This window comes from Saccopteryx bilineata, chromosome 6, assembly GCF_036850765.1.
Source record: "Saccopteryx bilineata isolate mSacBil1 chromosome 6, mSacBil1_pri_phased_curated, whole genome shotgun sequence".
Lineage (NCBI taxonomy): Eukaryota > Metazoa > Chordata > Mammalia > Chiroptera > Emballonuridae > Saccopteryx > Saccopteryx bilineata.
Window position 1 is genome coordinate 203,140,746 of NC_089495.1, and position 59,631 is coordinate 203,200,376.

General features: G+C 48.0%; 2 protein-coding genes and 1 long non-coding RNA gene across 3 annotated transcripts; 2 read left to right on the top strand and 1 right to left on the bottom strand.

Moving 5' to 3' along the window:
- Nucleotides 1-1,073: 1,073 nt before the first annotated feature.
- AHCY (adenosylhomocysteinase) lies at nucleotides 1,074-19,598 on the top strand. Its single transcript, XM_066237229.1, has 10 exons — nucleotides 1,074-1,230; nucleotides 10,060-10,250; nucleotides 11,520-11,595; nucleotides 13,977-14,126; nucleotides 15,181-15,293; nucleotides 16,035-16,242; nucleotides 16,334-16,421; nucleotides 16,520-16,637; nucleotides 16,952-17,146; nucleotides 18,688-19,598. The coding sequence occupies exons 1-10, from the start codon at nucleotides 1,203-1,205 to the stop codon at nucleotides 18,817-18,819; spliced, it is 1,299 nt and encodes a 432-aa protein (XP_066093326.1). The 5' UTR covers nucleotides 1,074-1,202; the 3' UTR covers nucleotides 18,820-19,598.
- Nucleotides 19,599-21,060: 1,462 nt separating this feature from the next.
- Nucleotides 21,061-35,031, bottom strand: LOC136309137 (uncharacterized). Its single transcript, XR_010726235.1, has 3 exons — nucleotides 34,591-35,031; nucleotides 31,308-31,425; nucleotides 21,061-21,355 (listed from the first exon to the last, which is right to left on the bottom strand). It is a non-coding gene; the product is annotated as an uncharacterized lncRNA (long non-coding RNA).
- Nucleotides 35,032-35,192: 161 nt separating this feature from the next.
- EIF2S2 (eukaryotic translation initiation factor 2 subunit beta) lies at nucleotides 35,193-58,441 on the top strand. Its single transcript, XM_066237230.1, has 9 exons — nucleotides 35,193-35,353; nucleotides 42,300-42,477; nucleotides 44,124-44,227; nucleotides 50,580-50,715; nucleotides 51,329-51,429; nucleotides 52,024-52,172; nucleotides 55,099-55,155; nucleotides 57,304-57,389; nucleotides 57,994-58,441. Exons 1-9 carry the CDS (start codon nucleotides 35,339-35,341, stop codon nucleotides 58,167-58,169), a joined length of 1,002 nt encoding a protein of 333 aa, XP_066093327.1. The 5' UTR covers nucleotides 35,193-35,338; the 3' UTR covers nucleotides 58,170-58,441.
- Nucleotides 58,442-59,631: the final 1,190 nt, after the last annotated feature.

The following is a 59,631-nucleotide window of genomic DNA, read 5'->3' on the forward strand; positions in this document are numbered from 1 at the left end:
AAAAAAAAGAAAAGCAAAGAAGCCTGACCTGTGGTGACACAGTGGTTAAAGCCTCGACCCAGAACATAGGGTAGCCGGTTCGAAACCCTAGGCTTGCCCGGTCAAGGCACATATGGGAGTTGATGTTTCCTGCTCCTTCCCCCTTCTCTCTCTCTCTTCCTCTCTCTCTCTCTCTCTTTCTCTCAAAAGGGACAAATAATATCTAAAACAGAAAAAAAAAAAGAAATGACTAAGGCAATCCACTGCAGTGGTAACTCCAGGGTTTGCGAGCAGGGGCATGTGATTAAGAAGGGAGGCAGGGGGCTCCGGGGTGAGGCGGGGCTTTATTTCATAAACACATGAATCGCCTGGATATATGTGCTCATAGTAACCGTAAGTGTGGGTGCGATGGCCCAGGAAGATGGCGCAGAATAAGAGGGAAAAGGAGCATCGACACTGGAAGGCGCTAGTGAAGGAGGAAGTTCCCGAGGCCTGTTAGGGAACCCTGTGAACACTGAGAGGGCAGTTAGGAAAGAGAGCCAAGGGCACGCTGGCAGGTTCGACAGAGCCAGTCCAGTCCAGTCCAGAACAATTTACATAAAGCTTTGAAACACAAGTCATTCTATGAAACGTTTAACAGTTCTATAGTTATATAGAGATATAGAGATAGATATATGTAGTAAAAGTATAAAATGCACATAAAAAACTCACCTAAACTCAGGATAGTGTTTAGGTTGGAGGAGGATGGAAGGTCTGGGGTTCTAGGCACCTGACATATTGCAACTTGACTTACATACAATCTGTGTGGTAGATATCATTCAGCACATTTTACAGATAAGGAAATTGAGGCTCAGGGAAGTGAACCGGTTGGAATTTCAATCCCACCCGGTATTTTGACATTGGATTCACTGGCTGAGCGAAAGAAAGAACAGCCCCTCCGGGACTCCCGGGACTCCTCCCGAGCTCCCTTCCTGATCCACACGGGATAAAAACCTGCTGCCTTCTCAGCAGACACCGAGATTCGCTCTGGTCCAGCCCCAGCGCGTTGGCCCCGCCCCAGACGGCTCAGCCCTAGCGGCACTCATGAATATGCAAACAGGAGGGAGATATTTAACGACGCCGGCGCCAGATACAGATCCCTTCCCGGTGCTCACGCTCCGTCCCGGTCCTCAGTCCGGCCCCCTTCTCCTGTGCCTATCACTCCCTGCGGAGTCGCCGTCAGCATGTCGGAAAAACTGCCTTACAAAGTCGGTGAGTTCCAGCACATGCAGCAGGGCGCTTCTGCTTCGTGTGAGCTGGAGGCCCGCTCCGGCGAACGCCGCGGGGCCAAGGAGGGGCTCCCCTCAGGACCCCTTGAATCGCTGGCTTGGCGCGCTCCTGGCGGCGCGACGCCGCCTGGGGGTTGGAGTTCTCTCGCAGCGGCCACCGGGTCGTCGGGGGTGGCCTCGGACTACAAGTCCCGGCATACCTCGCGAGGCCCATGGCTACGGCGCGTACTGCGGGGCCGCCAAGTGGCGGCGTGTTTCGCTCAGAGTTCATTGGGGCAGGTGGGGAGGGCGACCCTGGCAGAGGCCTGCCAGGACCTACACCAGGAGGTCCGGATCCTGCTTCCGGGGCCTGGACCGGCCACTTGGCCAGCTGGGTGGCCCCGGACAGGTGCCAGTCCGTCTCTGAGCCTGCTATAGGGAAGGCGAGGGCACTGGAACCCTAAAGGGTGTGTGAGGAGAGGCCTGGATAGCGAGCCCAAGGCCGGCATAGTCCATTCACAGGGGACTTTGGGCTTGTTACTCAATCTCTGGGGTCACCCTCCTGGCCTGTAGGGACTGTCTTGTAGAGAATTTCGAAGGAAACTTGGAGTGGTTAGAAAAATCCTTCCTGCTGTCCCATGGACTGAAGCTGATGTATATAACTGTACATAGTTTACGGGGGGGGGGGGGGGGGGGGGGGGAGGATAGGCACCATCTTCTGCCTTTATTCTAGATTGATTCGTTTTTTTCTCACGGCTCTGTAGGGTAGGACTGTTACTTTATCATTTTACTATGAGTATACCGAGATACAGGAAATAATGATAACTTGCCCACAATCTTACAGCTGGAATGAGGTGGAGCAGGATATGAACTGAGGCCCTTTAGGCCTCTGAGCACATCTTTTCACCACTGTATGAACACACTTGAAGCAACACTAATAATGAACTTTCAGCAGAAACTGTTTCAGGCTGGCTCCTTAAAAATATTTTTCCCCCATTGATTTGAGAGAGAAGCATCAACTCCTTGCTCCACTTAATAGTTGCATTTAGTTTTGTACTCCTCGGTTGCTTCTCCTCTGTGGCCTGACCAGGGATGGAACCCGCGAACTTAGTGCCCCAGGATGGTGCTTTATACACTGGGGCACCTGGCCAGGGCCTGTCTAGCAGTTTTTTGTGTTTTTTTTAGAGACAGAGAGTGAGTCAGAGAGAGGGATAGACAGGGACAGACAGACAGGAACGGAGAGAGATGAGAAGCATCAATTATTAGTTTTTCATTGCACATTGCAACACCTTAGTTGTTCATTGCTTTCTTATATGTGCCTTGACCGCGGGCCTTCAGCAGACCGAGTAGCCCCTTGCTGGAGCCAGCAACCTTGGGTTCAAGCTGGTGGGCTTTTTGCTCAAACCAGATGAGCCTGCGCTCAAGCTGGCGACCTCGGGGTCTCGAACCTGGGTCCTCTGCATCCCAGTCCGATGCTCTATCCACTGTGCCACCACCTGGTCAGGCTGTCTAGCAGTTTTTTTTTTTTTGTTTTGTTTTTTTTTTCATTTTTCTGAAGCTGGAAACAGGGAGAGACAGTCAGACAGACTCCCGCATGCGCCCGACCGGGATCCACCCGGCACGCCCACCAGGGGGCGATGCTCTTTCCATCCAGGGCATCGCCATGTTGCGACCAGAGCCACTCTAGCGCCTGAGGCAGAGGCCACAGAGCCATCCCCAGCGCCCGGGCCATCTTTGCTCCAATGGAGCCTTGGCTGCGGGAGGGGACGAGAGAGACAGAGAGGAAAGCGCGGCGGAGGGGTGGAGAAGCAAATGGACGCTTCTCCTGTGTGCCCTGGCCGGGAATCGAACCCGGGTCCTCCGCACGCTAGGCCGACGCTCTACCGCTGAGCCAACCGGCCAGGGCTTGTCTAGCAGTTTTTAAAGTTAATTCAGTACACCATTAAACTTGGCAAAGGCATCATCAACATTTATGGAGCACTTGCTGTGTATCGGTATTTTTTTTTTTTAATTTTTTTAATATTTTATTTATTGACTTTTAGAGAGAGGGGAGAGAGAGAGAGAGAGAAAGGGGAGGAGCAGGAAGCATCAATTCCCATATGTGCCTTGACCAGGCAAGCCCAGGGTTTCGAACTGGCAACCTCAGTGTTCCAGGTCGATGCTTTATCCCACTGCGCCACCACAGGTCAGGCGCTGTGTATCGGTATTTGCATGTGTTTACAGAATAACCTTCAGAGGCAGACCTTATCCCATTATACAATACAGAGAAAGAATCTGAGGCTCTAATGGGAAGTGACTTGCAGAGATTCTGTGAAATGCGGTTGACTTTTGAACAACACGAATCCATTTATGTGTGGCTTTTTTCAGTAAATACACAGTTGGCCCTTAATGTCTCCAGGTTTCACATCCGTGGTATTTTCCTTCAGTTGTTGGTTGAATCTGCCCATGCAGAGGGCCAACTATGTATTCTGTGAAATTTTTAAAAAATTTTTATTTATTCATTTTAGAGAAGAGAGAGAGATAGACGGGGTGGGAGGAGCAGGAAGCATCAACTCCCATATGTGCCTTGACTGGGCAGGTCTAGGGTTCTGAACCAGCAACCTCAGTATCCCAAGTCGATGCTCCATCCACTGCACCACCACAGGTCAGGCCAATTCTGTGAAATTTTAATGAAGAACTTGAGTATCCACGGATTTTGGTATCCACATGGGTGAGTCCTGGAACCAATCCCCTGGGGATACCAAAGGATGAGTGAAGTTTTGGGGGAGTCAAAAGTTATATACAGAGCTTTACCAGGTGGTGGTGTAGTGGATAGAGCGTCGGACTGGGCAGCGGAGGACCCAGGTTCAAGACCCTGAGATCACCAGCTTGAGCGTGGGCTCATCTGGTTTGAGCAAAGCTCATCAGCTTGGACCCAAGGCCGCTGGCTTGAGCAAGGGATTACTTGGTCTGCTGTAGCCCCACGGTCAAGGCACATATGAGAAAGCAATCAATGAACAACTAAGGTGTCACAACAAAAAACTAATGATTGATGCTTCTCATCTCTCTCCATTCCTGTCTGTCCCTATATATCCCTCTCTCTGACTCTCTCTCTGTCTCTGTAAAAAAAAAAAAAAAAAAAAAGTTATATATAGATTTTTCCCCCCATTGATTTGAGAGGGGCGTAGGAGAGAGAGAGAGAGACACATCAACTCACTACCCCACTTAGTTGTTTTTTTTACAGAGATAGAAAGTCAGAGAGAGGGATAGATAGGGACAGACAGACAAGCTGGCGACCTCAGGGTCTCAAACCTGGGTCCTCTGCATCCAGTCCGACGCTCTATCCACTGCACCACCGCCTGGTCAGGCCCCACTTAGTTGTTTCATTTAGTTGTGCACTTACTCATCACATGTGGGAGGAAGCCCCCATCGAGGATGGCGTATTGTGCCAGACCTTGCCCGGATGACATCTTTAATCCTCAGGACTCAACAAGGTTGGAGATGATGATTCCCACTTCACAGATGAAAAAAATGAAAAAAGTGAGGCTCAGAGAGGGTCTTGCTGTTGTTCCTCTTGGCTTGTCTGGGCACAGGTCTTCCTGCAACTTCTTTAAGTCCTCAGTTCCTACAGGACCAAAAGCCCCAGAGCTTGGAGCGCCAGACTCTCCTGTGTCGTAGTTGGGGGAACCATGGAAAACTCTGGGGCTGGCCCAACTGCCATGAGGGCAGTGAACTTATTTTTAGCTAGAGGGACAGGTGGTGATAAAGGGGGTGGAGCTTAGCAGATAGGGTCCACTACTGCTGCGCCCCTCTCAGGAGCCTTGAGAAGGCCTCTCTGGCTGTAGCCCTTCCTGGCCACCAGGCCCACCTCTGCCAGTCGCCTATGGAACCAGGTTGCTGCAAACCCCTCTCTGGGTTTGTCCACATTGCTATATGCTGGGAGTTGGACTCAGTTTAGATTTGTTTCTTTTGTGCCAGCCCCTTTCATGGACCTTGTAGCATTCAGTCTCAACAACAGATAAGTTCAGTAAACATTTGCTGACCCCTTCTGTGCCAGACTGCTGAGCCCTGGACATACAAAGGTGACTCAGGATGAGGTTGGCACAGACGTGCGTACAGATAATGTAATAAATATTGTCTCCATTTTATGAGTGAAGAGTTCTGCCCACTTCTCTCTCTCTACAGGCCCCCCCCCCCCGATTCTAGTCACCCTCCTCACAGGTTTCCCCGCGTCTTGCTCCACAGATATATGCAGCAACCAAAGAGACTTTTGAAAAGACAGACTAAACTGGTCATGACCCTTCCTCTTAAAACAGTAGGCTTCCCGCCTCACTGGGAATCCAGTCCTGACTTACCTTACACCCTCTACGAGAGTCACCTGGAGCCTTCCGTTCCTCCAGTAGAAATACACCAAGTTCTTTCCTGTTTCCAGGTTTTTGTTGAGCACCTACTATTTGTCAGGTCTCTACCAGGTGCTTGGGGAGGCTAAGAGAACCCACTTGGGTTAAAGCCCTGAGGTGGGAGTGAATTTGTTTTGTCTGAAGATAGTAAGGACCAACAGAGAGCAGAGCCCTGTGGTTGAGCAGCTGGGGGGGGGGGGGAGACAAGGGTGGGCAGTCATGTGGGTAGGGCCTGGAGGCCATCTGGGGCATGAGGATTTTATTCATGAGTAAGAGGAAGCCATTGATTATTTGCTTTTTTACTTTAGCAGAAGAGTGGAGGTGATATATACCGTATTTTTTGCTCCGTAAGACACACTTTTTCCCCACAAAAGTGGAGGGGGAAATGCCCATGCTTCTTATGGGGTGAAAAACACGTATTTTATTAAATATTTTAACATCATTTGGTTCAGAATATTTTTTTTCTTATTTTCCTCCTTAAAACCCTAGGTGTGTCTTATGGTCAGGTGCGTCTTTTTTTTTTTGTATTTTTCTGAAGCTGGAAAACGGGGAGAGACAGACAGACTCCCACATGCGCCCGACCGGGATCCACCCGGCACGCCCACCAGGGGGTGACGCTCTGCCGCAACCAGAGCCACTCTAGCGCCTGGGGCAGAGGCCAAGGAGCCATCCCCAGTGCCCGGGCCGTCTTTGCTCCAATGGAGCCTCGGCTGCGGGAGGGGAAGAGAGAGACAGAGAGGAAGGAGAGGGGGAGGGGTGGAGAAGCAGATGGGCGCTTCTCCTGTGTGCCCTGGCCGGGAATCGAACCCGGGATTTCCGCACGCCAGGCCGATGCTCTACCACTGAGCCAACCGGCCAGGGCAGGTGCGTCTTATGGAGCGAAAAATAAGGTAATTTAAATTTTATAAAGCCTCTACCTCTGGCTTCTGTGGGGAGAATAGTAGACCAGAGAGAAGGCTCCTTCAGTGATCTGAGGTGATGAGATGTGGTTGGATTGCTTGCACATTTGGGACTTTGAACCAACAATATGTTGATGGATTGGAAGGGAATAAAAGGGGGAAAAGGAATCAATATAATTTTTGTCTGGTGTGGCTGGTCGAATGGAATGTCCTAAAATGGGAAATTTCCTAAATTTGAAGAATAACAGGTTTGGGGAAGGAGAGTATGGAGTCATGAGGGTTCCAACTTGGTGCACAATAGATCCAATTGTGCATCTAAGTGCAGGGAGATGCTGAGTAGGCAACTGGATTAAATGGAGCTCGTGTTCAAGGGAGAAGTCAGGCTGGAGATAAACACGCGGAAGTCATTGCTGTAGAGAAGGTATTTAAAGGAAAAGGGAGGTGATGGAGAACTGAGGACTTCCAGACATCAGTTACCTACAGGAAGAGGAGACAGGAAGGTAGGAGGAAAACCCCAGAGGACAGGTAGGGGATCAGTGCTTCAGGGAGAAACATGAACCTAGGTAACTGACTATCAGATGTGGGGAGCAGGTGGTCTTGGGAGACCCTGAGAAGAGCAGTGTCAGTGGAATAGTGAAGTCCTCAAGGATGTGACAGGATATGGGATTAGACCGCATAGAGCAGAGACAGCCCATCTATTGTACAAAAGAATGCCTGCTCTGTAGCTACAGATGAGGAGGATGAGTAGATTCCGTGGAGGAAAAGCCGTGTAGTTCTGAATTCTCAATGAATTGTGAAGATCATCAGTTAATGAGGAAAGCTGTTAGAGGTTTGGAGAAAGTAGAAAAGGAGAATAAATTTACTAGGAAAATGTAATAGGATTACCAGTATGTCCCATGAAATTTGTATCTTTTTTTTTTCTTTGTGACAGAGAGAGAGGGACATATAGGGACAGACAGACAGGAAGGGAGAGAGATGAGAAGCATCAATTCTTCGTTACGGCACCTTAGTTGTTCACTGATTGCTTTCTCATATGTGCCTTGACTGGGGGGCTAGAGCAGAGTTGCTCAAGCCAGCAACCTTTGGGCTCAAGTTGGAGACCATGGGGTTGTGTCTATGATCCCACGCTGAAGCCAGGGATCCCCACATTCAAGCTGGCGAGCCCGCACTCAAACTGGCGACCTCGGGGTTTCGAGCCCAGATCCTCTGCATCCCAGTCCAATGCTCTCTATCTACTGCGCCACCACCTGGTCAGGCAAATTTGTTTCTTAATAAATGAGAACTTTTGGTGTGGTTGTCCTTTTTTCCTGCTGGTCACTGGCTTCAGTGGAGTGGAGTGTTGAGTTTAGCCAGGGTGGGAGTTTTGCCATGCGTTATCAGAGGACCGAAGGGTAGAAAGGACAGTGAAATCTTAAACTCTGAAAGGAAGGAATTGAGAACATGAAGGTGATGCTGCAAGGGGCAGTGAAGGTTGGTAGGATTAATGGGTAAGAGGTTCTGGCCCTGACTGGCCACACCTTACTGGAATTAGGGCTCTAGAGGGAGAGGATTAGAAAGGTGGGGATGACCAGTCAGTTGCTTGAAATCAGTATTTCCAAAGGAGGGTATCACTGGTGATGGCCTGCCGAGGCGGCAGGGTGGGTAGAGGTGGTGACAGGCGGAGGGATATTTCATGTCTGAATTGTACAGCAGGAAACAGGCTGACTTAATCAGGTTTAGTATTTATTATTAAATTCTCTACTCAGTTTCTAGCCCCTTGGGTAATTGACAGGATCTAAGCTTCCTTAAAGATAATGATCATCAGCAGTCCCAGGCCCCATCCTAGATCTATTGAATCTGATTTTCCAGGAGAGATTTACAGGCATGACAGATGACTCCTGAGGGAAAGCACTACTGACCTTCAGAATGGGCTAGTGGCGGGGGGGGGGGGGGGGGGGTAGGGAGAGTGAGATTATTAGAAGAGGATTGAGCCTGACCAGGCGGTGGCGCAGTGGATAGAGCATCCGACTGGGATGCGGAGGACGCAGGTTCGAGACCCCGAGGTTGCCAGCTTGAATGCGGGCTCATCTGGCTCGAGCAAGGGGTCACTTGGTCTGCTGAAGGCCTGTGGTCAAGGCACATATGAGAAAGTAATCAATGAACAACTAAGGTGTCGCAATGAGAAACTGATGATTGATGCTTCTCATCTCTCTCCGTTCCTGTCTGTCCCTATCTATCCCTCTCTCTGACTCTCTCTCTCTGTCCCTGTAAAAAAAAAAGAGAGAGAGAGTAGAAGAAGATTGAGACCGTAAGAGAGCTCGCTCATAATATCCTTTTTTCCTGCCTGAGAATTTGGATGAATTTGAGACATATAGGGTGGCAGATGGAAGCCAAAATATAATTTTCACTACTAATAACATTGAAGCCAGAGGGTGTAGATTAGTGTTGAAGTTCAGTGATCCTAACTGAACTCCAAAGTTCAGTTACAACTTCATTACAAGCAAGGTGGCCCTGGGTAGGTCTCTATGTGGAAGAGCATGCTTCCTGTAGGCAGGGTGGCTGCTCCTTGCTTGCCATAGAAGGGAGAGGTGGACTGAGCATGCCCAATTGATTCCTCCCAACTTGACTAATCAGACAAGTCACTTCATCTCCCCTGGGGCAAAGAGGATCCAGGAGTGTCACTTAAACGCCTGACCTGTGGTGGCGCAGTGGATAAATCATTGATCTGTAATGCTGGGGTTGCCAGTTCAAAACCCCGGGCTTGCCTGATCAGGGCACATAGGAGAAGCAACTACTTCGAGTTAATGCCTTCCACTCCTCTCCTCTCCTCCTCTCTCTAAAATCAATAAATTAAAAAAACAAAATTTCACTTACCTAGATGAGTTCTCTCCATGTGGAAACATCAGGAGTGGAGAAGGTGTGTTTTCATATCTTTAAGATCAAAGAACTGTGCAGAACCAAGGTGTTAGATAATATCATTTATGAGTGTTGAAGTCAGCCAGAGTGATGACTTGGAAGATGGGCAGACAGACAAGAACTAAAATCTTTAGGGAATGAGGAGTTGCTGGTGGCAGCAGAGAAAGCAGTGGGAAGTATATATACATATATATAGGCTGATAGCTTTTTTTTTTTTTTAGATTTTATTTATTCACTTTAGAGAGGGAGACCGAGAGAGAAAGAAGGGGAGGAGGAGCAGGAAGCATCAACTCCCACGAGTGCCTTGACCAGGCAAGCCCAGGGTTTCGAACTGGTGACCTCAGCATTCCAGGTGGACACTTTACGCACTGCACCACTGCAGGTCAGGCCTGATAGCTATTTTTTAAGGGGACACTGACCTGTGTAAGCTACATGTACTTGTGCGATTCATTGAGTGAATGCATTCTTCCACAAGACTGTAAGCTGAGGCTAGGCAGGGACCGTGTCTTTCTTTTTTGACTGCCTGAGCTCCGAAAATCCTTATGGAACAAGTGACAGAGCCGGTGACCAGCCAGCTCAGCCCAGTGTTTGGAGTCCACAAGTGAGCAGTGGAGTGCTCCCTGGTTGCTCATGGGACTCTCACCCATCCTGCCCCTGCAGCTGACATCAGCCTGGCCTCCTGGGGACGCAAGGCCCTGGACCTCGCGGAGAACGAGATGCCCGGCCTGATGCGCATGCGGGAGATGTACTCCGCGTCCAAGCCACTGAAGGGCGCCCGCATCGCTGGCTGCCTGCACATGACCGTTGAGACTGCCGTCCTCATCGAGACCCTCGTCGCCCTGGGTGCTGAGGTGAGGCCCGCAGCTGTTCTGTGCGGAGCAGGAAGTTCACTGTGCTGCCCCTACAGGCCCAGCTAGGGCGCCAGCCTCCTTACTGTGCTTCAGTTTTTGTGGTGACGCTTGTGGAAAATTTTTTTTCTAACTAGGAAGGTAGCATCTCTAAGTGACCTCAATTCACATCCTCCTGGGGAGCTCTGGTAGGAAAACTTCAACCCTAGTGTCCTATCATGGAGGGACTGGCTCTCATTGGCCCTCTCCTAGGGTCATGTGCCTGCCCTGGGCCAATAGTGGCTGCCAGCGGAATGGTGTGCTCTGATTGGTTCAGCCTGGGTCATGTGTATGTGACTGACAACTCTTCTAATCTTTAGGAGTCTCTGAACAAGATAGTGTCCTAAAGAGAGCAGGGCAGAGCAGTCAACACCAACTACAGACTACACTAGGGTTCAGTCCTGGGACCTCTTCTTTCTTTTCAACATTCGCATTCTTGGTGATGTGATTTTTATGGCTTTAGATACTATCTACCTGGCCATGCCTACCAGATAAACCTACAGACCTGTATATTCAGCAGATGTTTGTCATCTCCACTGGAGATCTAATAGACATCAACCTCAATATGTCCACACCAACTCATGATCTCTTACACCCCCACGCCCCCTTTCTGCAGGCTTTGCCACATAAACAAATAGAAATTCAGCCTTCCAGGGTTTCTTAGTTCAAGAACCTGAAGTCATCCTGACTCCTTTCTCTCTCACTCCAACAGCAGCAAATCTGGTCAGCTCGGGCTTCAAATTATATATATATCTATTATCACCTCCACTACTACTGTTACATCTCTTGTCTGACCTTCACTTGTCTCCTTGCTTCCTTGTGGAGCCCTCTCTCTTCTATGCAGCACCAGAGTGATTTTTAAAACATAAATTTGGGCCTGATCTGTGGTGGCACAGTGGATAAAGCGTCGACCTGGAACACTGAGGTCGCTGGTTCAAAACCCTGCACTTGTCTGGTCAAGGCACATAAGGGAGTTGATGCTTCATGCTCCTCCCCCCTTTCTCGCTCTCTCTCGCTCTCTCTCCTTTCTAAAATGAATAAATTAAAAATAAACAAAAAACCCACCTAAGTCCAGTCTTGTCACTGGTCCGGCTCCCATTCACTCACGAGTGCCCCCCAAGCTGTGGTCGCAGTGCTGGCTGGGCCTCCACAGGCTTCTCACCTCTGGCTCCAGGGCTTTTCCTTATCCCTGTCCAGTGACCCAGATGCTTCCTGTCTCACTGGCTTTTCTAGGTGCGGTGGTCCAGCTGCAACATCTTCTCTACCCAGGACCACGCAGCTGCTGCCATTGCCAAGGCTGGCATTCCAGGTGAGTCCTGCTTGCCGCTGGAGATTGTGGGAATGCATGACGGGGCTCGGCTTCTCCATGTTTGCTTCACTGACTTCTGCAGTGACAGGCTTCCCTGCAGCAGGGGAGAGGAGTCATGAGCACAGTCTAGCCTAAAGGCCCACAGGAAAGAGCAGTTTTGTTCCACTATCATCTAAAATTCTATGGCAGGTGTGTATCGTCCCAGCCTGTTCTGTCACCAAGAAGGGTGGGATCTTTTTCTTTTTACAGAGACAGAGTGTCAGAGAGAGGGATAGATAGGGACAGACAGGAACGGAGATAAGAAGCATCAATCATCAGCTTTTTGTTGTGACACCTTAGTTGTTCATTGATTGCTTTCTCATATGTGCCTTGATCGTAGGGCTACAGCAGAACCCCTGGCTCAAGCCAGCGACCTTGGTTTTTTTTTTGGGGGGGGGGTTTGGAGACAGAGAGGGAGGCCTGACCTCTGGTGGCACAGTAGATAAAACGTCGACCTGGGAACACTGAGGTTGCTGGTTCAAAACCCTGCACTTGTCTGGTCTAGGCATATATGGGAGTTGATGCTACCTGCTCCTCCTCCCTTTCTCTCTCTCCCTCTCTCCCTCCCTCCCTCCTCTCTAAAATGAATAAATAAAAATAAATAAATAAATACATAAAAAAAAGAGACAGGGAGTCAGAAAGAGGGATAGATAGGGACAGACAGACAGGAACACAGAGAGATGAGAAGCATCAATCATTAGTTTTTTATTGCAACACCTTAGTTGTTCATTGATTGCTTTCTCATATGTGCCTTGACCGTGGGGCTACAGCAGAGCGAGTGACTCCTTGCTCAAGCCAGCAACCTTGGGTCCAAGCTGGTTAGCTTTGCTCAAGCCAGATGAGTCCACGCTCAAGCTGGTGACCTCAGGGTCTCGAACCTGGGTCCTCCGCATCCCAATCCAACGCTCTATCCACTGCGCCACCGCCTGGTCAGGCAGGGGATCTTGTTTTATTGGGAACCACTTGGTGGAGAGGAGGGGAAGTTTCTTAAAAAAAGGATGTCACTGTCTCCAAAAGAAGCGAGGAGGAATATGGTCAGAAAAAGAGCCCCAGGCTCTGGCCAGTTAGCTCAGTGGTAGATCGTTGGCCTGGTGTGTGGGAGTCCCGGGTTCGATTTCTGGCCAGGGCACACAGGAAAAGCGCCCATCTGCTTCTCCACCCCTGCCCCCTTTCCTTCCTCTCTGTCTCTTCCCCTCCCGCAGCCTAGGCTCCATGGGAGCAAAGTTGGCCCGGGCGCTGAGGATGGCTTTATGGCCTCTGCCTCAGGTGCTAGAATGTCTCTGGTTGCAACAGAGTAACGCCCCAGTTGGGCAGAGCATCGCCCCCTGGTGGGCATGCCGGGTGGATCCTGGTCAGGCGCATGCGGGAGTCTGTCTGACTGCCTCCCCGTTTCCAACTTCAGAAAAATACATAAAAAGAAAAAAAAAAAGAAAAAGAGCCCCAGAGGTTCATTGCCTGAGGTCTGATGGCCCAGGGGGCTAGGGAAGGACCAAAACTAGGAGGAGGAACTTTCACAAACTGCTGAAGAAACTGGCCGCGGATCAGCCTGGCCCTGTGGAGGGGAGTGGTTAGCTCTGATGGTGGTTAATTGGCCTTAGGTGGAGAGGAAAGGGTCAGGAGAATCCCTCCAGAGACTGACCAGGGCTCAGCCTTGGTTGGGCTTCATGGCTCTTTCTAGGGAAATGCCTTGTTTTTAAGATCAGCAGTCTACCCTGCTTGGCCAGTGGCCTTCGCTCACAGGAGGTTCATGGGAGCCCCACACAAGTGTCCCAGTCATACCGTATGACAGGAGGAGCCTGGACTGGCGGTAATGTCTGGCAAAGAGAAAGAGCTCTGTACTAGTAGCAGCTATTGGTAATTTTTTGGCCAAACTTTGCCTGAGACCTCCCACCCCAAAGACTGCTGGGCCCTCAAGTCCTTTCAGTGGAGGAGGCCTTGGGTCTTGTCTCGTGTATATACCTGAGTGTGGCTTCCTGCCCCTGGAGCCCCCCTTGGAGCCCAGACAGAAGGGGATAGGAGAGTACATAATTATTTCCAGTTACCTCTCTGGCCCCCATCTCAGTTAAGCCATACTCTTTTCTCCATTTACCCGTGAGGAAATTGTGGCTTAGAGAGGTGAAGTGAATTGCCCAAAGTCACTCGGCTGGTGAGTGCAAAGCCAGGATTTGAATTCAGATCTCCCTGGCTTCAAGTTATGTTCTTGTCACCCCTGAGTCCTCAGAGGGGCTGGACATGTCTGGGCATGGGAGTTAGGAAGGAGACAGTACTGGCTCTGCCCAGGTAGCTCCCCGGAGCAGGGACCAGCGAGGAAGGCAGACTTTGATGTGCCACTTACCCCTTAGTGTACGCCTGGAAGGGCGAGACAGACGAGGAGTACCTCTGGTGCATCGAGCAGACGCTGTACTTCAAAGACGGGCCTCTCAACATGGTTCTGGACGACGGCGGCGACCTCACCAACCTCATCCACACCAAATACCCACAGCTCCTGTCGGGTGTGTAGGGCGGGCTGGGGTTGGCAATCTAGATGAAGCTTGCTGGCCCATGTGAGGCCTGGCAGGATTCCCAGCACCTCAAGCAGCAGATTCTGTGGAAGGTGTGAGGATGGCAGGTCCCGGCAGCCATTCTGGGGCCTGGCCTCCTCCTGACTTCCGGTGGCGTGGGGCCACGGTGGCTGAGATGGTGGTCCATGGGCAAGCGTAAGCCGGGGTCAGAGTGAGTCAGCTTTGTTAAAAGCAGGGCGAGAGGGAAGTGGGGCGAGGGAGGCAGTGAGTGCTACAGGCCTGGGGCAGAAAAGGACTGACTACAGGAAACAGGAGCCGGCATGGTAGCTTCCTCCAGTGGGAGGGAGGAATGCAGGGCGTGGCTGGAGTTTGAGGGAAGGCCAGATGTATGAGTACTAGGTTAAGAGAAAAGAATCTGGCTTGATCCTGAGAGCAAATGGAAATAATTGGAGGGTTTTAAAAAGATTTTTCTGAAAACGTACACGTTCTAAATGGCTGCTTGGTGGAGGCTGGGTTGTGGCCGGGAGATCAGGCGAGTAATGAAGGAAGAAGGGACTGGGGCGCTGGCAGGGGGCTAGAGTTGGGGAGTGGCCTGGGGATGGTGGGAACACCTCTTGCATTCGAGCCTGGGTGATTGGGTGGACTGGGGTGTCAGTCACAGAGATGTGAACTGGGGCGCTGGCAGAGGCTAGAGTTGGGGAGTGTCCTGGGGATGGTGGGACTCCTCCCGCATGCGAGCCTGGGTGATTGGGTGGACTGCGGTGTCAGTCACAGAGATGTGAACTGGGGCGCTGGCAGGGGCTAGAGTTGGGGAGTGGCCTGGGGATGGTGGGAACTCCTCCCGCACGCGAGCCTGGGTGACTGGGGTGTCAGTCACAGAGAAGTGAACCCAAGAAGAGGGGTGGCTTTAGGGGCTAAGGATGAGGAGTTTGGGTGAGTTCAGGTATAGGTTCTTGGGGCGTCATTCCACAGCAGCCCCCTCCCCTGGCCAATGCCTTGGGCACCCCTTCCTGGTCTGAGGCTCACCCCTTTCCCTCTTGTTCAGGCATTCGAGGCATCTCTGAGGAGACCACGACAGGGGTCCATAACCTATACAAGATGATGGCCAACGGGGTCCTGAAGGTTCCTGCCATCAATGTCAACGACTCCGTCACAAAGGTGAGCCTGTGGGGCGGTGACAGTTCCAGCTGTTGGCTCCCAGTGCAGCTTGGGAGTACGCTCCTGAGGAAGGACCCTGGGAAGGCTGCAGGCTGGGGGCTTGAATTAGTGTGTTAAGGAGGGGAAGAACTACACAGCGAGACCTGCATATCAAGAGCTTTAAAGTGAAGCAGATTCTTTGACAGGCAGTCTTTGCTAGTAACTGATCTTGAAGAAGCCTTCTAGCCTGACCTGTGGTGGCACAGTGCATAAACCATTGACCTGGAACGCTGAGGTTGCCGGTTCAAAACCCTGGGCTTGCTCGGTCAAGACACATTTGAGAGGCAACTACTATGAATTGATGCTTCCTGCTCTTCTCCCCACTCTCACCCTCTTCTCTTTTTCTCCTCTCTCTAAAATCAATAAATAAAATCTTTTTGTAAGTAATTTTTTTTTTTTTTTTTTTGAGGCAGGGAGAGAGAGAGACAGGAACACTGAGCTTTTCCTGTATGTGCCCTAAGCAGACCTCGAACCAGCAGCCTCTGGGCTTCGGGATGACGCTCTAACTGAGCAATCTGGCCAGGGCGATAAAATCTTGGGGAGAAAAAAGGAGGTTTTGAGGCCAGTCAGGCTTAGAGGCATATGAGGGCATTAGTGAGTCGTAGGTGATCAACCCAAGGCCCACCGGGCCAAGCTGCTGAGTGGGTCTGAGGCCCCAGGGCCTTGCCTGTCCCCATTGTCCCCTTGCCCCTCTCCTTTCAGAGCAAATTTGACAACCTCTATGGCTGCCGCGAGTCCCTCATTGATGGCATCAAGCGGGCCACAGATGTGATGATTGCTGGCAAGGTGGCAGTGGTAGCAGGATATGGCGACGTGGGCAAGGGTTGTGCCCAGGCCCTGAGGGGTTTTGGGGCCAGAGTCATCATCACCGAGATTGACCCCATCAACGCGCTGCAGGCCGCCATGGAGGGTACGGTAGGGTAAGGGTCGGCTAGCAGCCACGGGGGCCAGAGGAAGTGCAAGGCCATCCTGGATGACCCATGTCCACTGTCTCTGTGCAGGCTATGAGGTGACCACCATGGATGAGGCCTGTAAGGAGGGGAACATCTTTGTCACCACCACAGGCTGTGTAGACATCATCCTGGGCAGGTAGGTGCCGGGTAGGGGGCCCCGGGGAGTGAGAGAAGGGGCTGGCTTGGGGCTGCTCTTTGTTCCTGATCGTCTCCTGTGGGCTTGGGCTCCCACAGACACTTTGAGCAGATGAAAGATGACGCTATCGTATGTAACATCGGACACTTTGATGTGGAGATTGATGTCAAGTGGCTGAACGAGAATGCTGTGGAGAAGGTGAACATCAAGCCCCAGGTGAGAGGCCCCAGCCCTTGCAGCAGAGTAGGCATCCGGAGGGCTGAGGGGGCATGTTCGGGGGGCTGGCGCCAGGGCGGGCACCTGCCAGCTCATTAAACTCTCACGGGACCTGTGAGGTCTGTAGCTAAGAGTTACTTGATAAAAACTGCCTGTCATCATTCATTGAATGTGCCGGAGCCTGTGCTGGAGGCTTAGGGCAACCCAGGCCCTTCATAGGTCCTGTGGGAAGCGGGGAGCCCTGCTGGAGAAAAGAGGGTGGACATTGGGAACACTGACCTCCCAGGTCTCACTGCTGCTCTGTCTACTTGCAGGTGGACCGCTACTGGTTAAAGAACGGGCGCCGCATCATCGTGCTGGCTGAGGGTCGACTGGTCAACCTGGGCTGCGCGATGGGTCACCCCAGCTTCGTGATGAGCAATTCCTTCACCAACCAGGTGCTGGCTCAGATTGAACTGTGGACCCATCCGGACAAGTACCCCATTGGTGTCCACTTCCTGCCCAAGAAGGTGGGTACCCACCTCTAACCCAGGCCAAGGGTCATGTGTCCTACCAGGCCAGGCTTCCCACACAGGGCTTGCCAGAGTTCATCTCTCCACCCTCTTAGAGGTCCTTACAGGGTATTTCCAGGGCAAAAGTCATTCCTTTCATTTAACAGAGGAGGAGACTCAGGCCCAAAGTAAGGAATGACTCCCAGAGCGGCAGGGCTGGGTAGTGAGAAGAACGTGGGTTTTGTACTGAGATAGATCCAAGTTTGAATCTCAGCCTTACCATTTAAAGGCTGTATAACTGGGGCAAGCTACTTCACTTCTTGTGCCTTTGTTCCCTCCTCTGTAGATTGTAAGGATTTCCTTAGATCAGGGGTCACAAACCCACATGCCTACAGGGGTTGGACAGGTAAATGAGTGAACTGAGCTGGGTGGGGACTAACAGAAGAGTGTGGGCCCCAATGGAAGGGTCAGCTAACTGTCATTAACCTGTAACCCAGGCCCATTGGACCAGGGCTCCTGCCATTTCAAGAGAAGCTAGATATTGCCTGGCTTGGTGGTGGTGCAGTGGATAGAGCATCGGACTGGGATGTGGAAGACCCAGGTTTGAGACCCCGAGGTCGCCAGCTTGAGCGCAGGCTCATCTGGTTTGAGCAAGGCTCACCAGCTTGAGCCCAGGGTTGCTGGCTCGAGCAAGGGGTTACTTGATCTGCTGTAGCCCCACGGTCAAGGCACATACGAGAAAGCAATCAATGAACAACTAAGGAGCTGCAACAAAGAATTGATGTTTCTCATCTCTCTCTCCCTTCCTGTCTGTCTTTCCCTATCTGTCCCTCTCTCTGACTCCCTCTGTCTTTGCCACAAAAAAAAAAAAAAGAGAGAGAAGCTAGATATTAAGATCTTTGTATGAAATATAGGCAACTTGTTACAGTTTTTAAAAATAACCAAATGGGTCAACTTAGACATATCTGTAAGCCAGCTGCAGCCTGCAGGCTGTAGCACTGTGGTCTTGGAATGAGATGATACCACTAACACACTGAGCATAGCACCTGACATGCTATGGGTGTGTGGGCAGGGTAACCATGACGATGATATCTTCTAACATCAAACCCAGATTTCGCCCTAGCTGCATGCCCCAGTGATCAGAATTGCTTTGTTTTCATCCTGGCTTTTTTGGCCAGTGTCATGGTTGAACTTGGCCTTGCCACTTAGTCTGTCTGGGCCTCAGTTTCCCTATCAGCTAAATGGTAAAAGTAGCTCTTGCTCGGCTAGCATTTGGCTATTGGAGAGGCTGTGATGGAGCCCCCATACCACTCGTCCCACCCTTTGAAAGGCTTTGAAAGGCTGATTCTGCCAGTGAAGAAAGGAGAGGCCAGGTGTCCCCTTGAGGCCTGGGGCAGCTGCCGTCAGAGCCAGCAAACTCCTTCCTCCCTAGGTCGTATATGTCACACCTCACAGATAGCCCAGCAGAACAGTCCTTGCCTCTATTGGCGGCTGGATGCAGTTCAGGGGTTCCTTCCAGAGCTTGGTACTGATTCCGCATCTTCCATGTTTCTCCCCAGCTGGACGAAGCGGTGGCTGAAGCCCACCTGGGCAAGCTGAACGTGAAGCTGACCAGGCTGACTGAGAAGCAGGCCCAGTACCTGGGCATGCCCCGGGACGGCCCCTTCAAGCCAGATCACTACCGTTACTGAGAACCAGGCCTGCCCGTCTGCCTCGTGGTGGTTGTCCTTGCCCAGGTCCCACCTCTCCTTCCCAAGAGCAAATGGCGCCAACTTTGAGAATGGTTTGTTAACGTCCCCCGACTCCCTGGGGCTGGCCACTCAGTCTTTGGCCTCCCCTGCATCCCTCATCCTGGTTTTCTGTGTGGCGAGGGGAATTGAGAAGCCCCTCCTCAAGCCCTGGTCACAGTGGAGGTGCCTGGGAGATACCCACAGGGAACCGGGAGCTCAGGGTGTTGGGCTGTCAGTCAGTCGGTCGGTCCTTCTTAGGCTGGAAGTGGGGGCCACAGCGCCTGTGCACTTTACTATCTAGGCCCCCACCTGGCCTGTGGATGTTCCCATGTTCTCGGTTTACAGGTTCACTGGCTCCTCGGCCTGTGGCAGATGAGCAGGAGCTATATCAATGGGCAGGGAGGAACTGTAGGAGTTGGAGTGCTCCTGAGAGCCTGGCATTGTGCTGGGCATTGTTCTTAAACCTCAGAACAATGAGGTTGGTACTTTTAGTCCCTATTTTACAGGGGTTATAAAATACACTGTTATGGAATAGCTGAGAAAGGACGAGAGGAATGACAGCTAGAGGTTGAGAGGGGCCAGAGAATCTTAAAAGCAGGCATAGCTCTGCCACCACTTTGTAATGGTTCCTATCACAACCTTGGGTCACAAAGAGGTTAATTTGGTTTATAATGTTTATATAAGGCTTATAATGTTAGAGCAGGAAGGTAGTTAAATAAAAATTTTGGTGCCTAAAACAATTTTGAGCCTTTATTTATACAGTTAATCCACTGCCAACAATTAAACAGTTTTAGCCACCGTAGTCATACTGCTCCTTCCAGGGGACCCCTTCCTGTGTGAAAGCACACTCCCCTCAAGCCTGTCTCCTCCAAGACACGGGAAATCCCTTCAGAGGTTCCCATCTGTAAGGTCCCATGCAGTCCTCCCCAGTTCCAGTCCCCCCAGGGTTCTCGTCCGTTGCCCAGGGCTTTCCCCCTGTGCTCTTCAGAGATTCTCTGCCCGTCTGATCTCAGCTCTGCTAATCTGGCACATGAGTGACACTGGCCAAGCACCCACACTGAAAGATGTGTGTGTCCTAAGCTCCCAACCTGACTCCTGATGTCTGGGCTTACTATCAAGGCTTCATGGGGGCCTGACCTGTGGTGGCGCAGTGGATAAAGCGTCGACCTGGAAATGCTGAGGTCGCCGGTTCAAAACCCTGGGCTTGCCTGGTCAAGGCACATATGGGAGTTGATGCTTTCTGCTCCTCCCCCGTTCTCTCTCTCTCTCTCCTCTCTATAGTGAATAAATAAAATCTTTATAAAAAAAATTAAAACAAACAAACAAAAAACAAACAAAGCTTCATGGGAAAAGAAGGAATTGTCCAAAAGTCCTATAGTATCTAGCCTGGCCAGGGCTGGATATTTTTTCCCCCAGGAAAGGGAACCATTCCTAACAGTTGTTCTAGCTTCTAACAGATCCAATGGTCATGGCCCACTGGACTTTAAATTCTGTAAGGAGAGGATCCAAATTGGACTTATTCATAGCAGCCGGCACATAGTAGGTGCTCCGCACACATTTGTTGAATGAATGGTTTAGTTTTCTATGTAGTTATCTGGACCCAGCAGCTAAGTGGTTTTATCATGAATGGATTGTGGGTCTTTGGCCTCACCCCTGGGGAGCCAAATGCAGCCTAGTTTGTAAGAAATGTCTGGAAAACACAGGACCAATGGTTACGATAGGTATCTGATTAACGATGACCTTTATCAGCAGCAGCTGCGGTACAAGGTACAAAAGGTTCTTGTCCTTTGGGCTTGCAGTCAAAATGACTGCAAACAAAACAAGTGTTTATTTTTGTTGTTTTTTTTTGCATTTTTCTGAAGCTGGAAACGGGAGGCAGTCAGACAGACTCCTGCATGCGCCCGACCGGGATCCATCTGGCATGCCCACCAGGGGGTGACGCTCTGCCCCTCTGGGGCGTCGCTCTGTTGCATCCAGAGCCATCCTAGCGCCTGAGGCAGAGGCCACAGAGCCATCCTCAGCGCCCGGGCCATCTTTGCTCCAATGGAGCCTCGGCTGCGGGAGGGGAAGAGAGAGACAGAGAGGAAGGAGAGGGGAGCGGTGGAGAAGCAGATGGGCGCTTCTCCTGTGTGCCCTGGCTGGGAATCGAACCCAGGACTCTTGCACGCTAGGCCGACGCTCCACCACTGAGCCAATCGGCCAGGGCCAAAACAAGAATATTTTTTATGACACAAGAAACATCACTATCTCAGATTTATAATAAGAACAGCAGGAATAATAGCAGGAGCTTTCCCATTAATAGACAAGTAAAAGGAAGCCAAGAGAAACAGACTTGTCCCGTGCACAGAAGTGTGTTGGCAAGCCTCACCTGGAACACCCATCTTCTTCGTGTACTCGATCCAGGCGGATCCTGCACTAGCCGCGCAATGTTCTGAGGTTTGTCCATACTGGCTGCGTCACTGCAGGCACAACCTGGGTCTTCATTTGGGACAAGGTCCTTGGAAGGGAGGGAGTTTAAAGGAATTTGAAAGATGGAAGGTTGCCAGTGGACAAGCGGGCCAGGGGAGGTGGTTCCAGCTGTGCTGGCCCTCGAGCCCCACTGTCCTTCCCTCCAAGGGCAGAGATGCATGCTAGCTGTCAGGGCGGAGGCAACTGCTCCATATTTTTCTGTCTCAGCCTCTAGAATATCCCCCTCCTTTTTTAAAAAAAAATGTTTCTTAAAAAAAACTTTTAAATTTGATTTTTAGAGAGGAAGGGAGAGAGAGAAACATCAATTTGCTGTTCCACTTACTTATACATTCATTGGTTGATTCTTGTATGTGTCCTGACTGGGGATAGGAGCCACAACCTTGGATCATGGAACAACGCTCTAACCAGAGGAGCGACTATCTGGCCAGGGCTTATAATCTTTCTTTTACACAGGCCTTTTAAAAATCACCATGTGCTGGCCCTGGCCGGTTGGCTCAGTGGTAGAGCGTCGACCTGGCGTGCAGTAGTCCCGGGTTCGATTCCCGGCCAGGGCACACAGGAGAAGCGCCCATCTGCTTCTCCACCCCTCCCCCTCTCCTTCCTCTCTGTCTCTCTCTTCCCCTCCCACAGCCAAGGCTCCATTGGAGCAAAGATGGCCCGGGCACTGTGGCCTCTGCCTCAGGCACTAGAATGGTTCTGGATGCAACAGAGCGATGCCCCAGATGGGCAGAGCATCGCCCCCTGGTGGGCATGCCGGGTGGATCCCAGTCGGGCGCATGCGGGAGTCTGTCTGACTGCCTCCCCGTTTCCAGCTTCGGTACAGTCAACAGAGCATCAGACTGGGATGCAGAGGACCCAGGTTTGAAACCCCAAGATCGCTGGCTTGAGTGCGGGGTCACTTGCTCTGCTGGAGCCTCCCCCACCCCCTTTAAGGCACATATGAGAAAGCAATCAATGAACAACTAATATGCCAAGGAAGAAGTGATGCTTCTCTCTCCCTTCCTGTCTGTTCCTATCTACCCTCTCTCTGACTCTGTCTCTGTCACACACACACACACACACACACACACACACACACACACAAATCACCATATGCTGGCCCTGATTGATTGACTCAGTAGTGCATCATCCTGGCATATGGATGTCCTGGGTTCAATTCCTGGCAAGGGCACCCCATCTCCACCTCTCCTCCTCTTGTTTCTCTCTCTTCTCCTCCTGCAACCATGGCTCTATTAGTGTGTGTTGGCCCGGGCACTGAACATGGCTCCAGGGCCTCTGCCTCAGTCACTAAAAAATGGCTCCAGTTGTAATAGAGCAGCAGCCTCAGATGGGCACAGCATCGCCCCCTAGTGGGGTTGCCGGTTGAATCCCAGTCAAGGGGCATGCAGGAGTCTGTCTCTGCTTTCCTTCCTCTCACGGCGGGGGGTGGGGTGGGGTGGGGGGAGGAGATCACCATATGCCAGTTTGCAACTTCCTGTTTCTTTTAGTGATTCCTTTGTGGAAGAGCTGCTGGGGTGCACCAACAGGTGGCGTCTCGGCTTGTCTCCTTACTGGCAGTTCAAGTAGATGATGTCATTTGCAGCCCTTGCAGTTCAAGGTGCTGGGAGTTTCTGTGTGATCCCTGACCTTGGCTGGGTCTTCCTCAAGGACCCTGCTCTCACCTCTATCCCCTCTTTCCCTAAAACAGTATCCCAGGTGCTCCCCTTTCAGAGTCCCTCCAAAGATACAATGCACTCAGTTTCTCAGAGGCTCAGAGAATCTAAGAATGAAATTTCAGGAAACAGCTTGGGACATTTTAGATGATGGGCCCCAATAATCCAGGACTGCCTACTCACTGTTCACCTTAAAAATATAAGTTATGGCCTGACCTGTGGTGGTGCAGTGGGTAAAGCGTCAACCTGGAAATGCTGAGGTCGCCGGTTCGAAACCCTGGGCTTGCCTGGTCAAGGCACATATGGGAGTTGATGCTTCCAGCTCCTCCTCCCCTTCTCTCTCTGTCTCTCCTCTCTCTCTCTCCTTTCTAAAATGAATAAATAAATTAAAAATAAAAGACTAGGCCCTGGCGGGTTGGCTCAGTGGTAGAGCGTCGGCCTGGCGTGCGGGGGACCTGGGTTCGATTCCCGGCCAGGGCACATAGGAGAAGCGCCCATTTGCTTCTCCACCCCCCTTCCTTCCTCTCTGTCTCTCTCTTCCCCTCCTGCAGCTGAGGCTCCACTGGAGCAAAGATGGCCCGGGCGCTGGGGATGGCTCCTTGGACTCTGCCCCAGGCGCTAGAGTGGCTCTGGTCGCGGCAGAGCGACGCCCCCGAGGGGCAGAGCATCGCCCCTGCTGGGCGTGCCAGGTGGATCCCGGTCCGGCGCATGCAGGAGTCTGTCTGACTGTCTCTCCCGTTTCCAGCTTCAGAAAAATACAAAAAAATAAAAAATAAAAAAATAAAAATAAAAAAAATAAAAGACTAAAAATTATTAAAAAAAATAAAAATAAAAAAGTAAAAGTTATGCCTGACCAGGCAGTGGCGCAGTGGATAGAGTGTCGGACTGGGATGCGGAAGACCCAGGTTTGAGACCCCGAGGTTGCCAGCTTGAGCGCAAGGTTGCTGGCTCAAGCAAGGGGTTACTTGGTCTGCTGAAGGCCTGCGGTCAAGGCACATATGAGAAGGCAATCAATGAACAGCTAAGGTGTCAATGAAAAACTGATGATTGATGCTTCTCATCTCTCTCTGTTCCTGTCTGTCCCTCTCTCTGACTCTGTCTCTGTAAAAAAAAAAAAGTTATGCATGACCAGGCGGTGGCACAGTGGATAGAGCATCAGACTGGGATGTGGAAAGACCAAGGTTCGAGACCCCGAGGTTGCCAGCTTGAGCGCGGGCTCATCTGGTTTGAGCAAAAAGCTCACCAGCTTGGTTGGACCCAAGATCACTGGCTTGAGCAAGGGGTACTTGGTCTGCTGAAGGCCCGCGGTCAAGGCACATATGAGAAAGCAATCAATGAACAACTAAGGTGTCGCAAGGAAAAACTGATGATTGATGTTTCTCATCTCTCTCCGTTCCTGTCTGGTTATCCCTCTCTCTGACTCTGTCCCTGTAAAAAAAAGAAAGTTATTTTACCAGTAAAAAGGGGTTTATTTGGGAACAGCAAAGAATCGAAAATGAGGACAAGCAAAACATAACCATAAAGCCTTAGAGCCAAGTCCAACAAATGAAGGAAAAGAAAGGAACCTTACTTTCCAGAGAAAGAGGAAGTTGGAAGAGGTTGTTCTGAATAAAATTTTGTCCATTGAGAAAGGTGAGATTTCAGGGAGGTGATGGTTTCTCATTGGTTGAGTTGGGGTAGTCCATTTCTCCAGGATGCAATGTACATACTTTCCTGTTGGGGCCTATAATTGATTCTTTCCTGTTCATTCTTCTATTGAGGTCTCTTCTCTAATTAACAATTCCTGTAGTTGTCATCCAGTGGCAGTATTGTGTTAGAACTTCCCTTTCTGGCCTTTGGACTCCTAAGTGGTTTCCTTCTGTTTTCAGATCACCAAGCCCAACCCACTAGCTGGTTACTACTTGACAGAGCGAGGGTGTGAGGGAGGAAGGATTCCTAACCCCTGCTCTTTACTTGGGAGCTGTCACAGTTAAAAATGCCCGGGGACTAATGGTCAGTGTTTATTTAGCTTGGGAGTGGGAGAAACCCCTCCCAGGCCCTGCACCTCTGGGGATCCCTGGGAGAAAGGAATGATTGGGCAAAAGTGGCACCTTTGGGAGCCTCCTAAGGCAGAGCTTTCTGTCTGTAGGGACCCATGGCATCACCCAGTCACAACCAGCCACCCAATTTTCCTGCCGACCCCTCCGGGAGAGACAGCCCAGTGAGATTGAGTATGGAGTTGTAGCCCTTCTAGTTTCCCTCGAGGGTCAGGTGGGGTGAGCTCTTTAGAAGGGTGAAATTCTTTAATGTTTCCTTTCTGTCTGGGTCAGGGGTCCCCAAACTTTTTACACAGGGGGCCAGTTCACTGTCCCTCAGACTGTTGGAGGGCCACCACACACAGTACTCCTCTCACTGACCACCAATGAAAGAGGTGGCCCCTTCCAGAAGTGCAGTGGGCAGATAAATGGCCTCAGGGGGCCACATGCAGCCTGCGGGCCATAGTTTGGGGACGCCTGGGGGTGGTCTGCATTCCCTGGATTTGGAGGCATCTTCGGGTGTTCCCAGGATTAAAGGTAGGGGGCAGTATTGTCTCCAGTTGTCAGATCTGTTGAAACACTTTAAGACCGGGTCCCCAAACTTTTTATACAGGGGGCCAGTTCACTGTCCCTCAGACCGTTGGAGGGCCGGACTATAAGAAAAACTATGAACAAATCCCTATGCACACTGCACATACCTTATTTTAAAGTAAAAAAAAACCAAAACGGGAACAAATACAATATTTAAAATAAAGAACAAGTAAATTTAAATCAACAAACTGACCAGTATTTCAATGGGAACTATGCTCCTCTCACTGACCACCAATGAAAGAGGTGCCCCTTCCGGAAGTGCGGCGGGGGCCCGGATAAATGGCCTCAGGGGGCCGCATGCGGCCTGCAGGCTGTAGTTTGGGGACCCCTGCTTTAAGAGTACAGCCCTAGGTAGGACCAGGGTAACCAGGTTTTCCCCAGACCCGGGAAATAGCCTGTAGGCAGCCTGCTGGACTTCCGATATGAAGTGTACTCGCGAAGGCAAAAGGATCTTTTGGGTCCTTTAAAAAAACAACCACACGCTCAGTCACCCTGCATATACTATTTAGATTTTAGCGCAGTGCAATCCACCTCTCCTTTAAATCTTGCCTCCGAAAAGCTATGCCCGACTTCAGTAGCCACGCCCGCGACCAGTCCTAAGAAGACACACTTACTAGAGAGATCACCAGCCATTCCGGGGCACCTAGGGTCGCTAGGAGAGCCTCTACCTGGAAGCCCCGTCCCTCCGGTAGTTCGTGTTGCGCACACGGCAGGCGCAGGCGCTGCGGAAAAGGCGGCACCTGCAGGAGGCGCACGGGTCACAGCAATCCCACTCTGGCTGCTTGCAGCAAGTGTCTCGGGTGGCTACCCGGGAGCGGGTGGTAGGGGCCGGCCCGCACCCCCGTCTTCACTGAAGCCTTTTCTTCGTGAAAAAGCGGGGCTGCTCGAGTCGCCCACTCCCGTCCCATCGTCCTCCCGCTGCCTGGGAACTCTGAGCCATGGAGGCCATGAAGCAGACATACGCACTCGCTACCCACCGCCCACGTGCCTCAGCCCTACAGAATAGCCCTGGGGGGGGGGTCCCCACCTGCCCCAGTAATCCTCTTCCTCGGCCTCCACCCTCATCAGACTGACCTGGCCCCGCCGCCCGGCCCTCTTCTCTCCCTAAGGGATGCCACGCATCTCCAGTGTTTAGCCACCACATCGGCCTTCTCCCTTCTGGTGGATCTGCAGTCCCTCTCAGTTCTGTCTTCATAGCAAATCCGGAGTCCACCCACTTCACCCCCACCACCCTGGGCGGGCCACTGTGCTGTCTGTTGCTCCGGCCCCCTTACAGTCCACCCTGCAGTGCTCCAAAGGAACTTCTCCAAGACCTATGACAGCATCTCTCTCTGGTTTAAAGCCCCCAATGGTCTTTATTTGCACTTAAGAATAAAATAAAATTTACTTTGGCTCTTGGGGCCCTCTGTGGTTCGCACACCCCCCAAACCCATCTTTACCACACTGTCCCACTGGCCTCTTTTGAATTTCCTAATAGCCTAATGCTGAACTTTATGAATTCCTCCTCTGTCTTTTCTCTCTTATTTTCCATTTCTGTCCTGTTTCATTTTCTGAGAGATTTCCTTATTTGTATATAGTAATACTTTAATGAATTATTTTTGCTATTATATTTTTAATTTCCTCTTTTGGAGCATCTTGTCTTTGCTTTATAGATGCGCTATTTTATACTGTATCTCAGAGGATGCTTATTGTTTTTTTAAAGAGCATTCTTCTCTATATTGTCTATTTCCTCTTTCTTTTTTGTTTTCCACTTCTTGATGCTCTCTTAGTGAAGGTTTCTCTCAAATCAACTATCTGGTGATCCTTTGCTGTCCCTTCATATTTAAGACTGAGTCATTACAAAGGTATTTGAAAGCTCTGTGTTTACAAGAAAAGTTTGTCAGTTGGTGAGTTTCATTATAGGATGATAAAATGGGGACTTACTGGCCCTGGCCGGTTGGCTCAGCGGTAGAGCGTCGGCCTGGCGTGCGGAGGACCCGGGTTCGATTCCCGGCCAGGGCACATGGGAGAAGCGCCCATTTGCTTCTCCACCCCTCCGCCGCGCTTTCCTCTCTGTCTCTCTCTTCCCCTCCCGCAGCCAAGGCTCCATTGGAGCAAAGATGGCCCGGGCGCTGGGGATGGCTCTGTGGCCTCTGCCTCAGGCGCTGGAGTGGCTCTGGTCGCAACATGGCGACGCCCAGGATGGGCAGAGCATCGCCCCCTGGTGGGCAGAGCGTCGCCCCATGGTGGGCCTGCCGGGTGGATCCCGGTCGGGCGCATGCGGGAGTCTGTCTATCTCTCCCTGTTTCCAGCTTCGGAAAAATGCAAAAAAAAAAAAAAAAAAAAAAAATGGGGACTTACTTGCTTTATTGAAAGACCCTCAGTATTTATTCTTCCAAAGTTAGTCAACTGTAAGTTTCTCCCAAAATTAATTCTCTGCTATCCTGCCTGGAGATTATATGTCTTGCTGTTAGAATTCTTGGAGTAAAACGGAGCAAGAGGATGGAGCGATTTTCATCATTCAGTACAAAAACATTCACCTCATCCCTGCTTTCAGTGTGGTATCCAGCCTTCTCAGCTATCATCTTGAGCTATGCCTGGTATATCAGTCTGAGTCTTCTCTTGTTCAATATTTCCCCCCCCCCCCCCCCGCAGAATAAACCCCCAGGGTTCTGCCAAGGAGAAGGAGGGGTAGCTGCCTAACTAAGCAGGATGAAGAAGAGAAGTGGTAGTTTAACTTCTTATACAGACTTTCAGCCAAGCCCCCTCTTTTCAGCCCCTCACAGATCTCTGCTGCTGTAGTTATCTGCTCCTGACATTCTTTTTTTTTTTTCTTTCTTTGAAGCTGGAAACGGGGAGAGACAGACAGACTCCCGCATGCGCCTGACCGGGATCCACCCAGCACGCCCACCAGGGGCAACGCTCTGCCCACCAGGGGGTGATGCTCTGCCCCTCCGGGGCGTCACTCTGCCACGACCAGAGCCACTCTAGCGCCTGGGGCAGAGGCCAAGGAGCCATCCCCAGCGCCCGGGCCATCTTTGTTCCAATGGAGTCTTGGCTGCGGGAGGGGAAGAGAGAGACAAGAGAGGAAGGAGGGGGGAGGGGTGGAGAAGCAGATGGGCGCTTCTCCTATGTGCCCTGGCCGGGAATCGAACCCAGGTCCCCCGCACGCCAGGCCGACGCTCTACCACTGAGCCAACCAGCCAGGGCCATTCTTTTTTTTTTTTAAGTATTTTTTTTTATTGATTTCAGTGAAAGAGGAAGAGAAAGGAGAGAGAGATAGAGATAGAGAGAGGCAGGAACATCAATCCATTCTTGTATGTGCCCTGACACGGGAATCGAACTGGCAACCTCTACGCTTCAGGTGATGCTCTAACCCACCGAGCTATCCGGTCAGGGCTCCAGTTCCTGATATTCTAGTGTCCGGCAATATGAAAACTGCTTGTCTCGTTAGTATACCCTTCTCAAGCATCTGGAATTCAGTTTTCTCGGCTAAACTTTCTATCTTCCAAAAATCTGTTGATCTCCCTCATTTGCCATTGTCTTTCTTATTCCCCTTGTCCTCATGATGAATTGATAACTTTAAAAATATTAACTTACTGTAATTTCAGTGATTTTGGAAATGAGGGAGAATAGAAATGAACATGTCTTTAATCTGTCCATGTAAACAAAAGGTCGCAAGACTGTTGATATGCTCACTCTTTTGCTCCCATAGCAAGTGTCAAAACCAGGTAAAACTCCACTCTCATGAGGCTGATGTGGAAACAGCCTGGGTCTGAGAATTGCAGTATATGTTTTCAAGTCAACATTTCTTGGTCGGTTTGAGATTAGCTAAGTTAAGTTTTCTTACTATCTCTTTCTTCACCTGTAACGTGGTGATAATCATCCCTACACAGCCTATCTTCCTTGCAATAATCAAGTAGGATAAGTGATATAAATGTACAAATATACATCAATATATATAATTTATCAGTGACTCGATTACCAACAGTCAAACATATGTGGAGGGGCAGGGTAACAGAGTAGAAAGAGTATGAGCTTCAGAGTCACACAGACCTGGACTCGAATCCCATCTCTGTTACTCGTTGTGTGATACTGGGTGACTTAGCCTCTCTGAGCTTCATTTTCTTGTTTATAAAATGACTATAGCCTGACCGGGCGGTGGCGCAGTGGATAGAGCGTCGGACTGGAATGTGGAAGACCCATGTTCGAGAACTCGAGGTCGCCAGCTTCAGTGCAGGCTCATCTGGTTTCAGCAAAGCTCACCAGCTTGGACCCAAGGTCACTGGCTCGAGCAAGGGGTCACTCGGTCTACTGAAGGCCCGCGGTCAAGGCACATATGAGAAAGCAATCAAGGAACTAAGGTGTTGCAATGCAAAACTAATGATTGATGCTTCTCATCTCTCTGTTCCTGTCTGTCTGTCCCTATCTATCCCTCTCTCTGTCACTGTAAGAAAAAATAAAAAATTGACAAGGCTGTTGTGAGGTGAGATAATGCATAAACATATCTGCTGTAGGGCCCGACACTTAGTACATACTCAGCAGATGTTAATGCTTCCTCTTATCCCACCAATTTGGGACCAGCTTTCTTACGCTCACATGAAAATCCTGAGCTTGTATTTCCTCAATTAATGCTAAACCACATTAGTAATTAGCATCTTAGGTCATCAGTAGTCCTTATAAAGGCTGTCTACTTGCTGTTTTCCCAGGACCAAATTATAAGGCGAGCAGCCCAAATTGAAAGAGTTCAGCATACCTATCCTTTGAAGTGGTAACAGGTTATTGCTGAGGCATCTTTAGGAGTACTTTGTTATGAAATAAGACACAAAACTAACAATGAATATGAAAAGGTATCAGAGACTAGTACTGGAATACTGGAAAAAGCATACTCAAGAAATGATCTTTAGAGAAACTGGTTGTTTTGTTTTTCTATTTGATAACTCACAGAAACCCAGAAGCTGGGCAGGCTTTATTATCCTGTTTAAAGGTGAAGAAATTAAGGCATGAGTATAAAAGTGACTTGCTCAAGATTCATTAGTTATCAAGGAACAATCAAGAACTCCAAACTTGGTTTTTTTGAGTCCGCATTCAGTGCTTTTTAAAACAAGACTGTGAATAATATCATTATGAACAGATGAGAGGCATTACCTCGTAGTTGCAGCACGTCAGTTGTTCGTTGATTGGTTCTCATGTGCCTTGACTTGGGGGCTCCAGCTGAGCCAGCAACCTTAGGCTCAAGCCAGCAACCATGAGTTGTTTTTTTTATTTTTATAGGGACAGAGAAAGAGTCAGAGAGAGGGATAGATAGGGACAGACAGACATGAATGGAGACAAATGAGAAGCATCAATCATCAGTTTTTCGTCGTGACACCTTAATTGTTCATTGATTGCTTTCTCATATATGCCTTGACCGCGGGGCTTCAGCAGACCAAGCAACCCCTTGCTCGAACCAACGACCTTGGGTCCAAGCTGGTGAGCTTTTTGCTCAAACCAGATGAGCCCGCGCTCAAACTGACAACCTCGGGGTCTCGAACCTGAGTCCTTCTGCATCCTGGTCTGACACTCTATCCACTGCGCCACCACCTGTTCAGGCAACCATGGGGTTTTGAACCTAGGAGTTCAGTGTCCCAGGTCAATGCTCTATCCACTGCACCATCACCTAGTCAGGCAAATATGGAATATTTTAAGGCCTATGAATACATGAAGTTTAGTATATAATTGAAAGTTATAATCATTAGCTTACTGTTGGGCAGCTGGAGACCTGGAGTGGTGCTGAGCATCAAGAATGGCCCAGAATATTCAAGTAGTCTGTTCTGGATTTCTCATTATCTTTTGGGGACTCCATAACTTGGCAACTGTATCTATAAAACAAGAAAAATCACAGTGCTCTCCCTTACTGTTATGGGAAGAAATACATGCCTATGTTTTGCAGAGAGTCCTAGATGAAAGACAAATACAAATGATGGAGGAAAATACAGTGATGATTTGTGTTGATGTTCTTCTTAGTTTGGTGTAAGTAGATCCATCTCTTGGAAAACCTGGTAAAGCTTAGCCACCATTGCTCTGAGCTGTCTGCCAACTCCCCAGGGAATTTTGGCTTTTCCTATGAAATGAACTACAACCTTTGGGAAAAACTCTGAAGAATGTCCATTGGAAGTAGCCAGGTTAGGGAGCTCATGCCTGGCACCATGCTGTAAAGGAAAATAATTCTTTTCACAAAAGTGGTCAAGACTATTTGCCAAGCACACCAGCATTTCCCAAACAGGGGATGGAGATAAAAGAGGCCTTATTAAGACTTTGGGTGTCTCTGTTAGTGTGAACTGAGTAACTTAAGGGTGATTTCCTATGAGCTCCTCTCCACTTCTATCATTTTTCTCTGGCCCCCTCCCCCCATTTCATTTGTCTCACAGTCTTCATTTTCCTAGTGGAACAGGCTTTCCAAAGATCTTTGGATACAATGTTTCCTCTCTCCTCTTCAAGGCCTTCTCAAAGTAACTTGGGGATTGTCATGTTCCAAATTGTTACTTCTCAGAGACCCAGGAGATAAAAAGCATACAACAGTGGCAATTTGATACTGTCTAAAGATATTTTTGGTTGTCACAGCTAGGGGAAGAGTGCCATTGGCATCTAGTACAGCAATTTTCAGATGGTGTGCCACAAGAATTTTTAAAATACATAATACCTATTTAGTAAGGGGCACTGACCTCTTTTCCCTTAAGATTGTCAAATAAGGAAATGACAATAGTCCAGCCTCCCAGTGTGAATGAATCAAATATATACTTTTTTGGTTGTTGATCAGATTAGCAAAATATGTATTTTTGGGCATGCCACAGGATTTTAGTAGTTTATGTGTGCCATGAGATGAAAAAGGTTGAAAATCGCTGATGTAGTATCTAGAGGGCAGGGAGACTGCTAAAACTCCTACAGTGCACAGAACAGCTCCCAACAACAAAGAATTATCTGGCCCAAAATGTCAACAGTGCTCGTATATACAGGTATCAGTAAAGATTACTGAGGAGGCAGTGCTGCCTCCTGATGAATGCTGGTCCTCAAGGTGGTAAAGGGCTGCCCCTGGCATCCACTCTGGACTTTGATCCCCAGGTTACCTGCTTTTGTTGGCTGTATGATTTTGGACTAATTATTATTCAATGCCATGAAAGCAGTTTCCTCTTCTGGAAAACAGGCTAATAAAGTATCATTCTCACTAAGCTGTAAGCTTCTTGGGGGCAGGAACCTAATTTTATTTGTTCATGCTTAGACTGGGCACCAGTACTCAATGGGGAGTACTAAATATAAATTATATTTGTGAAATTATCACCCACAGTTGTTTTGAGGCCTAAAGCAGAGAGCCCATATTAGGTGATCTGAAGCACAGTGAGGAGAAAAGCAGCCCCTAATAGTGGGGGCTAGGCTGACACTGTCAGCTAGGATACAATGCCTTATTGAACATAAACAATTTCATTGGATACCAACCTCAAAGTCACTGTACCCATGATGGATCAAGACAAAAACAGAACCACTCCAGCCTGACCAGGTGGTGGTGCAGTGAAGAGCATTGGACTGGGATGCAGAGGACTCAGGTTCAAAACCCCAAGGTCGCCAGCTTGAGTGCAGGCTCATTCAGCTTGAGCGTGGGTTCAAAGACATGACCCCATGGTCACAGGCTTGAACCCAAAGGGTGCTGGTTTGCAGCCCAAGGTCACTGGTTTGAGCCCCCAAGTCGCTGGCTTGAGCAAGGGGTCACTCGCTCTACTGTAGCCCCCCTAGTCAAAGCACATATGAGAAAGCAATGAACAACTAAGGTGCCACAATGAAGAACTGATGCTTCTCATCTCTCTCCCTTTCTGTCTGTCTGTCCCTATCTGCCTCTCTTTCACAAAAACAAAAAACCCCAAAACAAAAACCACTCTGCAATCATGTCTGATTACAAACAAAAAAGAACATTGTACCAACTTTAAGACCAAATATCCCCCCTACCCTGGCTAACATGAGGTCCTGCTGCTTAACCAATCACTGCTTTAACCTCTCTTGGGTCTTCTCCTTTTATAGATGAAGAATTGACAAATAGGCCTGACCTGTGGTGGCGCAGTGGATAAAGCATCAACCTGGAAATGCTGAGGTCGCCGGTTCGAAACCCTGGGCTTGCCTGGTCAAGGCACAAATGGGAGTTGATGCTTCCTGCTCCTCCCCCCTTCTCTCTCTCTGTCCTCTGTCTCTCTCCTCTCTAAAAATGAATAAATAAAAAATAAATTAAAAAAAAAAAGAATTGACAAATACCCCATCATAAAATTACCTCCAATTTTTATTTTTACAGACAGGAAGGGAGAGAGATAAGCATCAACTCGTAGTTGTGGCACTTTAGTTGTTCATTGATTGCTTTCTCATATGTGCCTTGACTGGGGGGCTCCAGCTGAGCCAGTAAACCCTTGCTCAAGTCAGTGACCTAGGGCTTTAAGCCAGCAACCATGGGTTCATGTCTATGATCCCACAGTCAAGCTGGTGACCTCAGGGTCTTGAGCCTGGGTCCTCAGCATCCCACGTGCACACTCTATCCACGGTGCCATCACCTAGTGAGGCTACCTCCACTTCCCAATAGCATCTAATTCGGAGGGCAGGTCTGCTTCCTTGAACCCAACCCCTGTAAATTCCTTCCAGCACCCTCTTTACGAGATGCCCACGGTCTTGTGTCATCTTGTGTCTCCCCTTCTTGCAAGGAAACAATAAGCCCAAATTTGTTCAACCGTAGGGGTGTTCTCGGTGACCTTTGGCTGGAGGGCAGTTACAAACCTGAGAGCTCCCTATAGGGTAGTTGCTATAATTATGTCTCAGGGAAAAAGCATGATGCAGCCACAGCGTTCAAGCAGGGACTTTACAAACACGGGTTTGGTTAGATCGTTGTCCAGACACGCAGAGGTCGCCCATTCCATCCTGGTCAGGGCACGTACAGAAACAGATCGATGTTTCTGTCTCTCTATAACCAATAAGTACATTAAAAAAAAAAAAAAAGTGTTCTGAGGCATCCTGACCTCCTGCTTCTGGCCCGGCCGCTTCTCCTCAGGGTACGTCTTTTCTCTTCCGTCTACAGAAGGGACTCCTGGCTCCCGACTCCCGACTTCCCAGGCTGAAATCCAGCATGTTACGGTCAATTGCCCAGGAAGGCTATCCCCCGGCGAGAGGAGCGCCTCCAGCTCCAACTACGAGTTCCTCAGACGCTAAAATGCCCCACATGGGTCCCGCAGACGGAGTCGCAGGAAAACTAAAGCTTCGGCGGGTTCATATCCCTGAGTGGCGCACCCTCCACCCTAACCCGGGACACACGGCCCCCAAGTCACGCTACACGCAGCGTGGAACCGCGCGGGCTCGCCCCGCCGCGGAAGGCAGAAGGAAAAGGCAACACCTGCAAAACCGGACCCTTCCGGCGTCCTCCTCAGACGTCACGCACGCGCGTGGGTCGCTGGGCTGCCGCCGCGCACTTGCCTGCCCCTTCTAGAAGGGACTACACGTCCCGACTTGCCCAGAGAGGCGGCGTCGCCGGGGAACTGGCGCCAGACGGGGCGCGCTGGGTCAGCTCCTCCGCGCGCCTGCGCCCTGGAGGGTTCTGCGCAGGCGCATTCCCAACGCTTGGGAGTCGAGGGCGGAGTGTCGTTCCCTTTCGCTGATGCAAGAGCCTAGTGCGGCGGTGGGAGAGGTGTCGGTGAGATCTGTGCCGCCGCTGAGGCCTGAGGCTGACCCGTCCGACTTCCCGTCCGTGCCGAGCCCACTGCAGCCGCAGCCATGTCCGGGGACGAGGTGAGGGCCTAAGTCTGGCGCCAGGGCTGGGGGCTGGGACCGGGAACCTGACCCGTCCCCGTGCAGGAGACCGGGTCTGCGGCCTAGTGGCCGGCCGCCATGTGGGGCAGCCGGGCCTAGGCGGCCCGGAGCCGTAGAGTCCGGGAGGACGCCGGGCTCTCCGCAGGGCAGCGGCGCTGGAGCCGGCGTTTCCGGAGGGGAGAGCCCGTTGAGCCCGTCGCCCCCTCGGAATGGGGCTTGAGTGCCGGTTCGTGTCCCGGCGGAACGAGATCGGTGCTGGCGACCCCCGCGCTCCTTTCGATCTGACACCGCAGCCTCCGCACGCCTCTCGGGGCGCCGAGGGAGCCGCCCCGGGGCAAAACTTGTGCCGGCTGGCTGGTCCCGGCCGGTGTCCTCCGTCCTTGCTCTCCTGTTGAGCCTTCTCCCTTCAAAAGCCCGGGGGGTCAGGGAGACAGGGGGCGAGGACGACATGCTTCAGCCTCGGAAAGTTTTCGGACGGAGTCCCTGAGCTGTCCCTCCGGGTTCGCAGCGACGGGGCGGGAAGTCCGGGCTGCGACGCTGACTGGGTCTTTTTCTCCCGTCGTGCTCGTATCTCAGCAAACTTCCTCGCGTCCCGTTCGGCCAGAGTTGTCCCAGTTCATGCGAAATCGGACCGCTTCAAGTGAAGTTGGGTTTTAAGTGTTGTCAGTAGGTATTGACTAACACTGGGAGGGAGCTACCGCTTCCTGGCCATCCGCCCCCCCCCCCCCCCCCCCCCCATGGCTCTTGAATTTATCATTCATTTCTGTAAACATTCGAGTGCTTAGCCGGTGGGGCCTTAGAGAGAAAGAAGAGGAAAAATTGGAGGCTCTCGAGAGCGTTGGCTTCTGAGGTAGTCCCTGAAAGATCCTTAGAATTTCCTCCTCCTGGTTACAGGGCTGCGGGGGTTTAGAAGGCAAGTAAGTGTGCTCCAATTCAGTTCGAGTTAATTTCCTTGAAATGTAGTTGGTTAGTGGTTAGTTAGTTCATAGAGGGATTTGAAGACCAAATTAAGGAATTTGGATTTATTCTGGAGGACACTTCAGTCTCTCATTGACTTTTCACAACAACCCTGTAAGAAAGGTATTACTGTCAGGCCCATTTTATGAATGAGAAAACTGAGGCTTAGAGTGTTGTATCATGTCCCCGATCAAATAGTAAGTGGCTGAGCCAGTAGCAGAATTCATTCCTCCATCTAGGTGACTAGGAGGCTCTTGCTCTCAGCTCCAACTAACAGAGTCTAAAGGAAGTAGACCTGGCTGGGTGGCTCAGTTGGTGTGGAGGTTGATCCACAGTCAGGGCACATACAAGAATTAACCAAAACCAGTGAGCACATGAATGGGTGCAACAACAAATCCATGTTTCTCTCCCTCTCTCCCTGTCTCCCTCTGTGCCCGTCTGCCTCCCTCCCTATCTCCTTTCCTTCCCCTCTCTCTCTAAAATCAATGAGTGGAATTTTTTTTTTTTAATAAAGGAAGTAGCTGGCTCTTGCTTGGAGGTTATGGTAGACATTGCTTTGGACTGCTGTATTTAAAAAAGTTCTGAGAGTGGCAGTGTTACACCTTTGTTTGTTTCTACACATTCTTCTAAGCTCTTTATACCCTTTAACAAATAAAGCACTTATGTAGTGCAGAGAACTCTGGGGTGCTATTCTTTCTGTGGTTTCTATGGTCCAGTGCTCACAGTGTTATAGGGAGGCAGGAGAGCAACTAGAGTGGGATCAGGTTTTGAAGAAAGTGAATGTGGCAGAACCAGCGTTTCAGTAGAGAACTTTTGGAAGCCAGTACAGTATGAGGCAGGTCTACCAGTGCAACTTCATCTTATAGATGGGAAGCTAGGACCTAGCGAGGTCAACTTGTCCAAGATCTCACAGCAAGTTTGTGGGATTAGAACATAGCCTTTGGTTTCCACTTTGGAGGGATGTGAAGGTTCTGGTTCCTCCAGTCCTTTTGACTAAATTAAACTGTACACATTTCTTTTTAAACCTGGTAATTAAGCCAAAACTCACCAAAACATAATCTCTTTTTACCTAGTGGAATCAAGACCTTTAATTAGCAGTATTCTAGAAATATGAGTGCTACCTAGGAAGGAAAAATCCCCTAAACTGCAGGCATTGGTTATTTTTCAGACCAGTTTTTTTAAAGTGCTGTCAATAGTTGAGATTATTGCTTATTCCTAGACCCCATTCTCTAGGTGTCAGAACATGGAGTTTTCACACAACACGGTAAGGTGGTTTACAAAAGAAGCTTTAAGCTAAAAAGGTTTCTGATTAAAAATGGAATGTGTGTTGTACAAAGTTTACAAAATACAGAAGAATACAAAGAGAAATAAAAATCTCCCAGAATCCAGTCCCCCAGAGATGACAGCACTGGGCATTTGTCTGTTCACCTTGCTTCTCTGGGTTCTTCTGTAACTCATACCGGCCTTCCTGGTGTGGTGTGGCCTTAGTTACCATCTTAGGTAAGATGTGATGGATGGGAGTAGGCTTCTAGCACTTTAGGCTGTTGTCATGTTGTCAGGGTAATTTCTGCTGGTATCCCTTTATCTCACCATTTCCAGCCCAACCCAGAGTAGGAAGTTTGAAATGGGAAACTGCTTTCCAAGGCCTTGTTGTGGGCACTAAAAAAAAAAAGTTCAAGAGTCTGTGGTTTTTCTATAACTGCACTGTCAGCAACTGTAACAAGTCTCAAAAAGAAAACATTTGGAATGTGATAATTTGTTGTCATATATGAAAGCCTTAAAAAGCCATTTTTAAAGTCAAGACTGACACGGCCATGTGGTTTCAGAGAGGTCTGCTTGGACACTGCTTTGGGATCCTTGGTTTTCTTAATTTTAACTCTATGAGCAGTCGTGTGAATAAGATGGACGTGATGAACGCATGTCTTAAGTGTCCAGAGACAGTACCGAAGGGTGATGTGCTCTCTGTGCTAGGAGCTGCTAGATGGTGGATGTGGGAGTCTTGCAGTGCACATGGGCTGTTACCTGCAGCCTGCCCCCAAAGGAGGGGAGTGTGCTGGCCCCAGTGTGCCAGCCATCTTTTCACAGCTGCCAGCGGAAAGGCCCTTATTGTTGCAGTCTACAGTGCCGCAGGTATGTTATCCTTGAATAAAGCATGAGCTCCGGAAGCTTAGCCAGGGGCAGTGTCCCTTCACAGAGATTCACCACTAACCTGGTGGCGGAAAGCCTTAGGTGACCCTGTTGAAGTGCTATTGAGATGGTTGGGATGCCTAGGTAATGGTTCCTGCCACTTCAGGCTATGACAACAAGAGCCACAGTTCTTCTTTCTGGCTACTATGGATTTTGCTGACACAAAGGGTGCCCTCTGTCTGCTGTTGGGCAAGTCCCAACTTAAACCTTTTCTGCAGCTTGACCAGTGGTGACGCAGAGGATAGAGCATCAACCTGGGATGCTGAGGTTCCAGGTTCAAAACCCTGAGGTCGCTGACTTGAAGCCCAAGGTTGCTGGCTTGAGCAAGGGGTCACTGGCTGTGCTGGACCTCCCCACCCTATCAAGGCATGCACAAGAAGCCATCAATGAACAACTAAAGTCCTGCAACTACCAGTTGATGCTCTTCATCTCTTCCTCTCCCCCCAAAAAATATTTCCTGCATTAGCCAGTGCAAGCAGCTGTCAATTTATAGGAGGAAAAAATTGCCTAAAAATTTTAGGGGGGAGCACCTAAAATCTCTTAGCCTTCATTTCTTTATTTTGTCTTTTTTTTTAAATTTTGGTGAGAGAGACAGAGGGACAGTTAGGGATAGACAGACAGGAAGGGAGAGAGACAAGAAGGATCAGTTCGTTGGGGTACCTTAGTTGTTCATTGATTGCTTTCTCATATGTACCTTGACTAGGGGGCTACAGCAGACCGAGTGACCCCTTGCTCAAGCCAGCAACCTTGGGCTTCAAGCCAGCGACCATGGAAACACATCAGTGATCCCACACTCAAGCTGGGGACCTCGGGGTTTCAAACCTGAGTCCTCTGCGTCCCAGTCCGACGCTCTATCCCCTGTGCAACCGCCTGGTCAGGCTCTTCTATTTTAAGTTTTCCATATTAAGTTCTTCAGACTGACTGCATACCAGAGTTATTAATTTACACAGATTCTTATTAAGATAAGAGAGGATAACTTGAAATGAGGCTGTATCAATTTGCAGTACAGCTTGCAGATCATTCTTTAGTGAATGAGGACAATAACTACCCTACCTTCTTTCGTTTCAGTGTAGTTCAGTTTCCTTAATGTACTTGGGACATAAAGAAATGTTAATTAAATAGAATCAATTTTGGGAATTTTTTTGAGGAAAAGTAATTTATATTTGTATTTTTCTGAAGTGAGAAGGGGGGGATGGCGGCAAACAGACACCCACATGCACCCTACGGGAATCCACCCCGGCACGCCCACCAGGGGGCGATGCTCCACTGCACCCAGAGCCATTCTAGCACCTGAGGCGGAGGTCCCGGAGCTGTCCTTGGTGCCCCGGCCAACTTTGCTCCCATGGAGCCTTGGCTGCTGGAGGGGAAGAGAAAAGATAGAGAGGAAGGAGAGGGGGAAGGGTGGAGAAGCAGATGGGTGCTTCTCCTGTGTGCCCTGGCCGGGAATGGAACCTGGGACTTCCACACACTGGGCCGACGCTCTACCACTGAGCCAACCAGCCAGGGCTGAGAATTTGTTTTGTCTTGAAAATTAGATCATCCTGAGTTGATGAAATTTTAGTGATAAGAATCAAGAGAACATTCTTTGTGAATTGTAAAGCATTATATAAATTATGATAATTACTAATATTCAATGCTTTTTGTGGCAAGGACTGTGCCAGATATTTTATATTTATTTACTCATTTAATCCTACAAGTAATTTTGTGAGGTCTGGTGTTGGTTCTGCTACTGATCTCTTTTTTATGTAAGATTTTATTTGATTTTTGAGAGAGAGAGAGAGAGAGAGAGAGAGAGAAAGAAAGGCAGTGGGGGTGGAGTGGGAAGCATCAATTCATAGTAGTTGCTTCTTGTATGTGCCTGGACCAGGTAAGCCAGGGGTTTCAAACCTGAGACTTCAGCATTCCAGGTCAGTGCTTTATCCGCTGTGCCACCACAGGTCAGGCGATCTCCATTTTACAGATGTGGCATGGAGAAGGGGAAGAACTTACCTGGGGTAATACAATTAAAGAGCCAGATTCAGGATTTGAATTCAGTTAGCTGGGCTCCAGACACTTCACTGCACCGTCACAGCAGTTCATTGGGGAAAATGCTGAATTTAAGCATGGTAGAATTTGCCCCTGGCCAGTTGGCTCTGTGGAAAGAGTGTTGGCCCAGTGTGCGGACGTCCCAGGTTCCATCCCCAGTAAGGACACAAATGAGATGTGACCATCTTTTCTCTTCTCCTTTCCCTCTTCTTTCTCTCTTCCTCCCATTCCGTGGCTTGATTGGTTCAAGCATCGGCTCCAGATGCTGAGGATAACTTGGTTGATTTGAGCATTGGCCCCAGACGGGGGTTACCGGGTGGATCCTGTTTGGGGCGAATGCGAGAGTCTGTCTCACTATCTCCCTTCCTCTCACTTAAAAAAAAAAAAAAAGTGTGGTAGAATTTGGATAAAGATTGGGAATGGGCTTAGAGAAAAGATACTTGGGATTTGAATCCAATTCTGTTTGACTTCAAAGACCTCACTCTTACCACTCCACTGGTATCTGCCCTATATGTAGTTTTTTTGTTTTTATTTTTTATTTTTTTTAAATTTATTCATTTTTTAGAGAGAGAGAGAGAAACAGAGAGAGAGGAGAGAGAGAGACATGGGGGAGGAGCTGGAAGCATCAACTCCCATATGTGCCTTGACCAGGCAAGCCCAGGGTTTCGACCTGGTGACCTCAGCATTTCCAGGTCGACACTTTATCCACTGTGCCACCACAGGTCAGGCCTGCCCTATATGTAGTTTTAAACTGTTTTGTCTAAATAACTTTATCTGTATCCCAAGTGATCAGTACAGGTAGTCTGCAATGTTATAAATTAGTTTTTCACTTATTCTCTACTGGGCATCAGATAAAAATAACCTAAGAAAACTTATTGTTCCAGAAACAAAAAGCAGAGTAAAAGGTTGTATAGATTAGAAGTTTCTCTTACTCAAATACAGATTTGCTATGTGAAGAGTTGCTGATGGACTTCCTTAAACGTTTGTCTGAACTTCAGGATGAAATTAAAAAATAACTTTTTAGCCTGACCTGTGGTGGCGCAGCGGATGGAAGTGTGGAGCTGGAATGCTGAGGTCACCCACCGGTTCGAAACCCCGGGCTTGCCCAGTCAAGGCACATACAGGAAGCATCTACTTCAAGTTGATATTTCCCACTTCTGCCCTCTTTCTCTTTCTCTAAAAATCAATAAATACTAAAAAAGAACGAGGTTTTTTATTAGTAGGTCAAGTCTCCTGGTGTAGCAATCCCAGGTTGCTTTTCTTTTTGTGTTTGTTTGTTTTAGGGAGGGAAGAGAGGAGGGAGAGAGAGGAACACTGACCTGCTCCTGTGTGGTCCCTGACCGGGATTGAACCGGCAACCTCTGTGCTTTGGGACGATGCTCTAACCGAGCTATCCAGCCAGCGCCCCGGTTCCTTTTAATTAACATGTATTTTCCCATCCACAAAGTGAGAGGCATAGCATACATAGGTCAGTGCTAAAGTCCTTTCCCTAAATTCTATGATTAATTCATCATTTCCTCATGAAACTAAAAGTGAAGTTTTTGTATCTTGTGATAATTTACAAATTGAAAGGTAGGTGCACATGTTTAAGGAATACCCCACCCCATGTTCAGTGCTACAAAGAAGGTTGGGTGGACTTTTTAAATCCTAGTTTTGGTACTTCAGTGCATCAAAGAGGATGTCTTTTGAGGATACAGCATATTTGGGCTCTGAGCATCATTATCACTTAGTCCCTTTTTTATTATCTTTTAAACAGATGATTTTTGATCCTACTATGAGTAAAAAGAAAAAGAAGAAGAAGAAGCCTTTTATGTTGGATGAGGAAGGGGACGGCCAGGCAGAAGAAACCCAGCTTTCAGAAACAAAGGAGGTGGAGCCGGAGCCCGCGGAGGACAAAGACCTGGAAGCTGATGAAGAGGACAGCAGGAAAAAAGGTGAGGGGCCCATGGGGCTCGCTGTCTCACTGGGGGGGCTGGTCTCCTCCGCGGGTATTTTGGGTTTTGTGCATACATTGACCCAGTTCAAGTGGAGGCCATGAGCAGTCTCTGTACACTGGGCCTTCGAGGTTTCTGAGAGACTTGTGCCAAGGAAATTCCCACCGAGTCCACAGTGGCAGAGGTGACAAAACTTTGTCATTCCGGGGCTGATTTTTCTAGTCTAACTTGTCTCCTTTTGTATTTTAATGGTGGCTGTATTTGAATGTAGACAGAAAGAAATAGGACTGATATAGGCATTTTTCTGTCTTAGCTAGTTTAAAACATAATAGAAGAAATTGAATGTTTTAAATGTTTCAGTTTAGACACCAGCATTATTCACTCTTACGCTTTACCGTAGATATCATTTGACTGTAAGAAATAAATGATTTGGTAAACTGTGTGTTGAATAGAAGACAGTGTTCTGGGATAGAATTGGCATACATTGAACATCTGTCATGTGCTAAGCATCTTGTATGTGTTTAAAACAAAACTTGGAAAGTAAGTAATTTTTTAAAAGGTTTTATTTATTGATTTAGAGAGGTGAGAGAAAGTGGGGTGTGGGAGAGGAATGGGAAGCATCAACTCATAGTTGCTTCTCATATGTGCCTTGACCGGGCAAGCCCATGGTTTCGAACCAGTGACCTCAGCATTCCAGGTCGATGCTTTATGCACTGTGCCACCACAGGTCAGGCGTAAGTCATTCTTGTAATAAGACAAAATGAATTTATAAATAGCTCCTTGAAAAAACTTTGTAGCAGAGGGATCCTAAAGTATTCCTAGTGCACAACAGTACAGAACAAATGGAAAACTTACTGAACAGAACCCATTATTACTCATGGTAGATACAATTCATTTTATTCATGTTGTAGCCTCATTTAATGAACGTGAAATACTTTATAGGCCTTTTGTTGATTGATTGATTTAATAACACGTGGAGCTAGGCACTAGAATTGAGGTGAACGAGGCATAGTCCCTTAGTATCTGATAGGGAGACGGATAAGCAAGCCAATAAGTACTTCCACCAGGGTGACAGAAGATGCCGTCAGAGCACCGGGGGGCACCCAGTTGGGGGAAAGGAGGATTGATAGGCTTAGAAAAGGCTTCTTGGTGGAAGTAACTTCTAACCAAGGTCCTGTGAGATGAAGGTAACAGTTATGTTGGAGGGCCCAGGGAAGGGTTGGAGGTGAGGGATCATACACTGCACTAATGTGGAAGTAGTTCATTTGGGCTGGAACCGGGAATTAAGGTATGGGGAATGAGATGGTAATCAGAAGTGGAGAGATACAGGTGGAGAGCTTTGGAAATTGTGTTAAAATCCCTGACTTGGCCTTGCGAACAATGAGGCATGGTATGATCCAAGTCATAAATATTCCCAACGTGGATCCCTAACCAGGCTTTTCCTGCAGAGCTTTGAGTTGACCTGCCGTGTGTTTCTCAGAACCCTACTAACCTTTGTGGTTGCGGAGGAATGCGTGGCACCAGTTAATACCTGATGTCTGTATGCTGTTGACTTGATTAATAGCTGAAATGTTGGTTTAAATCATAATTGGATGCTTTGCTTTTTGCTATTTGTTAATTGATAATCTCAATTTATGTCTTTTTAGATGCTTCTGATGATCTAGATGACTTGAACTTCTTTAATCAAAAAAAAAAGAAGAAAAAAACAAAAAAGATATTTGATATTGATGAGGCTGAAGAAGGTGTAAAGGTAGTATTACTTTCTTATTGAAGGTAAAATTTGACCTTGAAAGGTTGCTAAATGGCTGATGTTTCTCTTTGTCTAAGCTTTTTCCAGCTTTGCTTTTGTTAAGTACTCAATCACCACATTATTTCTAAAGTATTTTAAAGGGATTATGATTCAAAGGAATGTAAGTTTAGCTTTTACACACTGTGTGCCTGTAAAATGATTACAAAATACCCCTTTTTATAACGATACTGAGATTGGTTGAGGGAGAAATATTTCAATAAGAAATCCTGTGAAGCAAATATTCTTATGATTTCCTTTTTTTTTTTAAACTTTGGCGGCATGTTGAAGATACACAAATTTATGTGTACCACTGAGCTGCAAAGAATGAACCCCCGCCTGTGGTGGTCGGTGGCTGATCTTACGGCCTCTAGGAGAACCAGAGCACTCGAGCTGTCTTTACAGAGTTCTCTGATATTGTAGGTTGTCTTAATGTTAGATTGATTTCCAGTACAAATATCTCACATCTATTGAATGAGTAGATAGATGAGTGGTTAGACAGGTGAATAGGATGGATGGTGGAATGAGCTGACAGTCTGCTCTTCCCTACTTAGAGTGACGGGTTTGTTTGTTTGTTTGTTTGTTTGTTTTTACAGAGACAGAGAGAGAGTCAGAGAGAGGGATAGACAGGGACAGACAGACAGGAACGGAGAGATAAGAAGCATCAATCATTAGTTTTTTGTTGTGCATTGTGACCTTATTGTTCATTGATTGCTTTCTCATATGTGCCTTGACCGTGGGCCCTCAGCAGACCAAGTAACCCCCCTTGCTCGAGCCAGCGACCTTGGGTCCGAGCTGGTGAGCTTTTGCTCAAACCAGATGAGCCCGCGCTCAAGCTGGCGACCTCGGGGTCTCGAACCTGGGTCCTTGGCATTCTAGTCCAGCGCTCTATCCACGGTGCCACCGCCTGGTCAGGCGAGTGATGGTTTTTTTAAAGTAAGTCCTAGTTTTAAAAATGTTTATTGTATTGATTTGAGAGAGAGAGAGAGAGAGAGAGAGGAGGAAAGAGAGAGAGAGATAGCAGCATTAGTCGGCTCCTGTATGTGCTCTCACCAGGATTGAACCAGCAACCTCTGTGCTTTGGCATGATGCTCTAACCAACTGAGCTCTCCGGCCAGGGCAGAGCTGCCTTTTGTTTGCTTGTTTGTTTATGACAGACACAGAGAGAGAGCACAAGAAAGAGGGACACACAAACAGGAAGGGAGAGATGAGACGTATCAACTCTTTGTTGTAGCACCTTAATTGTGCATTTATTGCTTTCTCATATGTGCTTGACTGGAGGGGAGGGGCTCCAGCAGAGCGAGTGACCCTTGCTCAAGCCAGCGACCTTTGGGCTCAAGCCAGCAACCATGGGGTCACATCTGTGTTCCCACACTCAAGCCAGCGACCCCGAGCTCAAGCTGATGAACCCGCACTCAAACTGGTAACTTCGAGGTTTCGAACGTGGGTCCTCTGCATCTCAATGTGATGCTCTATCCACTGCGCCACCACCTGGTCAGGCAGCTACCATTTAAAAAAAAGATTTTTATTTATTTATTTAAAAAAAATTTTTTTTTTAACTGAAACTTTTTATTTTATTTTATTTATTTATTTTTAGAGAGGAGAGAGAGAGGGAGAGAGAAAGACAGAGAGAGAGAAGGGGGGAGGAGCTGGAAACATCAACTCCCATATGTGCCTTGACCAGGCAAGCCCAGGGTTTCGAACCAGCGACCTCAGCATTTCCAGGTTGATGCTTTATCCACTGTGCCACCACAGGTCAGGCCTTATTTAAAATTTTTTATTTTTTGATTGATTTTAGAGAGAAAGGGAGGGAGACAGAGAGAGTGAGGCAGGGAGTGAGATCATAGTTGCTTCACTTTAGTTGTTCATTGATTGCTGCTTCTTTTTTATTTTATTTTTTTAATTGAGTTTAGCCAGAGAGGAAAGGAAAGAGAGAGAGACAGGAACATAGATCCCTTTCTGTATGTGCCCTAACCAGGGATCAAACCAGCAACCTCTGTGCTTTGGCCAACGCTCTTAGCCAACGGAGCCATCCAGCCAGGGCCATTGATTGCTTCTTGTATGGCTTGACTAGGCAAGCCCAGTTTCAAACCAGCAACCTTAGTGTTCCAGGTCAATGTTCTATCCCCTGTGCCACCACAGGTCAGGCTAGAGCTACCATTTTAAAGACACTGTCCAGGAACCTTGAGCAGAGCTCACATAGCTATGTATAAAATCCAGGTAATAGCAATTTTATGTATACATAGAGAAAGAGCAGGAGTTGAGAACACACATGGGACTAAGGGTCCCATTTGTCCTCTGCCCAAATTTGTCTTTGGTAAATTGTTTATTTGATCAAAGTAAGTAAGCAAGGTATATCCCATTTGTAGCAGGAAATATGTGCTCATTGCTAAGGTACTGAAATGAACAAGGGCCTGACCTGTGGTGGCACAGTGGATAAAGCGTCGACCTAGAATGCTGAGGTCGCCGGTTCGAAACCCTGGGCTTGCCTGGTCAAGGCACATATGGGAGTTGATGCTTCCAGCTCCTCCCCCCTTCTCTCTCTGTCTCTCCTCTCTCTCTCCCTCTCTCTCTCTCCTCTAAAAATGAATAAAAATAAAAAAAAGAAATGAACAAGATATTTTTTTCTGTTCTCAGGATAATTTAGTCTTTTAGAACAAGATGATTTTACCTGGAATTACCATATTCTCTTCCTGTCTAGGGAGTCTCTTTTTTCTTACTGTTGAAGGGAAATTGAGAATTGCTCAAATTATACTGAACAAGTGAGGTTTAAATAAAATCTTGGTTAGCAAGGTTTTTTTGTTTTATTTTGAAATGTTTATTGTATTGATTTTAGAGAGAAAGGAAGGGAGAGAGGGAGAGACAGGAACATTGATCTGCTCCTGTATGTACCCTGACCGGGGATCGAACCAGCAACCTCTGTGTGTCAGGATGATGCTCTAACCAACTGAGCTGTCCGGTCAGGACAACAGGTTTTTTTGGTTGATTCCTCCAGTAGCTTTTGTTCTGAAGAGTCATTTATATAAGCTCAACTCTTTTTTTTTTAATATTTTATTTATTTATTTTTTTAGATTTTATTTATTCATTTTTATTAGAGAGAGAGGGAGAGATAGAGAACAGGGGGAGGAGCAGGAAGCATCAACTCCCATATATGCCTTGACCAGGCAAGCCCAGGGTTTTGAACCGGCGACCTCAGCATTCCAGGTCGATGCTTTATCCACTGCGCCACCACAGGTCATGCATAAGCTCAACGCTTAAATGCTTGGATCCTCTTTTCTCTGCTATTGAAGTCATAACATATCCTTATATAAGAGGCAAGGCCTGGATGTTAACTTGAAGCTGAAGTGTTTTTAAGATCTTTGGGGTATTCTCCCATCTGAATTTTCAGGCTGCCACAGGGCTTTAGAAAAATTTTGAAAAACACTGCTATTCTCTTTCACCAGGACTTACTTAGCCTCAGTTTGGAAGTAGATCTTAGTGGGATAAAATAAATAATAGTATAGGACTGGAAAGCTGCCTGGAGTTTGCTCATTTCATTTATATTTGGCATACCCGAGTTTCTCATTTATTGACTGTTTTCTTAGAGACTAGGTTAATAACTTGTTCTGTTTGTTGACTAGCTAATACACATCAGTTGATTGGTCTCTGGTGACCAAATGCGGTATTAAGTCTACACAGCCAAATATGGATCTCAAAGCTGAGCTGCATTTATTCCGGCTATTTAAGCTTTTCTGCTGATAAGATTTCTGAAATTACTGTAGCCGTTGTCAGACTAGTTTAGAGTGTAGGCACACAAAAGTGATACTGACATGCTTGACTGGTGGTGGTGCACAGGATAGAGCATTGACCTGGGATGCTGAGGTCCCAGGTGAGTGCAGAATCATCGAAATGATGATGAGAAACATCAACTCAATAGTTGTATAACTTTAGTTGGTCATTGATTTGCTTCTCATATGGGCCTTGATTGGGGGGGGGGGTGTCCAGCTGAGCCAGTGATCCCTTGCTCAAGCCAGCAACTGTGGGATCATGTTTATAATGCCATACTCAAGCCAGTGACCCCGCCCTCAAGCTGGATGAGCCTGTGCTGAAGCCAGTGACCTTGGGGTTTCGGACCTAGGGCTTCAGGTTCACAGGTTGACACTCTACCAACTGCGCCACCACCAGTCAGGTCCATTTTGTCTTTGGTTCCTGGCACACAGTTCCTAAAACCTTTGGAATCTCTGGGATGATGAAAGTGTCTTTGAGATGACTGGTGGCTGGGAGCACCTAAATGGCTTCAGGATAGGGGCTGGTCATCGGAAAGGTTAAGCCATGATTCGATGATTGGGATTGTCATATACACCCTTTAACCACCACCCTCTCCCTGGGGAATGGGGTTGGAGATTGAGTTCAATCACCAGTGGCCAGTGATTTAATCAGTCACACCTGCATTGTGAAGCCACTATAAAAACTCATCAATGATATGGGTTTGGAGAGCTTCTGGGCTGGCGAACAAATCAGGATGTTGGGAGAGTGGTGTGCCCAGGGAGGGCATGGGAGTTCTGCACCAGCCTTCCTTCCCTGTTCATCTTTTCCATTTGCTGTTTCTGTGTTACAAACTGGTAATAGTTAAGTACTTTCCTGAGTTCTGAGTCAGTCTAGCAAATTATTGAACTGTTGGGGGAAGGGGTTTTGGGACTCTCTGAATCTGTTGCCACATCAGACGTGTGGGTAACCTGGGGACCAGGTACTTGTGCCTGGCCTCTGGAGTGACAGTCTTGTAGGACTGAGCCCTTAAACCTGAGGAGTCTGTCACTGACCAGGTAGTTTCAGAATTGAAGTGAATTTTTTTTTTTTTTTTTTTTTTCATTTTTCTGAAGCTGGAAACAGGGAGAGACAGTCAGACAGACTCCTGCATGCGCCCCACCGGGATCCACCCGGCACGCCCACCAGGGGCGATGCTCTGCCCACCAGGGGGTGATGCTCTGCCCCTCCGGGGCGTCACTCTGTTGCGACCAGAGGACCAGAGCCACTCTAGCGCCTGGGGCAGAGGCCAAGGAGCCATCCCCAGCGCCCGGGCCATCTTTGCTCCAGTGGAGCCTTGGCTGCGGGAGGGGAAGAGAGAGACAGAGAGGAAGGCGTGGCGGAGGGGTGGAGAAGCAAATAGGCGCTTCTCCTGTGTGCCCTGGCCGGGAATCGAACCCGGGTCCTCCGCACGCTAGGCCGACGCTCTACCGCTGAGCCAACCGGCCAGGGCCAGAATTGAAGTGAATTATAGGTCACCTAGTTAGTGTCAGAGAGTCGAAGAATTGGTATACCAAAAAAAAAAAAAAAATGTATTTGGTGTCAGGAGGAAACCCCTCCTCCCCAATGATCGCATCAGAATTTTTTAGGAACTTTAAAATATTCCTTTTACTTGTTCCTGCTAAAGATGGTCAGTCAAAAGATTTAAGAATCTGTGTGACCAGGTGGTGGCACAGTGGATAGAGCATTGACCTGGGATGCTGAGGTCCCAGGTTCGAAACCCCAAGGTCAACAGCTTGAGTGTAGTATCATAAATATGACCCCTAAGGTTGCTGGCTTGAGCAAGGGGGTCACTAACTTGGCTCTAGTCCCCCAGTCAAGGCACATATGAGAAACAATCAATGAACAACTAAGGTGCTGCAACTACAAGTTGATGCTTTTCATCTCTCTCCCTTCCTGTCTCTCTGGCTAAAAAAAAAAAAAAAAGATTTCAAAATCTTAAAAGTTTCCCAGGTGATTCTGACAGTGTCTGGTCTGGAAACATGGAAACTAATTTAAGATCCCAAGACTGGTGATTAAAAAGGAAGGAAAAGATCCCACACAAGTGTCTTGAATTTCCAGTGCAAATGACAGGGGACTCTAAGCCATTTTGGCTCACCTGTGAGAGACTTTTTTTGTGTGTGTGTGTGTGACAGAGACAAAGAGAGGGACAGATAGGGACAGATTGGAAGGCGGAGAGATGAGAAGCATCAATTCTTCGTTGTGGCTCCTTAGTTGTTCATTGATTGCTTTCTCATGTCCCTTGACCAGGGGTTTGGGGGGGCGCTACAGCAGAGTAAGTGACTCTGCTCAAGCCAGCGACCCTGAGCTCAAGCCAGCGACCTCAGTGTTTCGAACCTGAGACCCCTGCGTCTCAGTCTGATGATCTGTCCAGTGATCTATCCACTCCGCCACCACCTGGTCAGGCAATGTGAGAGATGTTTCTTACATGTAACTTCAGTTTTGAGTATTTTCTCTAAAAGGATGTCAGCTTACGTCATTTTTTTTTAAGTCTTAGTATCAAAATATTAAAACTCTTATCTTAATTTCTTAGGATCTTAAGATTGAAAGTGATATTCAAGAACCAGCTGAACCAGAGGACGACCTCGATATTATGCTTGGCAATAAGAAGAAGAAAAAGAAGAATGTCAAGTTCCCAGATGAGGATGAAGTTCTAGAGAAAGATGAAGGTAATATTGGGGACTCAGCAGTTTCCAGGTTACTCAAGCTTTTGGCCTCATCTCTTTGATGAGTGGGCTTCTTTTTAAATTTCTTCTTGCCTCTTATTTCCACCTGATTATGGAAGCTAAGGGGAAAGTTTCTAACGTTAACAGTTAATGATTTCATGGGATAAGATGTGGCGGTCCTCATGTGGATTCAGGTAATTGGGAAAATTACTGTAACTGAATTTTAAATGTTAAAAATTTTGTTTTGTTAAGAGTGCTGTTTTATTAGTTTTTAAGTGCCATAGCATCCTTAAAGAACTTGACTGTAGTTAGCAAATGGATTTTTATGGTGTGGATGTTTCTGAAATGTTTCAAAACAATCAGATGTTTTTAATCTAATTATCTCAATGCAATTATTTGATCTTGTGTTAAATCAAGAAACAGTTTGGTGTGTGTCTTTGTTATCACAAATTCCTAACTAGAGAGACTGTCTTTAAGGAACAAGAGGTTGTTTGTGAAAGTTGAAGCCTTTATGCTTGAGACTGTAGTGCAGTTCTGGGAGGGAAGACAAATGTCTTTGACACTCATTTCTCTAGATCTGCCTCTACCCTTCATTCTTAGTCTTTGTTATCTGTAGCTTTAGAAGATGAAGACAGCAAAAAAGATGATGGTATCTCATTCAGTAACCAGTCAGGCCCTGCTTGGGCAGGCTCAGAAAGAGACTACACGTATGAGGAGGTAAGATCAATTCTGTTACAGAAAGGAGCTAAGCTATTCACTAGAACTGAGAAAAGCAGGATAAACGTTCGTTGAATTAGAAGGGCCACGAAGTGCAGCCTGATCGTGAAGCGACTCAGAGAGGCCACACAGACAGTGCAGTGTTGCCCGATGCCTTCACTTGGGGCGGGGCAGTCATTCTAGTACTCACTGTTCCCATATGAATCCACTAACTTCTAAGGACAGGAAGATGGAGCCCCTGGGTTGGGAGGGGGGAGCAGTGGGGTAAGGAAGTGGCTAATTTGGGGCCCAGAGGTAGTCTTGTTTGGGCTTTCCTGAGTCTTTTCAGTGTGTCCTATACTTTCCCATAGAATCATCAGAATTAGTAGGGGTTTGTTTGTTCACTAACTTTGAAATATGAATCACTGAGCACTCATAATAGACTAGATCCTGGTTGAGAATTGAGTCCTGCTTTCAAGGAGCTCCCAGAACATGCAGTGATGTGTGTGTATTTTTAATAAAAAGTGAAGTTTGCTCTGCTTAAAGGTAAGCAAAGATTCAGGTATAGTCCTGCTATCAGAAAGAATGTACATGCATACCACTTTATCTCTGTAGCTACTGAATCGAGTGTTCAACATCATGAGGGAAAAGAATCCAGATATGGTTGCTGGAGAGAAAAGGAAATTTGTCATGAAACCTCCACAGGTCGTCCGAGTAGGAACCAAGAAAACTTCTTTTGTCAACTTTACAGATATCTGTAAACTGTAAGTTGGTAATGGAGACTCGCATTCCAAAAACCAGATTCTCAGTATAGTTTATGCTAAAGGTCCTTATTGAGGACTTTTTTGCAGGTAGAAAGAGAATGCATAGCTGTTAAAGTTGGGTTGATGGAAGTCAGATTTCAAATCTCTCGGTTCTTCTACTCACAGGTCTCAGGGCTGGCTTTTTTTTGTTTGTTTGTTTTGTTTTTTGTTTTCCGAAGCTGGAAACGGGGAGGCAGTCAGACAGACTCCCGCATGCGCCCGACCGGGATCCACCCTGAATGCCCACCAGGGAGCGATGCTCTGTTGCAACCAGAGCCACTCTAGCACCTGAAGCAGAGGCCATGGAGCCATCCTCAGCGCCCGGGCCAACTTTGCTCCAGTGGAGCTTTGGCTGCGGGAGAGGAAGAGAGAGACAGAGAGGAAGGAGAGGGGGAGGGGTGGAGAAGCAGATGGGCGCCTCTCCTGTGTGCCCTGGCCGGGAATCGAACCCAGGACTTCCGCACGCCAGGCCGACGCTCTACCACTGAGCTAACCGGCCAGGGCCTCTCAGGGCTGGTTTTATCAGGGGTGAGAAGCCAGTTCATGCTGCTGCATGAGAGTGGATCCTCCCCAGATGGCGTGAAGTGAGGAGACTCGATGTAGTCATCAGGAGCCTGGCGAGCCCATGGCGGTAGAGAAGCTTGAGGCTGGACTGTGCCTACCAAGCAAAGGAGCCCCTGCAAAGGGCTAAATTTGGTGTGCCTCTTCTTGGATGGTCATTGCCAAGACATAGTGGAAGAGATTTCCGTTCTTTTTTTTGACAGAGAGAGAGATGTACAGACAGGAAGGGAGATGAGAAGCACCAATTCTTCATTGCAGCACCTTAGTTTTTCACTGATTGCTTTCTAATATGTACCTTGATCAGAGGGCTTGGGCTCAAGCCAGCAACCTTTGGCCTGAAGCTTGTGACCATGGGGTCACATCTATGGTCCCACGCTCAAGCCAGTGACCTTGGGGTTTCAAACCTGGGCCCTCTGCGTCCCAGCCTGATGCTTTATCCACTGTGCCACCGCCTGGTCAGGGGAGAGTTCCGCTTCCTTAATTACCATCACATTTCATGCCTCCTAACTCCAGCCACTCACTGTCTGGCCTGGCTCTTCTCAGCTTCTAGCAGGTTCCTTAGGGCAACTGATCTTATCTATTGTTTGTTCCTCAGTTTCATAAATGATACTTGCTTATTGCTTATCTGCCACCAAGGGCAAACAATAGTAAAAAAGAAAAGAGAAGATAATCACTAAAAATTACATCACCCAGAGATAACCACTTGTTTTTATTTATTTTCTTTTTTTTTTCAGACAGGGAGAGATGAGAAGCATCAATTCTTTGTTGTGGCACCTTAGTTGTTCATTGGTTGCTTTCTCATATGTGCCTTGATGGGGTAGGGGGGATTCTAGCTAAGGTAGCGACCTTTGGGCTTGAGCCAACAACCTTGGGCTTCAAGTCAGCGACCTTGGAGTCATGTCCGTGAGCCCACGCTCAAGCTGGCAACCTTGGGATAACCACTTATTTTCATGGCTTATGTCATTACTTAAAAGATTTTAGATTATTTTGCTGGTGACAACATTATATGCTCATTATACAAAAATTAGAAAGTAACAGGCGTGCTGCCCTGGGGTGGCTCAGTGGGTGAAGCACTGTCCCAGCACGCCAGAGGTTGCAGGTTCGATCTCCAGTCAGGCCATGTACAGGAAGCAGTGAGTACACAAGTGAGAGCAACAACTAAGTGAAACATGCTGATGCTCCTTTCTCTCTCCCTCCTTTCTTCTCCCATTCTCTCAAGTCACTGGGAAGAAAAACATATATCCACTGAAGAAAATTATATATAAGTCTAGTCATTAAGAGATAGGTAATCAGCCTGACCAGGCGGTGGCACAGCAGATAGAACATTAGCCTGGAATGCTGAGGCCCCAGGTTCAAAACCCTGAGGTCGTCGGCTTGAGTGCAGGCTCACTAGCTTGAGCATGGGGTTGCTGGCTTAAGTATGGGATCACAGAAACGACCCCAGGGTCGCTGGCCTGAGCAGGGCGTCATTGGGTCAGCTGGAGCCCCCGATTGAGTCACATACAAGAAAGCAACCAATGAACGACTAAGGAGCTGCAACAAAGAACTGATGCTTCTCATCTCTCTCCCTTCCTGTCTGCGTGTCCCTATCTGTCCCTCTCTCTGACTCGCACACACACAAAAAAGGGTTTTACAGTTATCTTTGTATCTGATTCATTTTCCTAGAAAAAGATGTTACCATCTAAAGCTGTTTACCTTTCTTTTTTTTTTTTCTGTATTTTTCCGAAGCTGGAAACAGGGAGGCAGTCAGACAGACTCCTGCATGTGCCCGACCGGGATCCACCCGGCATGCTCACCAGGGGGCGATGCTCTGCCCATCTGAGGCGTTGCTCTGCTGCAATCAGAGCCATTCTAGTGCCTGGGGCAGAGACCACAGAGCCATCCTCAGCGCCCCCGCAAACTTTGCTCCAGTGGAGCCTTGGCTGCGGGAGAGGAAGAGAGAGACAGAGAGGAAGGAGAGGGGGAGGGGTGGAGAAGCAGATGGGCGCTTCTCCTGTGTGCCCTGGCTGGGAATCGAACCCAGGACTCCTGCACACCAGGCCGACGCTCTACCACTGAGCCAACCAGCCAGGGCTGTTTACCTTTCTTGTGTCCATGGTCTTAGACATTTACTCATATGAATGTGCAGCATTTATAAATAAAATGTAATACTGTTTTTATGGACTTTAAAATGTATCGTATATCTTTATTTCAGAGTTTGATGAACTGTTTTATAAAGTTCACTTTATAATAGAATAGTCACAAATTAAAACTGAACAAGTTGGTTTTTTAGAAGTTTGGTTAGATTTCCATAGAGGACAATTTATATATCCCACTTTCTTTTTAGATTACATCGTCAGCCCAAACATCTCCTTGCATTTTTATTGGCTGAATTGGGTACAAGGTAAGAAACTATATTCACATTATATATAGTATTACTGGACGACGCGAGTGGCACAGAAAAAAACATTGAAACAAGGACCCATAATTAGTTACTTCCTTGTCTTAAGGGCTCACCTGTTGGAGGCACCATGCCAGTCCATCCCCAATTGGGGGCCAGGATCCCATGGAGTTTGACCATAAGTGCTAAGAAGCCAACTATCCCTTTAAAAATAATGACGATTAACACATGGAGCATCTTAGGTACCATTTGTCTTTATAAGTTCCATAACTTAGTAGAAACTAATATTACCCCTGTCTTAAAGAGTTGGAAACAGGTTCAGTGAAGTTGTAGTTGGTCACACAGCTAGTTATAGCACAGTCAGCATGACTTAATGCTGTGCTCTGCCGGCAGTACAGAGACAACAGATGTTCTGTTCTGTCCTGTCCTGCTCTGAAACTCAGTTTGTTGGAACTGGCTACACTTGCTGTGGGGTTAAGGAGTAATTTACTTGACTAGTGGTAGATATGTGGGCTCTGTTATAGAAGAATTATGTTTTAAATGTTACAGCTAGTGGTGTATTTCCTACTTCTCAGAAAATTTAATTTTTGAAGAGGTGGGTAAATTATAACAAGTTGTGACCAGTGAACTTAAGGTCGCTGGACTTAATATAGGGATTTCTTTTGACAGTGAATGAAAGAAAATTTCCTGTATCAAGCACTGGAATGCTACTGTAGCCTAGAGATTAAGGGTTTCAGTTCGTGGAGGATAGTGATCAAGTTCAAGAAAAATCGCGGGAGATTCTTGCAGAAGTCATTTTTATAGTGGTATATGGAACAAATAAAAGTTTAATGCTACCTGGCTAATTTTGTTTCACACTGTGATTTATAATTGTCAATAAATAATGTCAAGCCTAGAGCTTTGTCCTCTCAAAGTACTTCTTTTCAGTAGTTTCTCTTATAAGCACCATTGGCGATATGTTGAACTGTCACCACAATGCCTTTTTTTTTTTTTTTTTTTTTTTTACAGAGAGGGACAGACAGACAGGAACGGAGAGATGAGAAGCATCAGTCATCAGTTTTTTTTGTGACACCTTAGTTCAGATTGCTTTCCCATACGTGCCTTGACCGCGGGCCTTCAGCAGACCGAGTAACCCCTTGCTCAAGCCAGTGACCTTGGATCTAGCTGGTGAGCTTTTGCTCAAACCAGATGAGCCCGCGTTCAAGCTGGCAACCTCGGGTTCTAGAATCTGGGTCCTTCGCATCCCAGTCCGGTGCTCTATCCACTGCGCCACCGCCTGGTCAGGCACCCCAATGCTTTTAGGACATTTTCATCAGCTATGACAAAATACAGGGGTGGGCAAAAGTAGGCTTACAGTTGTGAGTACAAGTAATGGAGTTTATTCTGGTATTACTATTGTGTTTGCTATCTGAACAACTGTAAACCTACTTTTGCCATCCCTTTATTTGGTGAGTTTTTGAAGATAGATCCTACTTTGCACATGGTGTATATTCAATAAAAGGGTGATTTTCCTTGTTGAATGAATGGGCCATCACACACACTTAAAGAATCAGTTTGTTTCAGACTTAAAATCAGCCTGACCTGTGGTGGCGCAGTGGATGGGGCGTTGACCTGGAGATGCTGAAGTCGCCGGTTCGAAGCCCTGGGCTTGCCTGGTCAAGGCACATATGGGAGTTGATGCTTGCTAAAATCAATTACCTGACCTGTGGTGGCGCAGTGGATAAAGTGTCGACCTGGAACACTGAGGTCACCAATTCTAAGCCCCAGGCTTGCCTGGTCAAGGCACATATGAGAGTTGATGCTTCCTGCTCCTCTCCCCTTTTTCTCTCTCCTCTAAAAAAAAAAAAAAAAAAAAAAAAAGAATAAAAAACTTAAAAAAAAATTATAGATCTGATTTGTTGCTGGAGCCTTAATTGGTTGAAATTGGATTAAGTGTTAGGAAATATGCATAGTTCATCAGGTACCTACTTAATTAAAAAGAAAATTTGAGGGGGAAAAAACGAAAGAAAATTTGAGGAACCAGCACTGCTTCTATTATAGAACTTATCATATACCACTGGATATATTTTTAATTCATTAAATGTAAAGGTTCTGGAATTTGGTTCCTTATAGGAAAAACAATAATGTAGACATTTTTGATTTCTTTCATAGTGGTTCTATAGATGGTAATAACCAACTTGTAATCAAAGGAAGATTCCAACAGAAACAGATAGAAAATGTTTTGAGAAGATATATCAGTAAGTGTATAATTGAATCTCATTATCTCACCTTGAAATGTTCTCATTAAGTTGTATTTGGGGAGAGCCACTGGTTTGCAATGGAACTGGGAAGGCTGGCCTTCAAGGGTCAAGGAAGATGATGGTGATGGGAGGTGGAGCCGGAGGGGCTGGGGGGGTTTGGATTTCCTGGCAGGCCCAGGTTGGTTCCAGGCTGAAGGCCAAGCCAGACAAATCTGTCTGTGTTCACACCTGGTCTGCCTCTATCATCTTCCTCATCATTAAAAACTGGCAGGTCTCTTCACCCCAGGGAAAGCTAGAAAGACGTTTCGGAGTGGCTTTCCTGTTGAAGAGCAGTGTAGGATCTGACAAACATTCCTGCCTCCTTGGAAATTTGGGGTCTTTTTCAACCCATACATAGTTTAATACCTGAAGTGTCATAGCAGACAGCCTGTGTTTTCTTACCCTTGAATAGTTTGGCTATAAACTTACCAGTAAGCTTAGCTAAGCTTCCTGGGTCTGGGTGCCGCCTGGACTTACGGAGTTCAGTGTAGAAGTGTTTCAGAGGGAAGAAACCTCTGCTTCACTGTGGCCACAGGTAATTCTTATGTTGCTTTTCCTGCAGAGGAATACGTCACCTGTCACACGTGCCGATCACCTGACACAATCCTGCAAAAGGACACCCGACTCTATTTCTTACAGTGTGAAACTTGTCATTCTCGATGTTCTGTTGCCAGCATCAAAACCGGCTTCCAGGCTGTCACGGGCAAGCGAGCACAGCTCCGTGCCAAAGCTAACTAATTTGCTAATCACCACTGGTTTTGCAAAGTGTGTTGTGGGAATTTGGCTGGACAGGTTTACCATCAGAGTGGATATACCATTGTATTAAAAACAAGATAGAAAAGTTGCCAAGCTCTTTGGCGTGTGGCTGGTTGGTCTGAAATCCTTGCAAGAGGCCGATGCTCAAGCTGTTGACATACTCAACATGAGGGGTAAGGCGGTGCTTTTTTAACTGTTCATAGACTTCTGTAAAATGCAAGATAAATTAAAGTTATTATAACTGATTCTTTCAATTTGGTTTGTCCTTCAGTTTTCTTTCCTATAAAAATTGTGCTTAATGAATTCAGTAGAAACAGTTTGTGCCTGGGCTCTGGCGAGGTTTCTGCATCCTTGTCCTAAAGAAACAACACTGGCAGTGGCTTCAGCTGAGCAGCCATTTTCCTCTCGGCTTCTCCCGAGATAAAGTAAGACACAGCTTCCCATGAGAGGGTAATTGGAGCATGAGATCTGGGGGACAGCCTGCTTTCAGTGTGCAAGAACAGTTAGAGATGGGAAGTATTTTCATTACGGGAGGACTGTTGCTACTACCTCACTGCCAAGTCCTCCAGCTGTCACCGTGAGGGGATGACCCAGGTGCTAGGTGTTTGCCCACCTCTGAATTTTCTCCCTTATCGGCACTAAGGAAAACCTTAGGAATACAGCCTTGCAGTGTGTCTTGTAACTGGCACAGTAAGAGAAGCCCTGGTTTTGCATTTGTTGGTAAGAGATGTGGCATGTGCAGTACAGAGAACCCTGTGAGAGTATAAACCATGACACTAGAGGAAAGTGTCTTTCTCTTCCACAACCTGTGTTCTGGGTTTAAAAAGACCCACCACAAATGCTTTTCTATTTTCTGTATTTTAAAGTATCTTTTGAATGTGACCATGAAAAACCAAGAGGTGATGCTGATGCCTCCAGTTCTGCCTTCTGAGGATTTGGCTGAAAGGGTGTTTCTCCATTGAGCACGAGGGGAAAGATCATCTTCTATGTTGTGATCTGCCTTGCACACACCTGCCAAGGATTAAGGGCATAATGCTGCTTCTCCTTTCTTGTTGCAAGACTGCCTAAGCAGCTCAGGAGCAGCCAGTCCCTCGGCCCTGAACGCCTTGACCATGTTGTTTTAATCACTGTGACCCTTCATTTCCAGTACAAGCCAAGTGTTGTAAAACACTTTGGCCATAAAGTGGTGGAGGGAGCAGAGCATTCCTTCAGACTGGCTGAACTGCCACCACTGCCCAATGAACTTGACTGCTGTTTCTAATGCCATCTTCCTTTTGTATCTGCGCCCACGATTCCCAGTGTTGGATGTTAATGCGTGAATAAAGCAAGGATCGGCGCCTCTTGTGTAATTAATGCTCCATTGCTTTTGTGTGTATGCATGTGTTTTCATTTAGGGGGACCCTTACGGGAAGACACAGGACTTGACAGTTTGATGACAGGTTGG

Bases quoted from the DNA above. Each gene is read 5' to 3' on its own strand.
- EIF2S2 (XM_066237230.1), top strand. The intron at 42,478-44,123 runs GTGAGGGGCCCA...ATGTCTTTTTAG, and splicing joins AGAGGACAGCAGGAAAAAAG to ATGCTTCTGATGATCTAGAT. The intron at 55,156-57,303 runs GTAAGAAACTAT...TTTCTTTCATAG, and splicing joins TTGGCTGAATTGGGTACAAG to TGGTTCTATAGATGGTAATA.
- AHCY (XM_066237229.1), top strand. From the start codon at position 1,203: ATGTCGGAAAAACTGCCTTACAAAGTCG. The intron at 1,231-10,059 runs GTGAGTTCCAGC...CTGCCCCTGCAG, and splicing joins AAAACTGCCTTACAAAGTCG to CTGACATCAGCCTGGCCTCC. The intron at 10,251-11,519 runs GTGAGGCCCGCA...TGGCTTTTCTAG, and splicing joins TCGTCGCCCTGGGTGCTGAG to GTGCGGTGGTCCAGCTGCAA.